Source organism: Ixodes scapularis, unplaced genomic scaffold, assembly GCF_016920785.2.
Source record: "Ixodes scapularis isolate PalLabHiFi unplaced genomic scaffold, ASM1692078v2 PGA_scaffold2__306_contigs__length_199485367, whole genome shotgun sequence".
NCBI classification, from domain to species: Eukaryota; Metazoa; Arthropoda; class Arachnida; order Ixodida; family Ixodidae; genus Ixodes; species Ixodes scapularis.
In genome coordinates, this window is record NW_024609857.1 from 115,942,429 (window position 1) to 116,014,517 (window position 72,089).

The window sequence follows — 72,089 nt, forward strand, 5'->3', positions numbered from 1 at the left end:
AGCGTTGTCTACAGCATAAAAAGAAAATGACGGTCCAACTGCCGCAGGTATCTTCTGAACGCGAGAGCGGTGGAAAGTAATGCGTCAATACAAAACCGTCAAAAATGGAGGCTCCTGGATGAGTTCCAAGACTGGCACTACGACCCCGACACGGACCCTGATGACTGTGAGTTAGACAGCCACCTTCATGGTGGCAAGTCGTGTCAAAACATCGGTGACCTGATCAAATGTTGGGAGACTCAGAGCTAGAAATTTCCATGTCTTTCTTCTCTTGCTAAGAAGGTTCGGTCTATTCTAGATTCATTGTATAAACATTTGTTCTGGTACAAAAGCCTGCAGTCTTCTTATTCCGTACATAAAGTGTCTGTGGGAAGCTTGCTTTTATTTTGCCTTGCTATTCGCTTGCAATTCTGCAGAATAAGGAAAAAAGAGTGATTTTAAGTTTGCGACCCCGGAGGAAATATTGTTTATTTGTAGAAACCTGCCACTGAACAAACTCAGTGTGGAAATAGCTAATCTGACTTTTACTAATGCCGTTTACCTCGTCTTGGAAAAAAAAAATGTCGAGATCGGATTTGTTTGAATTGATTGGCTATATGACGATCAGTTCACCTATACCACCTTTCAGTTTTTATTTATCATTCCCCTAGCTATAGATAAATATACACGTGCTATTCGCAGCTTCGTCAGGCACTGACATACAAGGAAAGAAATACTAGCAATTCATCTCCCACGGTCTCGTTGTGGTCCTTAAATTACATTGCCTAATACTGTCGTAGCCCACGCGGTGAAATTAAGGTACCATGACACAGAATTCGGGTCTCGGCCAGGACCAGGCCTCTTCTAAAATGTGGCGGGCCGGGCAGGGTAACATAGAAATTGCTCGGGCTCGGGCCAGGCTCGGGCGGATAAATTACTATGACGCCGGGCCCGGGCCGAGCCTGGGCTAAAAAAGGCGGCCTGTGCCGTGCTTTAAGCTGGAGGATCTGAGCCTTCCGAGGGTCTTCGGCGAGGAGGTTGAACTTGGCGGTTTGGCAGCGCGAACTGGCTCCCGTTCAGATCTTTCCCACGTGTTTTCTGTCACTTATATCGAATGAAGTGCAATGCAATATCTACCACGGAGACGGCGACGACGACGACGACGCCAGTGGCGCAGAAAATGCAATGCGTAGCACAGGTGCCACCATCGTGCACGAAGGTGAGCCTTAACGCGAAGAAGAAGAAGAAGGAGGAAGAGAATCCCGATTTGCGTACTCTGGCGACTTGGTAGCAACGTGGCGGCGGTGAGGTACAACGAGCTTTTTGTTGTACCTCACCGCCGCCACATCGCTACCAAGTCACCAGAGTACGTATGCGGGACCATGGGTAGCGGTCGGTTTGAGAGGGATCCCATACTTGAGCGCCATCTAGCCCCGTGCGAGTGAAGCGCGCTCGGTGCGCCGAATATAATCTGGCCGCCGCGCCGGACAGAGACTACCGCCTTCTACTCTGTCCTTGTCCTTGCGCTGTCTATTTTCCGCTAATATGAATGACCAGCTAGCCCAATCGTCAACACTACTGGACAGAGAGTCATCACCTAAATGTGTTCCTTCCACCATAGGTAACCCCTGAGCGATATGAAGGTGAACAGCCCTTTTCTTGTTTTTGACGCTCCTGCAAGTTTAGCTCTGTTCCAGAAGAGGGCTAGAACGCAAAATTTAGACCCTTGGCTACGTACCATTTGAGACGTTAGGAGTTCATATAGCGTTAGGGAGCCGTAAAACAGGCAAGAAACCAGGTAAGGTGTTCACCTTCATATTGCCGGCGGGTGCACAACAAGAAGCGCTGAGCGAGGGAATGCGGGACCACTGCTGGGAGAAACAACCGGAGCGGTCGGTTTGGGAGGGACCCGATACTTGGGTGCCATCTATCTCCGTGCCAGTGAAGCGCTCGGTGCACCGAACATAATATGGTCGCCACGTCGGACAGAGAGTCATCACCTAAATGTTTCTTCCACCGTGTAATAGACCGAGCTCACCAAGCGTTCGACACATGCTTGACGCCGCGTAACTTTTGTTCGCAGTAGGTAGGCAGCAGGACGGCTCGTGCCGCCTTATGGCTCTGCATGCGCGGAGCTCCAGAGAGGCTGTCACGCGTGCAGAAAGACTAAAGTTCCCTTGATGCATTGCGGCAGCGGTGGCATTGCCAAACTGTTTGGTGAGATTGGTCTATTCTTTTTTGATCTCTCAGTTTCAACGTTGACATATATATATATACAAGCGGCAAGAACGAGTCACAAACCCCCATTGCCGCCGTGATAAAAGTTTATACATTAAGGGGCTTTCCCTTATACATCAAGGACCGCCGTGATAAAAGTTTACAGATAAAATTTATACATCAAGATAGCCGATTATCTGCCGCCAACAGATTGACTGGACCCGATTTAGAAATTAACGCTTACGCCGCCCTAGTATTCAATACCTGCGTCGCATCGTACTAACGTTTCGTATGTATAGGCCTCGCATCAACCGCGTTGGAGAAACGCGTCTTCAACTTCTTCCATAATCAGTAAACATAAGGCCACCATTAGTACAACAAATATTCCATACCTCCGATGATGACAGTGATCGAAGTGGCCAGACTGAATTTCGGAAAGGGCGGCTCTGCATGCCTACCTTTCTTCTGAATGTTTCGGCCGAAGGCTCGTTCGTCAAAGTCCGTTCCTTGGAACTCGTAATACAGGCGGTCCAAGGCTAATGGAGGCCAGGAAGAAATATCTAATACGTGGAACCTTTTGGGCTATGCAACGGCTCGACGGCCCGGATCAGGAAGGAAACCTGGCGGCAGACCGATGCCGGAAAAGCTCATTGTTAGGGTTCTGTGCCTTCGAGCGTGCCAGTTTCTTGGAATTCGGGGGTGTTTTTTACGTGTGTATTTATTTAACTGTTTTTTTTTTTGTATTGAACAAGAATTCGGCGTGTATAGGGGCTTAGGTAAAAAAACAGGGCAATGGAATGGGTTTTTAAACCAGCGGGGAACATGGCCCTTGTGCCGATAAGAAAAGAAAAGTGGACAATGGGCGTTGTTCAAGAAAGGAGCACAGCCTCGCGGGCAGTTAGTTCAGTGTGAAATGTATTCCTCGTTTAAGAAAAAATAAAGCTGTAGATTAAGAACTATTCCCACGCAGCTTGGCATTTTTCTCAATTAAGAACAACTTCAAATCACAATTTGTTTTTCTGTTTTTCTCACATTTTGATGAAATCGGCTCAGAAGTTACTCTAGATGGTACATCGGTAAATACCAAAAAACACGGAGCCCTACTAATGGTGCAGTCTAAAGCCGGGGTCACACTGCTTATTTGCGGCGAGAAGTTTGGGTATCGCCACCTGGTGTAATGTGTTCAAAACCAAGTGTGAGGATACTTCAGCTTCCTCTGCTGGTGCCCAAACACGTGCAGTACCAATTTCCTATGCACTTTGAACATTAAAAGATAACCACGTGGGTAGCACGTGGACTACCCATAGTGAGGAACACAGAGGCGCCCCTAGCGGGATTCTCACCGCGAGTACATCATGCAAACGACAGTCTGCATACAGATTCGAACGCCAATCACCGCGAGATCCCTGCTTCGAATGCTGCATGGCGATGAGTTCAAGGAGAAACCTTGGCACGCGGCGTTCGAACCAAGGATATCGCGGCTACCCGTGTGGGCAGACTGTCTTTTTATGATGCCTGAGCAGTGCGACCCCAGTTTTAAGGTAACGCCTAACGAACATACTGGTCACCAGAGGTCGGCATTTTAGGTCGCCCTCACTCACCCTCACCCTCACAGTCACACTCACCTAAGCCCCTCACTCACCCTCACCCTCACAGCTACACTCACCTTCAGCCCCTCACTCACCCTCACAGTCACACTCACCTTCAGCCCTTCACTCACCCTCACTGAACCTCACGGCCCTCACGCACTCACCGCCCTCACGGCCCTCACGGCCCTCACGCCCCTCACGGCCCTCACGGCCCTCACCGCCCTCACGGCCCTCACCGCCCTCACGGCCCTCACGCCCCTCACTCACTCATGGCCCTCACCGCCCTCACGGCCCTCACCGCCCTCACCGCCCTCATGGCCCTCACCGCCCTCACGGCCCTCACGCCACTCGCCGCCCTCACCGCCCTCACGGCCCTCACCGCCCTCACGGCCCTCACGCCACTCACCGCCTTCACGCCACTCACCGCCTTCACGCCACTCACCGCCCTCACGCCACTCACCGCCCTCACGCGCCTCACCGCCCTTGCGGCCCTCACACCCCTCACGCCCCGCACGCACTGATAGCCCTCACGCCACTCAGGCCAGCTTCAGATGGGGCAATTTCGCCCAGAAACTTTACGTCGCAACACCAGCAACACGGGCCGCCCGCGATCACACGCAGCAACCAATTGCTGCAATTTGCCATCGTCATCATAAAATTTTATTTTTCCTGCACTATTTAGACACAATTACGCGTTATAAACGTGTTTTTGTGCATTTAAATCTCGTTAAGAATACTAATGCACCTTTCTGAAACAGTTTATTTCCAAAAAAACGATCGATTTCAAACCAGAACCAGGTCTTTCGGTGTCATCATCACCGGCATGAGGTATCACGTGAACATTTTGCGTCCCTGATTCGATGCAGCCGCTTCAAACGCATTCGAAATGCTCCGAGTTGCTTGCTTATTTCGAGCCGGACCCGATCTCAGCAATTCGTGTCGATCTAGGGAAAGCTAGAGAACAACCCGCCATTACCACCAAAATTGCTGAGAAAGATGCTCGATCTGAAGGGGGCCTCACGCACTCACCGCTCTCACGCACTCATGGCCCTCACACCACCTCATGTACTCACCGCCCTCACGGCCCTCACGGCCCTCACGCCTCTCATGCCACTCACTGCCCTCACGCACTCATGGCCCTCACACCCCTCACGCACTCACCGCCCTCACACCACTCACGCACTCATGGCCCTCACGCCACTCACCGCCCTCACGCCCCTCACGCACTCATGGCCCTCATACCCCTCACTGCCCTCACCGCCCTCATGGCCCTCATGGCCCTCACGGCCCTCACGGCCCTCACCACCCTCACGCCCCTCACGGCCCTCACGGCCCTCACCGCCCTCACAGCCCTCACGGCCCTCACCGCCCTCACAGCCCTCACGGCCCTCACTCACCCTCACACTCATGAATTTTCCTGGTTCAGAAACTCACTCACCCTCACCTCACCTGTGAAGATGAGGGTGAGTGAGGGTGAGTGAGGGCCCTCATGAGTGAGGTTTGCCGAGGTATGCTGGTCACACTGGCAGAATGAAAGTGGCGGGACGTGTCTGTCGAAGGCTGTCTCCAGTACGCGCTCCAGACATCCCGCCGAGCTTTTGCTGCGCGCACGCGCTCGAAATGAACAAGAGGCCAATGCCTCGTCGGATAGGCCGATTTCACCAGTCAGTTTAGCTACGCCACCGCTGTAACAACGCGTAGAGGGAACTTTAATGTTTCTGCACGTGCCACAACCTTGCTGGAGCCCTGCGCGTGCATAGCACGAGATGTTTCGGGCACTGCCGCCTTCCTTTTGTGAACTAAAGTTATGGCGGCTCCACGCATCCGGCGAACGCTTTGTGAGATCGGTCCATTCCGGTAGGGAAGCTTGCTCTGAATGTTGGATAACTGGAGCTCCTCCCTGCCTTGTTACACCAACACACATTGCTGTTGTATTGTTGCGGCGGAAGGCTGAGGTGAAAACAGCGAGGGTGCCTTTGATTCAAACGAACTAGAACGTTTATTAACGAAACACATGTTGATACGTATGCACGGGAACACTAACGCTGCGAGACTTTAAAGCGTTTACAGAGAATGCACGAACACTCATAAAATAGCGATCCTTTTTTTTTCTGCGTCCTATACAACGAATTCACACAATAATTTGCTATCTTATCACGCCATATTTATCTTGTCACGTCATATCTCATCACGTCGTTCGTATAATGCAAAAGCAAAACTCTACAACAGAACATTCTGTTATTCACTGACATTATTTTTTTTTCTCATCCAAATCGTGTACTTCTTTAGATGCATCGTAAAATATAATTAGGCGTTTCAGTTCCTAGCAAGTCAACTGAATTACAAACTTAATTTGCTTACCTAGATTTATTTCCGTAGTTTTACAGTGTGAATATTCTTAATGGCCTTTAGGAGATAATAATTATGCTAGATTTACAGAGTATAACTGCAAGTTCTTCAGGAAACTGACACCATGGCTATTACTCATGATTTCGACTTAACCACGTTTCACTAAAGGCGCGAAGCGAGGTGCAACAGCAGTCGTTGTATTTAGACTGCCGATTTTAGACTGCGGAAAACCTGCGCTACATATAATCTGATTACTTCACTAAATAAATCAAAGCACTACTGAAAAATGGGGCGCCCACGATGAATAAGCGGTTACAGTAACGAATGTGCACTTAATTTAAAAGCATGATTTTGTTTCTACGTAATTTGAAATTTTTAGCGGGAAATTCGACATAACGTGACCTGGAGTCGAGAGACCTACCCACAAACTCAGTTACAGCTGAATTTAGTTTGGAAATTTATGTCAGATTACGTATAGGCCAATTCAAGTGACGTCACGCTACCTAGTGTCACGTGAACGCAATTATCAAGCTGGATTTCGCGGTGAAATAAACAAACAGTATGTATTTACGCTTCCGAAACGACTGAATCTAAAAAGAATGTAAAGGAACTCTTCTTAAATCCTTCCTTTTATGCGTTGTTGGTGTTTGAAAATTAAGGTCGCTGCCAAGGTTTTGCTTGTTTACAAACACGCTTCCACTAAATGCGTAGCAGGGTTAGTTCGTATAAAATCACCGTTGATACAGTCCCCATGATTTGAAAAACTTGAAACAAGGTGGGAAAGTTAGCACATAATCACAATATCCTCGTTAAAATTACTTCGGCCATGAACACTAGCAGAGCGAACAAACAGCCCAGAATGTACACAACCACGTAGTCATAGAAGGGTACGCTTACTATCTGCTCAGTTGAGTGGTGTTCTCTAGGGGCCATTTTTAACAAATTCTGACGAAGCATTGCATCTTCTGCGGCAAAGAGACCTGCTTCAGCGGCTGCCCTGGCCAGTCTCGACAGCTCCCTGGTGTAAGGAAAGTCCTTGGAGACGTAGGGAGCCATAAAAAAGCTGTCAATGCAGTCCTCAGCTGCGGCCAGTCCGGACGCGGACGCTGTCAAGATGAGTATCGGGTCTAGGAAGCGGATGTAAACATGGGTGCCCTTCGCCGCTAGTTGGAAGCACTTTCCCTCGCCAAACTTTTGGTAGCAGTCGAGGGAACATTTCTCGAGGAGCTTCCTCAGAATGGTCATGAGGCTGGTGGTGCCGATCCCAATCAGGTAGGCGACACCACTTTGCTGGATGATGCAGGGGAGCACCTTTCCTTCCTTTGCGAACACCTCGAGGTCCCTGGACGTCTCGATGCTACGCCGGAAAGTGGGCACGTTCAACCGGGACGTTATCACGGATGTCACGTAGGTGCTGAGACAAAGGGAACCGAGGATCCACACGGCGAAGAGTATGCTGGTTGTAACCCTAGAAAGGACGCGAGGCGTCACGGAACTCGTCGCCAGAATGCAGGACAATAGGAAAAACACCGCGTCGGCCATTCTCACGTCATTGTCGAGTAGACGGCCCTGCACCTGGTACACAGACAGGAGAAGCAATGCACTGAACGTGAGGAGCAGAACGAAAGTTGTCGACTTCTTCAGAGTGTCTTTGACGGTGACTGATACTTCAGATTTCTTCAGGCTCAGAAACGTAACACAACTTGTTGATGTGATGGCCACAAACTGTATGTAGTGACTTTTTTGCAAGATCATTAAACTAGGATATAGAAAAATGTCAATTCTGCGAAGGAGGATGTCGTTCACGGCTGGTTGTGAAGTGTGGTCGGTTAAGTTGCCGCGCGGTGATAGGAGTTTAATTGTAACAGTGACATTAATCAAACGAAGCGCTTTTGAGATGGTTCGATCGACCGCGGAATGATGATGAGTGTACACACGATTAGTTCTGGTACCGATCAAAGTTGATCCAGCTATGAAAGAACGATGTTTCAAAGCGGTCCAGCCCGTCCTCGAGGTGTTCTGGAAAAACGCTTTGTACGACATAACCACTCGGTCAGTACAGTTGCGGTAAGGGTACAAAGCAGCATTAACCGTACTTTCATTAATGGTAATGATATTACAGGAAGCGTAAGGAAAAGTTGTGTATGGCATCGCGTGTTCTCTCTCTTGAACAAAAAGGAGTCGAACCAGCGGGATGTACCAGACGCGGTTTTCAATTTGGCGCATTATGCTTGTCAGCACGTGAATAGATGACGGCAGTATGACGACGATGGTGCTCCTGCTCTCTCGCGAACGCCTCTCGAGATCCCGCTGCAGCTTCCACGTGAACGTGGCGCATACCTGAACCGGAACAGCCAGCTGAGAAGACCACCAGGTTAACTCTTCGACGCTGCTGCCTTCACTTAGTAGAATCACTGTGGGGGCCCGTGAAAGCTCCAGAAATTCATTCACAGTTGCCAACAGAGCAGGCTGAAGATGGAACGAAGGTTCTACCGTGACTCCCAGAAGAAAAAAAAGGACGCTAATGACCTTCATACTGGTGAAGGCAGGATTCCTGGTGGCACTTCTCACGGCTGCCATCGCTTCGCAAACTTCTCGCTCTGAATTTTGCAACTTTATATGACGGCGGCCTCAAACCGAACGTCAAATGAGAAGGAGCAACCGTCTCAAGGTTGCCAACGGAGACACATTCACGTAAACACGTCGATAAAACATGGGAGCTCTTCTTCACAACACATGTATCTGTAACGAATAGCCATGTCGGCTCTGAAACGAGGCGACAATAGACACCTAGCGCCATTATTTACAAAAGAAGAGCGCTCGGGCCCTATATCGACCGCACTACTCTCCGTCGGCTTTAAATCTAATAACAATATTTTTAATGGCGTCATAGGTAGTAGCTTTTCAACGGCGTCCTTTTTCAATTGCGGTAAAAGAGAGGCTAATTATTGTTTGCCAGTTCCGTGATACTTTCTTTCCCATTTTAGTCGCTCAGAAATCAATAGAGTATATCCAGAATGCAATCGGAAAAAGGTGACAGTTTGCAGTATCGACCAGCCTTTCACAAACAACGGCTCTGGGCCTCAGGCGCCGGAAAATTTACTTATCGGAAAGCGCCGAAGACACCATTCATTAATTCGTCCAATGAAAATATAATGAGGCACGCTGGAGGAACGTCTATCGGAACATATGATTTGGAATCCCAAATTACATATGTACGCCTGTTTCAGAAAGCCGCGATGCTGGAGCATGTCATGAAGATAATCATAAAAGAAATGTCCTGTTCTTAATATTTACATTTGAAGTTTCAGGTAATTCAGTGGGTTTCTCGGTTGAATAATGACACAAGGTCATTTCACAAGCACCTCTCCTGCCTTTTAAGAAGAAACGAAACTCAGAGAATTGGTCTAAAAAAAGTAGATGGTCGTAGTATACATGTGGGTTGGCAGTTGGAAAGCCAAGTAGAGCTCTAATTTACAACATTTACCCCTCATTTTTTACCAAAAACTTGATTCGAAAATTAATTTTCTCGAGTGGGCAGCACTGAACATTACGCGAGGTAATGAGCAGGAGCCCCTCAACGTCATAGCGTCGTCTCGTGGGATTTTATTTACACAGAACGGAGTTGAAGAGCAAGACCTAAAATAATGCTCCGCATTAGCACATTCTAAACTGCTAGTTATTTTAATAGCTTATCTAAGAAAGAAAAAAATAGACGCAAGAACCCTATAATTACATTTTCCTACGGTGTCTGCGTTTTATGCATGTTGCTGAAACATATGTAATTTCTTGCCTTATGCGAAATTGCTTTGTGGTCTGACAACACTGAGAGCGTCGCCATTTTAATGTTGGCAAGTGTTGTCGGTACCGAAGCACGGTGGAGGCATCGGAGACAGCGGTACGGGCAATGTGCAGTGCCGCATCTACTGTTTGCCGCCTTCTAACCATATTATGTGGACGAACAGTTTAAACAACCTACCGCAACTCTCTGGCAAAGCTCTCGGAGGCCTGTGCACGCTGGCTACAACCTCGTCGAAGCAGCGGGTCAAGTCCTACGCCTTCGCTGTTGAAGCTTGTTGTCGCCAGCGTGTGCACAGGTCTCCGAAAGGACTAGACCGTCATGCCTTTCATCTTTGAGAACACGTGTAATTCTTTTTGATGCGAATACGCTTGAAGTCGTACTGCTTAGTGGCATACTGCTGCAAGCAAAAACATGTCTCAAAATTAGTTGTTTGTTTTAGTTGTTACTAGCGGAGGGTTTTTTGGTGGAAAGCTGGGTGTTCTTCTAAAAGAAACTGTGCCCTGACAGAATACTTTCAGTGACTTTCTCAAAACTGCCCCGGAGCTTCTTTGCACAACACAAATTTTCTACCTCGGCTGCGACAAAAAGAAAAAAAGAAAAAGAAAAGGAGGCTGTAAAATGAAGTTGGCACCGCCCGCGTTGCTTCATTCGGCGTCCGCAACGTAAGTTTTTGCCGCCGCCGATTTCGAAGTTTTAGCCACTGCGATTGACCTAACAATACCACTGTTAACCATACGCATCTTCAATTATGGTTGCTGGCGTAGATTATTAAAACTGCCATCTTTTTGCCTCGCTTAACAGCCTTGGTCTCGTCCGCCTGCATTGAGCTGCCTGCGCATCAAGAAAAAAGCAGGCCGACACTGTAACGCACATAAAAACAAATGTCGTAAACAAATTTGATACAACTTCGTAAAAAGATTAGGGCCCAGTTCAATAGTTGTAAATGGCTTCACGCCGCATGATAACGTCCGCAAGTTTCTTCGTGTTCTCAATGATTGTTTTTGTCAAAAGCTGCCTCTCCAGTAACAAATAAAAATAAGGAAAAAAAAGGTGAGCCCTGTCCACGTTTGCGTTCACGTCACGCACGGATCGAAGGTTTATCGCTGCATCCGGAGGGGAACGCAGCAATCGTTGGCATCGCATCTCTGAGATCTCTCGCACGAAGCGCGGTCGCTTGTTTACATGGGGTCTTTGCCGGTCGGGTCTGTGGTTTCGTTTTCTCGCCACTAACAAGATGGCGGACGTAGTTCTCGGCGCGCTACTAGATGGCGCTCTACATTTCGCATATGGCCTATTAGGACAGATCTTGCGTAGCAAACACGGAACGTTTTTAACCAACCTTTTTTTTTTTGTTTTTTTATGGGTTCGTTACTTTGACTACAGGTTACTGGATGATACTAAATTTAATATAGTTTTGTTTTAAACGGGGCAGCACAACAAATACATGCTAAATCTCGTTTTGTGATCTTGACGTTTTTTTGTTATAAACGCCACAGGCGTTCGGAAACAGTATAAAAGTAAAGTACTCACATGCTGGTGACAATCAGCAAGCAAATTCCGTATTCGCAAACTGAACTATCCGTCTCGAATGACTGAGTTGAAATTGAGGACTACAGTGAAGGTAGTCGAAAAATGATTCAAAACAAAAACCGAAATAAAATGGAACAAAAGGCTACTTGTTGTAAAATGTTGCCATGCGTTTCTTGCGGAAGACGCCACTGAACACCAAAGGACTGTCAAAAACTATTTATAACGCATACATCTGTTGTCTTGGCTAGCGAAACCGCACAACACAGTAATATAAGTTGACCGAACCAATAACAAACGCCGAAAAACTAACAAAAAAAAAACTACTTATTATCAAATGAGCATATAGGGGGCACATTCCCTGAACGCCATATTGGAGTGCTCTGTTCACTGAGCACGCTCAGAGCCAGCTAACGTTTATAGGCTGCTAAGACCGACAACCTTGATGGTAGGAAACGCACGTTACAAAAGAACTGTGGAGGTTCGCTGTCAGCACGCGCTCTGCAGCCGCGGCTAGCTCGCCTTTGGCCGCCAGTCCGCAATGTGCAAAGCGTCCGGTACCAAGGCGATCAAGCCGCACGTCGCTCTGACATCTATGAGGTTCGGCGGATAATAAAGGCGCGTGCATACCGCTCACACGCAAGAAGGGCAACAAACGCACGGGACATAAAGGAGAAATAAAGGCGGCTTGATACTTTAGACCCATGTTACAGACAAAAAAAAAAACAGGACGCGGGATGGCCAAAAAAAAACGTTTTCATGTAAGGCTCGTCAAATTATGAGGCGCTGGAGAAATGCAACCTTCTGTGTTAAGTCGTTATTTCGAACTCTTTTTGTTCGCCTTCCGCCCATTGAAAAGCATGCGGGAAGGGCCTTGGAACGCAACTGGTATCACTGCGCCGCAGCGTTCTTCCGCAACATAAAGTTCGTCTGCCTTTCTCGCCGTCACCACGGCAACGAACGCCGAATGAATGGAAGCACGCACGATACCGCTGCGTAAAGCCAGCAACAGCTGACGCAATTTTACGAACGCCGTCTGCTAGACAAAGCCGAACGCGGTGTGTCAGATAAACCGCCTTCGCCGGTGCACCGCTGACAAAAACGGCGAAGCTGAGACAAGTCGACGGCGATTGAGCAAGCAACAGCACCGCGGGACGACTGCAACGGCGGCATTTATTGGGATCAAAGGCGCGAAATAAGCAAGAACTATTTTTATTTGAATCATAACACGCGATATCTAAGTTGGGGACCACATACCTTTGCTGGGTCTTTCCTGTGAACTTTTTTACAGAGACACGGGGTGCCGCATACAGAAAACAGCTCCGTTTGCAAAATAAGCGGGCCCTGAAAAGGGCCGTTTAGACCACTACCAGAACCTCTAACTGACGTAACGAGCACTTGACAAGCGGTTGGCGCATAAGTCGTCTTTACGCACGCAGGTGGGCGACGGGCCCAGCGCAGCGGATCGCTCGAAGTCACCGGGGCCGTCAGAATCCTCGTCCTCCACACTATAGGGAAGGTCCGTGTCTGCGTCGGGGCTGTAGATTTTGGCGGCCGCGGAGACGAACGACTGGAATCTACCAGTGTTTCCGCGCGCATAGGAAGAGTGCCCTTCAAACGACAATAATAAGATTTATTAAAAACTGCCGGACCCCCGCTGGAAACTCTGAAGCACGTTGGAGTAGTCGTCGCGATAAAAATTTGAAGAAACAAAATAAGTAGCCCAACGATTGTCGGCGGCGTCATGAGGCCTCGCCGAGTGCGGAGTATAACGGTCTTGGCAGTACGGTATATCTTGTGCATTCTTACTTTTCTTTTCTTTTAGACTACGTCGAATTCTGATGCCAAGACTCCCTCACTCCTTCGTTCCAAGGCGTTGTTTGTTATTGAATTAACAGATCAGCATCAAATAAGGGTCGTGGCATCCTCTAGGGTAAAGAAAACAAAAAGAAAACAAACCAGAAACCATTGCGAGCAACACCTCTCATCAAAGAACACGCCGCCCGAGAACAACTTCCTCCATTCTTTTCTTTTTCACTTTGTTGCTTTATTTGTTGTTGGGTCCGACTGTTCTCTTCTTTGTAAGGATGCCGACCATGGCAACCGTTGTGGTCATACGATTGGCGTTTGTTTTGTCACGCGATGGCGTGGTTCGCTTATATTCCATCGCTTATATTTAAGGCCTGACCAGTGGTTTTTTCGGCGGTGTGGAGCGTGGCAGCGGGTGCTGCTTTGTTGTTCCCGTGGAGAGCCGTGACGCTAAAACCCTGCAAGGGCTAATAGCCGAGTGGGTCCGCCCTGGAACAGGAATAATCACTGACTGTTGGGCTGGCTATCGCAAGCTTGCAGATGACGCTCCACTTTACGCACCTCACCGTCAACCACAAGTTGCACATTGTCGACCCGAACACTGGTGCGCACACCGATACGGTGGAGGACACCTGGGCCCACGGCAAAAACTCTCTTTATCTGGACGGCTCGAGAGCCACCATTTTACTGGTCACCTTGCAAAGTTCATGTTTTGGAGGAGAGAGAAGGCGCGCGGAAACACTGATTCCAGTCGTTTGTCGCCGCGGCCGCCAAAATCTACAGCCCCGACGAAGACAGGGACCTTCCATATATAGTGGGACGAGGATTCTGACGGCCCCGGTGACTTCCAGTGATCCGCTGCGCTGGGCCCGTCGCCCGCCTGCTTGCGTAAAGACGACTTATGCGCCAACCGCTTGTCGAGTGCCCGTTGCGTCAGTAATAGGTTCTGGTAGCGGTCTAAACGGCCCTTTTCAGGGCCCCCTTATTTTGCAAACGGAGCTGTTTTCTGAATGCGGCACCCCGTGTCTGTGTAGCAAGTTTATAGGAAAGACCCAGCAAAGGTATGTGGTCCCCAACTTGGCTATCGCGTGTTATTATTCAAATAAAAATAGTTCTTGTTTATTTCGCGTATTTGATCCCAATAAATGCCGCCGTTGGAGTCGTCCCGCGGTGCTGTTGCTTGCTCAATCGCCGTTCACGTGTCTCAGCTTCGTCGTCATAGCCAGCGGCGCACCGGCGGACGCGGTTGATCTGACACATCCCGTTCGGCTTTGGCTGGCAGACGGCGTTAGTAAAATGGCGCCAGCTGTTGCTGGCTTCACGCGGCGGTACCGTGCGTACTTCCATTCATTCGGCGTTGGTTGCCATGGTGACGGCGAGGAAAGCAGACGAACTTTATGTTGCGGAAGAACGCTGCGGCGTAGCGCTACCAGGGGCCCTAAGCTGGACGCTTGGCGAAAACGTCGGCGAGATATTTGGCGGCCGCGATTGGCCAACGCCACACTTGACCTTGGCGCCGGCCAATCATAGCCGCCGAATTTCTCGCCGACTTTTCCGCCAAGTGTCCAGATTAGGGCCCCACCCTTACGAAAATGGCAGATCTGGACTTATATATAAAAAAAAAATATGGATATATAAAAAATTGGGCAGATCTGGCCATATCAAGCACATCAGTTTATATAAGCCTTAAATAACCAGATCTGCCCAATTTTTTATATATCCATATCGGGGTCTGCCAAATAGGGGTATATCTCCCTCCCATATCAGAGTGCTTCTTTTATGTTTTATTTTTTTTTCTTGCAGATGTGTTCTTAAAAAAAGTTATGAAAGCCACACTTATGCGGTTTCTGCGAGTGAGTTATACGCCCAGGGGGACATTATGGGGGCGCTAAGCTTTGCGATTACTCGGCTAATTAATTAAAATTCACTAATAAACTTTTCAATTAGTGAAAATAGACATACGGTTCCAATAAGCAGCTAGCGGGGCGTCGTCCAAAATCCCTAAATCAGGCATTTTCAGAAAGTCTTTCAGCGCGTGAGAAGCGCACTAAAGCCACCACTCGAGGAGCAGGCACAAGGCTAGCGGTTTCGGTAAGGCGCCCGCGCAATTTTTCTGTCTCTTATCTAGCCCCAGCCTTGTACCAGGGGTGCTATGTTGCGCTTTTTGGACTCCCAGGAGACAAGGGAGAAGGAAGTGACGTCAGCAACACGGCAAACGCAGATTGGGTGTTGATTTCGTTTTCTTCTGTCAACATCCAAACTGCGTTTGCTGTGTCGTTGACGTCATTTTTTTCTCCCTAGTCTCCTGGGAGTCTAAAAAGCTCAACATAGCACCCCTGGTCCACGAGTGGTAACTTCAGCGCACTACTGCGCTTCACACGCGCTCAGTCTTTCTAAAAATTACTGGTTTAGGGGTTTTGGACGACGCTCAGCAAGTTTCTAATTGAAACCAAATGTCTATTTTCACTAATTAAAGGTTATTTAATGAATTTTATTTAATTAGCCGACTGATCGTAAAGATTAGCAAACTAATAACGTCCCCCAGGGCGTATAACTCTCGCACAAACCGCGTAAGTGTAGCGTTCACGGCTTCTTTTAAAACAAATCTGCAAGAATAAAAAAAACAAAAAAGAAAACGGTATCCACCGTGCTGGTAGTTGACTCTTCGACCCTCCACAGCGAGAGAAATGGTAAACTGTGCCGCGCTCGTCCGTAGCAATTACCCGGTATCCCGACGATCGTTTCGTCAGCATGAACCGCGAGAGTATTTTTCTATCCTCTCCCCCCTCATGTAATACCTTCGAAAGAACGTCTTTGAGGCGACAGCATCAGTCACGAAGTAGGTTGCAGCGCACTTACATTGACGAGACGCGACTTGAAAGGTGTTGTACGAGGGAGATGTCGACACGGCCACGGCAAAACCACCACTCGAACACAGAAACAAGAAGGTGCCCGTGAAGATTCAACACGAAGTAGCACAAGCTGTCGTTTGTAGAACCGAGCACTAAACGCATCACAAAAAATTCTTGGGCTTTTTTGAAGAAATCGTTTGCAGAAGCAGACATACGCATCTACCACAGAGGGAGAATTCACACGCCAAACTAGGTCCGGCTAAATGCATTCCGAGATCGGCAACGCCTAATGCGTCATCCGTCAAACCACGTGACCACTCAACATTTACAACGCCTCCAGCTTACGGAGAGAGAAAAGGATCGAAGGAGAGGCCAAAACGGGGTATCACGAACAAAAGGCTTATCTTTTGGGGCCACAACCAGGAGATGTGTCACTTGTAACGAAGGTTGACAGTACTGTGAATGCTATGTGTGGCCATGGGCGCCAGGAAGGTGCGATGTCCTGCTTTGTCACCAGATTCTAGACTGTAGTCACGTGACCCTAACCGGAGAAACGATTGGCCTAAAACACGCTTAGCGTCTACCCTGCTGTCAATACCGAGTGAACATACAGCTCTATGAAGTCTAGCTTTTGAACTCAAAACGATGCGAGTTTCAAGATACTATGTTTTACGCTGTATAAACCACATTATAATTTTAAATGAAAAAATTACGCGACTATTTTTTGTGCATGATGTCAACAAATAAATAGAAAAATAAATATGTATAAATATAAGTATGTATTTTTACCAATAAATTTAAAATCACGTGTACACTGTTTAAAATTTTTTTACGAACGAGTTATACATAAAAGACACCACGGACAGCAGATCTTCCGATTTTCAACACATGATGAATCGCCGTCGCTCGCAAACGAACGGATGCGATGCTGCGCGAACGGTTTTGAAAGAGCTGCGTATAGGCTCCTTGCACTGACGTCATATCGCACACATTTGAACACCAAGTAAAAGGAGGAGAGAGAAGCTGCATTTGTAAGAATTCTGAGTGACAGGTTAATCTTCTATAATCTTCTGGGGGGAGAATGGCGACGCCTGTGCAAATCCGGGAGGCACAAAGGAAGATCCTGATAAGAGGGGAGCACCTTCTTCCCCTTTTCTCTGGAGGGCATCGGAAATGACGTCTTGTGCAAGGAGCCTATTGTACTCCGGGCGCAACGGCTTCCGTTCGAAGGGAGAAGGATTCGGGACCGCGAAGTAGCGTCTTGCATCTTGAGTAAGCTAACGGTTCGTGTTTACCCGCTCAATTTAGCGGGGAAACATGAAAAAAAAAAATTAGTTTCACTGCCAGATTTCGCGGGAAAATTGACGTTACGGGACATACGTACCAATTCAATTTCTCGCTAAATTTAGGGCGGCGGTTACACCGATGGCGACGCCAACACCGCTTAACTCGGAAACGGGTGCCTAAGAGCTGCGACTAAAATCCATTATTTGATTAACTCGCGTTCCGATCGCTCTTGGTCATATTGTCACACATCAAACATACAACCAAATTTCCTTTGTCTTTCAATCTTCAAATTGCGCAATTGATTAATTGGTTTAAATACATGGAATAACTTCACTTTAAGGATGTTGACAATAGTTAATTAATTACATGAGACTCATGCAATATAAATCAATCAACTAGTGTCTTAGCGAGTACATAACTTGTTGCTTGCACGACTGAAACGGGCCCATATATCATTATCAAGGGCGCTATATTTCCACGCGTTAATGGTGATATATGGACGTATTTACGCACTTATACGGCCAGATCTGGCAGTATTTGCCCACCTATATTGCGAAATACGGACGTATTAGCTACCATATCTGGCGAAATAAAGCCCTATTTGACTGCTTATATTGTAAGGAAGAAGAAGTGGCACGGACAGACAGGCAGGGGTTTGACCAAGCGCGCGCTCGGCACAGGCGCTTCTTGAATGCTGTACCGCCATTCATACTGGTCGCATTTTCCTCCTATCTTCTATTAAATCTCTTTTATCAACGTCTCAACACTTGGTGGAGGTGCGCTAGCGATCCCCAACCTGATCATCTGGTAATTCCGACCTGGAGCTGCGCAGCGGACGGTCGACTGTCACAACCATGGACGACGATAACGGGAATGTAAGAGACCAGCGCCCCACCAACACTTCAACGGTCAAAACTCGCCAACGTGACCCCCAGGATTTCACCGGTTCAGCCGACGCTGACGTTCTGGACTGGCTCAAAAATTACGACCGGGTGAGCCAACACAACCGCTGGGACGACACCATCAAACTCGCCAACGTCGTATTTTTCCTCAAAGGGACTTCACTCTAGTGGTACGACAATCACGAGGAAGAAATTAATTCATGGGATGCGTTCAAACCCGCCTTCGCAGACGTCTTCGGTACACCTGAACGCAGAAGACAACAAGCGCGGGACAAACTCTCCAGGAGGTACCAAGCCCCCTCCGAAACATCGACGTCCTACATCGAGGACGTCCTTCGCCTCTGCGGACGTGTCAACGCAGCTATGCCGGAGGACGAAAAAATCAAGCACCTCTTCAAAGGATTATCCCAAGAGCTGTTTTCCATCGTCGCACCCAGGTCACCTCAGACCGTGCAGCAGCTCATTGCAGAATGCAAGCATTATGAAGTCCTTCAAAGTGGTCGGATCTCCAACACCGGATTTGAACGGCTCCCTGAAGTTTCAACTACAACTGCCGACACTGACCTCCCCAATCTCATCAGGCGAATAATTCGAGACGAACTACGCGACTTCTTGGGATCCCTGCGCCTCTCAGCCAGTTCTTCAATCTCGCAACCCGAGGCGCCTAAGATTGAACAGGTAATCAAAGACGAACTTCGTGCTGCCCTTCGTCCTATTTCTTCGTCGTCTCCCACATGCATGGCACCATCGACTTCCTCACCACCCATCTGCTCTTTACAGCACTCAGCACCACACATTTGCGCTCTGCAAACTTCTCACAACGTCTCAATTCCATCCACACGCTACCTATCACCCCGGCGGACAGAGGAATGGCGCACTCAAGATCAACGTCCGATATGCTTCTACCGTCACGCCCCAGGTCATATCATCCGCTACTGCCGTCGCCGCATGAATGCTGAAGCCTACAGTCGCACCCCACAGAATCAAACTCGACATTCTGACGACCACGACACGCGCCGAAATTTCGACAACCACGGCAGTTCCAGTGACCGCCGCAATTTTGACGACCATCGCAACACACGTCCCTTTCCAGCTGCTGAATTCCGACGTGGTCGATCACCCTCCCCCTATCCTCGACGAAACCTCTCCGTCTCGCCGTTCACTGACGCTACTATCGGACTTCCGTCGTCAAACTAAGCAGCGCAGCCTGTCTTAACAATGGAGGTCAGGCTGCACTACCGTCTCCGGTCCTAAATCCTCCTTACCTTGGCCCTACCACTATTACCGTCTACATTGGAGAAGAAAACTTTTAGCATTAGTTGACACAGGTGCTGCAAAATCCTGCATTTCTAATCAGCTTCGCCGCCGTTTACACAAAGTGCTCACCCCTCCACCCGCTGGACATTTTCTACGGATGGGAAACAGTGAACTTGTGCAACCTCTTGGCTACTGCACCATCCCTATTTCTATTGGAGGCACTTCCTATATCATTTTGTTTACTGTACTTGCTAATTGTGTCGTCGACGTTATTTTGGGATGGGATTTTTTGTCGGCCACCAAGGCATTCATTGACTGCGCCAGCCGCGAACTTCATTTGAGCACTCAGCAGACTAGTTACGACGTGTACGAAAATTCACCCATTTCGCTTCACACCGACGACGATGACCTCTTGCCCCCCCCCCCCCCCCCCTTTCCGCTATTGCTATCACACTCCTGCCGGACCATCCATTCGAAAGCACCACTGGTTTCATTGAACCCATTGCCAACTTCGTCGCAAAAAAGCCAGTTATTCTTCCCTACTGCATCGCCACGACAACTCAAGGACAAGTTTCTCTTTTCGTCACCAACACATCTACTGAGTCGCAAATTGTTCCCCGTGGTGCACGTTTGGCCACTCTAACATCTCATTCTTATACCACGCTTGCAACGCTCTCCGAACTTACATCTACGAGGCTACCGTCAGCTGCCCAAAGCACCGCCGCACAAGTTGCTAAAATGGTAGACTCTAGCTTGCCTCCTCACCAGAAGGAAGCCCTAACAAAGCTTCTTGTTTCGTATGAACAACTCTTCGATTTTAATAGCCACTCTCTAGCTCAAACTTCGGTAGGCTCTCGTTGCATTGACACCGGCACAGCACCTCCCATTCGAACCCGCCCTTATAGAATTTCACCCACCGAACGTAAGGCCGTCGACGATCACGTCAGAGATATGTTCCAAAGAAACATAATCGAGCCTTCATCCAGCCCATGGTCGGCCCCTGTTGTTCTCACCAAGAAAAAAGACAGATCATGGCGATTTTGTGTAGATTACCGCCGACTTTACAAGATCACCACTAAAGACGTCTATCCCTTACCTAGAATCGACGACACCCTCGACACTCTTCAGGGATCATCATTTTTTTCGTCCATGGACCTTAGAAGCGGTTATTGGCAGATACCCATGGCCGACGCCGACAAGCCAAAAACTGCTTTCGTTACACCCTCCGGCCTATACCAGTTTAATGTCATGCCGTTTGGCCTGTCCAATGCGCCTGTCACGTTCGAACGCATGATGGACACTGTGCTACGGGGTCTCAAGTGGAGAACCTGCCTTTGTTACCTCGACGACGTAACTGTTTTCTCCGCCTCATTCAACGAGCACTTCCACAGGCTAGAAGAAGTGCTGAATTGCTTTCTCACCGCCAATTTGCAACTGAACACAAAAAAAATGTATCTTTGCAGCTCGCCAAATTCAGGTCCTCGGTCATATCATTAGTGCAGATGGCATTCGCCCTGACCCATCTAAATTACAAGCTGTTTCCGAATTTCCATCTCCGAAAATTTTAAAAGACCTTCCGTCCTTTCTCGGCCTTTGCACAAACTTCAGAAAATTTATACCCGGATTCTCCCACATCGCTGAACCTCTCAACACGCTACTCCGTAACAACACCGCTTTCCAATGGAATCGCCCTCAAAGCAATGCTTTTCAAGCCCTGAAAACCGCCCTAACGACTGTCCCAGTGCTCGGCCATTTCGTTCCTGGCTCTGACACTGAGATACGTACAGACGCCAGTGGCCATGGCCTCGGCGCCGTACTGGCCCAGAACATTTCCAGTGTCCAGAGAGTAATCGCCTACGCCAGCCGCACATTAACGAAAAGTGAACGTAACTATACCATAACTGAACGCGAGTGCTTGGCCGTTGTGTGGGCGATCTCGAAGTTCCGTCCCTACCTATACGGCACACACTTCACTATTGTAACCGATCATCACGCCCTATGCTGGTTATCCACCCTAAAAGACCCTGCAGGAAGACTCGGACGTTGGTCCCTGAAACTCCAAGACTATAACTACACGATTCATTACAAATCTGGAAAACGACACCTTGATGCTGACAGCCTTTCCAGATGCCCCCTTCCCCATGGGTCGCAATGTTCGAACTCCTCCGCCCACGAAGACACAACTGCTGTCCTAAGCTCCGTCAACATTGCAGAAGAGCAACGGTTCGATTCTTTATTGCACCCTATTATTCAATGCCTTGAAGGTGCTTTGCCACATCCTTCTGTGCAAATTCAGCGCCGTGCCCGTCTTTTTCAACTCAGAGATGGCATTCTTTATAGGCGAAACTACGACACACAACAAGGACGGCCATGGCTTTTAGTGATTCCCCGCCGACTACAAAAGGATCTTATCCAAGCAAACCATGACCACCCTACAGCTGGCCACCTTGGATTTTCTAAAACTTACTTTCGCATCCGAGGCAGTTACTTTTGGACAGGCATGACCCGCAGCATCAGCAAGTACGTTCGAGCGTGCCACCACTGCCAGACCAAGAAACGTCCTACCACAAAGCCTCCAGGTTGCCTACAACCCCTTCCCCAACCGCACCGCCCATTTGAACGCATCGGAATTGACTTCCTTGGCCCCTTTCCCCAATCCACTCGCAACAACAAGTGGATACTTGTTGCGATTGACCATTTAACACGCTACGTCGAGACGGCCTCTGTTCCCGCCGCTACCGCCCACGAAGTCGCAAACTTTTTTATCCACTCGATACTGCTGCGCCATGGAGCTCCACAATACATAATCACCGATCGAGGCACTCCCTTTCTATCCAACGTGCTCGAAGATGTCCTCCGCCTTTCTTCGACTGTTCACAGCGCGTTACAACAGCCTACCACCCACAAACAAATGGATTAACAGAGCGCTTCAACCATACTATCGCTGACATGGTTTCAATGTACGTAGCCGATCACTACGACAATTGGGACATCATCCTCCCCTACGTAACCTATGCATACAATACTGCACGACAATCTACCACGGGACACTCTCCCTACTACTTGCTCTATGCATCCGAACCCCTAACACCCCTTGACACGATATTACCCTACCAACCTGACAACTTCATGCAACCCTACGCAGAGGAGATTGTCTCCAGAGCAGAAGACGCCCGTCAGCTTGCCCGCATCCGCACCCTTAAATCCCAGCAACAACAAAAACTGCGCTATGACGACCGCCACCTCCCCACTGCCTATAACATAGGTGACGAAGTCCTCTTGTGGTCTCCCCGGCGAGCACCGGGCAAGTGCGAGAAGTTTCTTAAACAGTTTGTTGGCCCTTTTCGTGTCATCCGACAGCTTTCCCCAACCAATTATGAAGTCGAGCCCGTTACGCCGCACCGCGACCTTCGCTCCAAGTCCTCCGACGTGGTACACATCAGCCGCATGAAGCCCTATTACCGCCAAGACTCATAATCTAAACGCGCCGGATGACCGACGCTTACAACACCGGGGGGATATTGTAAGGAAGAAGTGGCACGGACAGACAGGCAGGGGTTTGACCAAGCGCGCGCTCGGCACGTGCGCTTCTTGAATGCTGTACCGCCATTCATACTGGTCGCATTTTCCTCCTATCTTCTATTAAATCTCTTTTATCAACGTCTCAACAATATTATCATATCTGAACGTATATAAAATATATCGGGGCCATATCTGACATTTTCGTACGGGCAGGTACGTTCTAAGCAACGAGGTAAAGGCATAGAGTAATATAGTAAACGTAAAAAGAGGACACTGAAGCCGATTCGCGGCCCAGATAGTGCGCTTAATGCCCTCCGCTACGTGGCGCTTTTCTGTGATTTGGTTAAAATTAGTTAGAACTCTTTCTGTGAGAAGTATTCGTTTTTGAAATTTTTATGCTTTAGAATTATTTAAAGTACTTAAAGCGACTAAATAGTTTTAATTTAGTACGTCACAAAAATCACCTGAGGAATGGCGCCTGACATGGCCTGCCGTGTGCCCGCTTGCCTGCACGCCGTCGCCTCAGCGGCCTCAGCATCATTCTGCATGGCCTCTGCTCGTCCGTGCGTCGTTCGTCCGTGCCGTGCGTGCCGTCCGTTTGTGCTTTCTGCTGCCGCGCGTTCGGCCGGCTTTGCATCAAACAAGGTGACGCATGACTGCCCGCGTGCTCACATGCTCGTCGTGAGTTTGTGGAGCCGAGCGATTTGAGCTTCTCGCGCTGTTGTTTCCGTCGGGCTGTCGGGTTGCAATCGTGTGTGCACCTTGATTTTCGATGAGATTTCTTTGAAAAGTGACTTGACTTATTACTCTGCGAACGACATCTTCCATGGATTTAGACATGACGGCGTTGAACGGTGTTTCAGATAGATCCTTGGTTGTTCTGTTGTGCTCTCTGGAATCTCCAGGAGGTGGGTTCAGCCACTTGCATACACTATTGTGCACACTTCAACACCGTTTTCTGTTATCCGCAGCCTCCTCAATTCTCTCACTGCAACAGCTTCAGACTGGCTTCACAGTAAAGGCTTTGGTCTGTTATCAGGGGGCTTCAAACGTAAGCTTGCCAACCAACTTGGTGTGTCTGTGGGTAAGCCGTGTTTTTTTAAGTTGATAACGAATATGTTTACTTTATCTTTGATGTTTCGGACCTTATCAAAACAAAGGAACAATCTCCAAGCACACAAATTTTGCATTGGAAATGAGGTCATTGAGTGTTCTCATATTGTTCAACTTTATCGTTCTACCCATGAGATGAGGTTGCGATTGGCTCCAAAACTTACTGAGAGACACATTTTTCAAAACCCTTTCAATAACATGAAAGTAAAACGTGCCGCACAGGCAATGAGTGCCTCAGTCTGTCTTGCAATCCTATTCACTGTTTATGCCAAGGAGCTTCCTGAAGCAGCCATGGTTACAGCCTGTTTCTGCGATAGAATGGACAGCTTTCTAAATAGCTCACAATTCAAGAAGACGGGGCAGAAGTTGCGTCATGCCATTCTGAAAGGAGAATCTGAGGTATTTGATTTCCTTCACCTGCAACTCGGGTCGATTTCAACATGGAAGTTCGAAAGTAGGATGCAGTCACAAACCATCATAGGGTGGCACGTTACTATAAAGAGTCTCCTCGTGCTCAGGGAGGAGCTTTCCAATACCCGTGACTTTAAGTTCTTACTTACACGACGCCTGCAGCAAGACCCACTTCACAACATTTTTGGAGCTATATGACAAATGCAGGGCTGCAATACAAACCCAAAGGTGTATCAATTCACCTTAGAACTGAAACAGATAGGAATAAAGGAACTGTTCAAACTGTCGAACAATGGTAACATAGAGAATGACAAGGCTGACCTCTTGAAGGAGTTGCCAATATTTTTGCATTATGAAAGTTCAATTGCGGACAATCTGTAATGTCTTCCAATTGATAACTTCCCGCCACTCAAGGATATTTCTGAGCTGACATCAGACATCAGGTTTAGCATATTTGATGACTCGTCCACTTGTTACGTTAGGGGCTATTTGATCAAGCATTTCCTTGGACTGACAACCCACAGCTGTGGCTGTTCTCAGCTGCTGAGGGAAGAGTCTGACAGCTTGGCCAGGCCTCACCAGTACTTACTTGTGCTTAAAGCATATCACGTGCCTGGAAAGCTCATCGGGAATCTAATATACCATCCCAGGCTGGCTTTAATTTCATTCAGCAACTAGAAAATCGCTTTCTTACCGTAATAGAGAGCGTCGCGCATGTTTGAGGAGTGTGTGTTGTCTTGTATCGCACACTTTCAGGTCTGGGTAGTTTTGGCATTGCTCAGAGTGCCACAAATGTTTTTTAAAAATGTTTACCAGAATACGCTTGTGTTGGCATGTTCGATTTCTTAACCGGAACCTGGACAAAGTTTGGTTACACTCTTCAGTAGCTGTAAAGCAACTAGACAAGTTTAACTGTTAATAGTGTATTAACGAAGGTGGTTGCCAAATCAGAAACAGAAAGTGCGTATTAATGGAGCGGTGCAGCTTGCACTCGAAAAATTTGTTTCCCTTATTTCCAGGCTCTAGCAAATGTGTATCACGGCCCTTTTGCAAAAGTATTTATCCAGTTTCTGCAGAATTTCTATGGAAAATAGTGTATATATGCTATTAGCCCCGAGAGCGAACACAAGCGTCGCTGCGGTCGCCGCGCCCTGATTGGGTGAGGTGTACCGTGACGTCAGGGGGAGGACTCCGCTCCGCGATCTCGCATTTCCCAGCACCGGTTTCCTGGTTTGGCGTTGTGTGCCGCAAGCTCTTCGAGGAGCTGGACTTCGTTTATGCGGTGTACAGGACGTTGAGTTCGGCCGATATTGACGTCCTTCCTTAGATGTTATAAGCCTGCTTGTACCTCTTACCTTTAAAATTGGGTTACAAATCCCGAAAGCTATCGGCGGAGGCAATTCCGCCGATGAACCTCCCCGTCCGTCCACATGACACAAGGCAATCTTGCGAGGGGTCGGTGAAGCGGTGGCGCAAGTGTTTCAGACGCTGGAATTCTGTTCCTTGCATGTTTATGATTTAGGACGATATTACATCCCGCTTTCAAGGCATTTGAAGTGACATTTATATCATGGGCTTTTGGGTGGTCGGCAAATTAGCTCGCGACCCCGACTCTGCGCTGCCACTCTGCATGCGCTGGTTCGCAGATGTTTTAAAGGCCCTGCGTCTGATGATATTTAAAGTGCTCGCGGAACAGGGTTGTTTTACATAAACGTAGCTTCTTCCTGAATTAACTATATAGTTTATACACGTATGCAGGCATATTCCTTAGACGACGCACATATACTGGAAATTAGTTTGTATGGTAGCAGCAAAAACGGCCGAATTGCCCCCAGTTGCCTGTATGATATGTATTGAACTGCCCAAAATATGCACAGCAATAGTGCCGTAATTTGGAATGTTTATACTTTTTCCTGACATCCTTGGGTATCCGAAAAATACACCGTTTAGTCTGAATTGTCATTTCCAATTAAAAGAGACACTGCTGCAGGTCCCCAAAAGCTTCCTCAGCCTCCAAACTCTCTACAGATGGACTCTCTGACAACAGAGGAAAACAGGAGTAAAAGCAAGCATTCGAACGTCTGTCCAGTGGTAGATGCAGCACTAGTAGCAGAAAATGTGGAACCGGTGAAGGGCGACAGTGTGCGTGAGAAAAGCTTCTGGTATGTTAGCTTCAGGACAATTCGATTTAAGTAAAATATTAATTTTAGGGCTTAGGGACTAATAACGAGCTAGACACCTTCGCTTACGTTTGTTATACATTACTTGAGGGTTGATATAAACAAGTCCACAGATACCACCCGTGTCCATTGAAATACTATCCGAATCCAGCAAAGGTCAAATGCGAGCAATGTATATAATAAATGTTCCGTGTTTCTTTCTTATTTTGCCCCTGCAGTTGGTCTGTTACTTGTGATTTCTCCCCATGGCCCAGACTGCATTTAGCATGTTGCTCGAGCAGCATGCAGCTTTTCTGCTTCGGCGATCTGGTTTAAAAACAGAGATACAAAAAAAATAGTATACATAACCTGCCAATTCATTCAGACCATCAGCAGAATTTAATGTGTTAGATCTAAATCTATAGTGATGCCCCTGCAATTGTGGCCATATTTCTTTATTTTCATATACCAGCTGTGATTCACCCGTTGCCTGCCCCGTCAACCGTGCTTAAAATTAGGGCTGGGCGTCGACTAAACATTTTAACCCGATTAATCTCCACCCTTTAATCGATTAATTAATCGATTAATCGGTTGTGTTAATTTTATAATATATTGAAAAAAATGCAACCACTTGGCTTGCCTTTGGAGACTTATCCTACACTCTGGTGCACGCCGCAAAGGACGTTTACAATTGACAACGAGGTAGAGGGGCTTAGAGTGATAAACCGGAAGTTCGGAAGTGGCACCCCCCCGGTTGCCGCCATGTTTTACGCAAATGTGACCACTCGTCACGTGACCTCACAAGAGCCGTGACGTCGCAGGTAAGATGGCAGCGCCCAGAGCTGACGGATGCGAGTTTGTTCGGTGCGCGGCAGCCGTGATGTGCAGCGGCTTTCTGACGATTTCGGGCTTTTACGTGCTCGCTGACGCAGGTATAATGTGAAAAACATGAAGGAAGGAGACTTTATACCCTTTTTTCGCGAGATCGCTCTGGATCATCTGGATATTAACACCTGTGAGACAGCATCAGCCGTATCGCCGTTACCGGTGCTCGGATTCGGGATCTGTTCGAGGATCGATAGAACTTTGAGTGGTTTTAGCATAAAATTTTTGCATTCTCTTAGTTTTGTTTGAACGTTGAGAATCGACGCGAAAGGTATACGTCGCGTTAGGGCCTAGGAGAAGTTGTTTCAGGCCTGCGTCACCGAATAACCATAGCAACTTTTAGCGAGGAAGCTCATGCGATCTTTAACCCCTTGTGCTAATCGACGATTCTACATTTGATCGCTTTTCTTCCTTTTTTGGTGAATGCGAAGTGCACACTTATTTTCAGCTACGAGGATGACGTTTTATTGAGTGTGGGGATGAATAAATCGTGGCAGCACCTGCTTCAAAGCTATTCAACTTGCAATAAAAACAATTGTTTTGGTGTATGCATAGACTAACTGCACCTTTTTCTCTTTCGTAGGATTTATTGCAGCAATACTTTTTTTTCATCAAGAGTGCATTGTATTAGTCGGTCAATTATTTACTTGTTCTAATTACCTGATGAGATGATGAATATTTTTGTTCATCCCTTGCCTGAAGAGCAGTCTTGTTGAAAAATGCTGACCATTCCTTTCGGTCTCTTCAATAGCCTTTTTTGAAAAGTGTGGGTTGCCTATACTTCGTATCATTGTAACCTGGAAAAGGTCAACCGCCACAGCCCCTCGAGCCAATCAGATAAACAGAGCGAAGGTGTGTGACAAATCTGTGCAGACAAGCACCCTGAATGACATGTTGTCATGTGCCTCTCTCCAACGAGCATATTGGCTCACCGAGACTGTAGCCTTTGCTGTTTGCCAAGTTGTGATGAAACGAATTACAGTAGCTACTACTCTAATTACCCCAGGCTTTCATACTTTGGTCATTTGTTCAACAAGAATGTTATGTACGCCATCACTCTGACCTCGGCTCAGCGCCTATTGGACTCGAATGCTGCATTAGCATTCGACATGAACTGGGGCCCATCCGTGTGCTTTACGCCGAAATAAAATGGTGACAGTTGTGTTGCTTGATGGGGTTCTGCAAAGGGTCTATTGTGTCTTACGTATAGGAAATGTCCTGCTATATAACAATGCATCAACACATACGATTAAAGTATATGCACAGAGGTGTGTTCCGGAGAAGCGGAATGAGTGCAGCCCAATGCAACAAGTCTGCCAGTCTGGTATGTCCCATTAATTAATATTGAAGGGTCAGAGATGAATGTGTCCTCAAAGGACCTGCGCGTGTGGTGAACACAATTCTTGGCGTATAAACTCTCAAGGCGTAAAGGCAAGCGGAAATAGGTTTATCTGGTTAGTGTATCAAATATGTTTATTTCCACTGGATTACATAATTATTGATTCTTAGTTAATGGTTCCAGAACGAATTCTTTCTGCGACAGTTTCACGTCAGGCGTTCAGTCGTAATACCTGTGGACCTTGTTGTAGGACGACGCTCCTGCCACGTCGGTGTTCAGTTTGGTCGAGTAACAACTTTGACCGACTGATGGCGTCTTGTAATCATACGTCATGTGTGCCCACTGACATCTGATGCACTGAAGCTGCCAGGGTGGCTTCTAATCTGCAAAACTTTCCTGGTATTTTTCTGCATCAATGCAGCAAGCTCGGGCATGTATTGGTTAGGTGGCTGTGCCTTTTGCTGTACCGTTGACTTGATAGCTGGCAACAATGTTTGTTTGCTATCCAAGAATTTTCACTTCCATTTCGTAATGGAGATTTCTTCTGCATCCCACGACTACTGCAACTTGTGCAAGTCTTGTGTGGCAAAGTGAAGTCTCGTGATGCTTGCAGTCCACTTTTGAGAGCAACCAACCATTCTATTTCTTAAGGTCACTGAGCGGCATTCTCTTTCAAAGTTGGAAATTGTGTGCTTCGTGGCGTGGACACAGATAATTAGTGTCAGCAAATTATCAGGTATTGTCCTTGGACGACAACCGACACCAGATCAACTCTCCTTGCATGGCCGCTCACCTGCTTTGTCGTGCTTACCTCCCGTCCAGATGAAGTAGATCACGAGCTTCGGGGTAATGTCGGCACCAGGGACAAAGACCGCCGAAAATAGTCCTCAATCTTCCCCGGACGCTCGTCGAGACGTGGTCGAGGGTCGTTCGGCACGAACCCTTGCAGGCCAATTTATTGGTACGGGAACCTTTAGTAGACATGGTCGGCCTCATGCAGTGGCAGCAGAGTGGTTTTCGGTTGGCCATTCGCAGTACCTTTGTTTTCCTCGGTGTACTTTGTTCAGCGCGGACCTACACTGGTTCTTCCCGATGTCAGGAATGCTTCGGCGTTGGGGTGTCTCGTTGAATTGGCATTGAATAGTAACAGGTAGCCGGTGGTGGTCGTTGTGACTTTGTGGCATAAGTCGCCCTAGCTTCGTCATATGCCGCTTCGCTCGAAGAAGTCTCCAGTTGAAATGCCTGTCGAACTTCTTCCCAAAACAATCTCGGCGATGAAAATAAAAGCCGGGCAACTGATGGCAGGAACTAGCTTCCTTATCTCCTCCCGGACACCGTTGTGAATGATGTCACGGATGCCTGGGGGGCTGGTGTCGAAGTTGCAGCTGAACGACTCGAGTGTTGCGATGCTGGGGAGTTGTTGATAGTGACATGCTCAGGCCTGCAGTGTACATTCAATGTTGGAAGCTTCATTGATATGAACCCGGCCTTCGACTGTTGTCGTGGGGTTGCGGACAAGGCTGCTGAAGGTGTTGTACCTCACATAAGGAACATGGGATTCTTAGCTTCTTGTCTTCTGTAGCATACGGGGTTGGCGTGGGTGCTCGATCATGCGCAAAACATCCTCCACGAAGGCAGCGACGCTCTTGTTGGGGCCGTGTCCTGGACAGAATCAGGAATTCGGCTCTCTCTCGTCAATGTTGGCTGATGAACATGCACTTCAGCTCGATCTTGCAAACTTCCCATGACGTTAAGGAGGATTCGTGGCTCTCAAACCAGTGCCTCGCAGTTTCTTCCACGAGAAGTATAGGTTCTGCAGGAGCTGGTTGCCCATCTACCCACTGTGGCGGGCGACACAGTCATATTGTTCAATCCAGCCCTCGACGTCTTATGCACCTTGCGTGAAAGGGCATCAGAGTGCGAAATACGACGGGCATGCAAACGATGGTGGGAGCGGATGTGGTTTGCTGCTACAGGTTTGTCATTGTTGACTTTGTCAGCTTCGGCTTTTCTGGCAAAAGACCTAATTCCGGTGGTTCTTGCAGGTAGCAGCGACTGGCTTGGATTTCAAGTTCTTCGTGGTGTATTTCCGAGTTTCGTCCTTGTGGTACTCGCTCGTCTTGCGGTTTTTCTGCCGGGCTCGGGATAGGACCTGGTTCACGGCTCGCTGGGGGTTTGACTTGGGATAATGTGCCACCCGTGTCTTGTTATCGGGCTACTCGGCTGGGGAGCCGCACGGTTACACACAGAGTGAAAGGCTAGGGGTAAAATGCGCAGCACCTCCACCAGAACATACAATGACAGCTGAGCATGGCCTGGAACTTTCCAGAATAGTAAATATTGACAGAAGGTAGGACTGGAGCAAGCATCCGTGACAATATAACAAAACAGACAGAAAAGAGTCTATCCTGACAACTAAAGAAGCTGCACTGCTTTAGTGGCATTCTGTCCGAATAAATCCTCTCCTTCGGGGTCTGGCGACTGCTGTGGACGAGCTGAACTGAAATCGATGTGAGACCACTTTTCTGGTAATGAGCCGCTGCAGACTGCCGTCGCAAAGCGGCGTGAATGGGTGGACTGGGTGAAATGTCCATACAGCTTGCAATTCGCGTAACGAGTGTTGATGAAACTTTGGTGTCGACGAAACGTGCGACAGACTAGCGGAATCAATACCAACTGTAACACCTGTGCTACGTGAATGTGCACGTCTACGCCAGAACAATTTAGTAGACAGCACAGCATCACCTAAAGCACGGCACAGGAACTACCAGCTTGAAGGTAGGTCTTCGGCGCGCCGCACACCTGTGCTCCGTGAGAGTGCACGTCTAGGTCGGAACAATTTGGGAAGCAGCACAGTATCATTTAGCAACGCACGGGAACTACAAGTGGCAAGGCAGCCCTCCGGTGCCCCGCCAACCAAAGTGAGCCTTCGGACACTTGAACGAAGCGGCACCACGATTGCACACTGCCAGGCACGACTCACGCAATTTCCGTCGCTAAACTGTGTATCCAAATATGTTGTACACGCTTTACTGCAGATCTCGAAGGTTCCGATGGTCAACGATAGCACAAAAATGTCGCCTTAAAATTTATCCTAGCGGTGTCCGAATCAATCTGAGGTCCGAGCAACGTAGCGCCGATGGTCTCCTTCGTGGCAATGTCCCCGTAGGTCACTAGCGAAATGCTCACCGTTCCTCCGTATTTTCACGTTATGAAGTCGCTTTCGACCGGCCTCACACAGCCTCATATGACGGCTTCCGCGTCTAAAATCAACTCGCCGAGACGAACGACAACGAACAAAGCATCCGACAAGCTCCGGCCAATGCTCCGGCCCAGCTGGGGCCAGCCGCTGCATGGGCGCTGCCATCTTTCCTGTGACATCACGTCTTTGGTTTGGTCATGTGACGTGTGGTCAAATTTGCGTACAATGGCAGCCGCCTTATGGGGGTCACTTTCGAGTGCATACCGGAACCCCGGTTTATCGCTCTAAGCCCCTCTACCTCGTTGACAATTGATGATACATATAGTTCAACCTAGAGCCACTGAATGAGCTGCGCTTAGAATATCGGCACTCCGTTCCCCGGCATTGTTGTGGGCGCCGCCATTTAGGCTCGTGCCGATCGTCATGATTCAAAAGTGCGACATCCTCAGCATTAGATTCGGTGTTAAGAAGGTCACGCAATATTGATTTGGTGTGTCACGAACTGTTTAAACATTTGTGGATGGAGGAAAGGCGTTTCCTGTGATTTCAAATAAAGCTTCAGATAACTGGCAACCATGATTTTAAGACACAATATGGCCAAGTGTCGTTACTTTTAGTTCGGGCAGGACGACCTGCCCAAACTTTTTGTTAGGGCAGGTCGTCCAGGGTAGAGCCGTGCGTGCGTTTAATCGACCTCTTTTTGGGTACCGATTAAAAAACCGACTAACCGGCTAAAAAAATTGATCCCGATTAAAGCCTTAATCGATTAATCGGAAGGTCAATCGATCAATTGCCCAGCCCTACTTAAAATGTTGGTTGAAGTTTCGCCTGTAGCTACAGGCCATACCTCAATAAAGGCACATATAAAAATTTACACTTCCTACGAAAAACACGCAAAAAAAATTAAATAGAAACGAGCGCGCCGACAGCTAGCGTCGTCACAGCCTCCACAGGGCGAGCGGGGCGAGGCGGGGAAAACTTCTCTCCTCGCCGCGACGTCACCCCGGTTCGCCGTAAGGGGGCGCCACGCGAACTTCTCGGGGCTAATAGAGATTAGAAAGAAAATGTAACCACTTATGTATCCAGTGTCTATAGTTTTTTAGCCGCTTTTTTTTTAGCCATACATTCTTTCTGATCAAATGTATATCAAGGAATGTTTAGGAACGTTGAATATTGTCAGATTCCGAATAGAGTTCTCAGTGTTTGGTATTGGCTCGCCCGCAGTGTGTTTCAGGCTATGCCAATTCGTATGTTTTATAATAGCCGGAAATTGGGAATTTGTACTCTTCGCTGTGTGCTTTGCACTCTTATTACACTCTTTTGACTGGTAATGATAGCGATGTCTTATTTATTTCTGGTCTTTCTTCCCGAGCCCGAGTCGGCGTGAAATCGAATAGACCATTCAGCATGTTCTATGTGGAAAGGTTTTGTTAACTTGGCTCCGCTAAAAATCTACTACGAACTTCTTCACATTCATTTATTTTTGTGAGTATTAGTATATATTTCTTATAAAACATACAGAGCGTCTGAAGTAAATCATGTATATACGAATGTGATCCAATAAAATATTTTCGAATTACTTACTGCTGTTGACCCCAAAATGCTCCACCAGTCAGGAGTCAATGTGGAGGTTGTGTAACTTCAATGTTTTACAGTAGAAAAAACAAACAAACAAGATATACGCATCTGTTATGCGAAGTAGAAATTTTGTTTTAGACATTTTGCACGGATTATATCGTAAAAATTAAAATAAAACTGCGTCAACATTAAAAAAAAAAAAAAAGAAACAGCGGCTACGGGAGCCGAAGAGCTCCCGAAAGCGTAGCGAGGAGCGATGCAAGAAGGAAAGAAAGGGAGAAAGAGAAGGAGCAGGGTACCGGAGAACCTGAGCAAGAACGCCCAAACCGAAACCGAAACTAACTTGATTAGAACCGGAGCTAGATTGTGTTTAATGCCGCCCGCTAGGAGCGCTAGTTGTCACTCGTCTATTTGGGCCGCTGAGGCTATATGGCAGTGTCCGTTCTTTACCTTGTGGTAGAGGGGCTTAGAGTGATAAACCGGAAGTGCGGTAGTGGCACCCCCCCGGTTGCCGCCATTTTGTACGCAAAAGTGACCAGTCGTCACGTGACCTCACAAGAGCGGTGACGTCACCAGTAAGATGGCAGCGCCCAGAGCTGGCGGATGTGTGTTTGTTCAGTGCGCGGTAGCCGCGATGTGTAACTGCTTTCAGACGACTTCGCTCTTCTTCGTGCTCGCTGACGCAAGTATAGACCTTTTCACGCTCCGCCGCATGGGCGCTGCCATCTTGGCATCACGTGATGCGGCCGCCATTAGGTTGCTTCAACTCGTCGCTCCGCTCTCTCCTCCGCGATACTCCGCGCCTTGGCGGATGCGTTGAATTCGCGTTTTTCGTCGCGTTTCACAGCATTTCTTACCTTTCTGCGTAAAGTGTTATCCGATACTTATATTTACTACGTAATTCCACTACATCATTGTGTGCGCAACTTCTGCAGTTAATTTTGTAACACATTTTACTATTTTTACCGTCAACGTGCCGGCTACGCGTGAATTGAGGCTGTATGGGCACATGAATCAGCGTTAGCGCTCACGCACATTCAGCACATATATGACTAAGACAGCACAAGGGGTTCAAAGGTCAAAACTTACCAGAACTGAGGTTTGCTTACTAATAGTGGCAAAACATTCGCAATAGGAAGCGCAATGTAAGTATATTATGATCGCGTTTTTGGGATCTCAAGGACGGTGACAAAATACTCAGTGCAAATAACCACGTGTGTTTCCTGAGAAAGCATCATGTTTTGTATTCATAACAGTTCGAAAGCAGTGGCTTTTGATTATATGGGTGAACTCTTGGACAAGGGAATAAACGTTAAATTTTAATTTTTTTTTTCTAATATTAGAAATAATGGTACGTCAACATCAGGGCAATTCATTTGTTTACAATATTACACCTACATCTGTTTGACGTTCTTAGTCGTTTTTCTTTTTTTTGCGATATAAACATTCCCTTGGTCAGTCTATCTATGAATTTCAAGAAGCTGTATGCCGTTAATTAGTCCCATGTCTAGAGTATTTTAATTGCTTAAATGACATTCATCAGATAACCAGTCCAATTCAATTAATTCATTTCAACACAAAGGTTGGGACTCCCCGCGTAAGAAACTGACACAGGCAGCTGAGAATGCCTGGGGTCCACAAAACGTGACGCCGAAAAGAAACCGTCTGCATGAAAATCGCCCGAGTGCAGCGTTGTCAACGGCAAATAGGGATTCACTTTTAGTAGCTGGCGACGCCGAAATCTACAAAGCGTGTCGGTCCAAACCAGTAAAGAGCTTTCTACACAGGTCCATGCGGTGCCTAGCACTCGACTTCAATCAAAGTTACCGGGGGTCACTTCTTTTGCGCTCTTTAGTTTAATCTGTCAAAATTTACGGAAGATGAATGTCAGGCTTCATTTAAGGGGCCTGCCACTTATCTCATACCTTGAGGACGTCGTAAGCAAATGTCCAAATCACAAATCATAAGGCCAATATTGTGAAATCCAGTTAATGAGTAATTAGTTAATTAAATTCTCTAGTCGGCCTGGGTTGGTCTATTAAAATATTTCTCGGAAACTTAATTTAATTAAATAAAGCAGACCGAGAGAATGACACTTATTTTTTTTAATGTATTGTGTATACGTCATTATAGGAGACTTTTCCAGTCTGCGAAGTTCACAAAACGTTGGTGTACGAATCCCAGACATCGAGCACTAAACTTGTCACTTCATGTGCTATTCGTGATTCAGCGCATTACCAATCATGTTGTGGACCTGCTTCTTCACTAAGCACTAATGCATTATAGTCTGTTACAATAGAAAGTTTTAGAAGATCGTGTTTTCAATTCCACGCTATTTGCAGCGTGAGCTCGCGCTGCCACTTCGATGCATGCTGTGAAGCGCGCGCCCGTAGCGGTAGTGGGCATTGGAAAACTATCTACTAAAACTGATTAATATAATGGCTGATTCACACATTTGCAAAGGTTGCGTTCGCATGCAACCGAAATGACAAAAGCGACCAAAACACCGGAACAACCGTGACTCATGGATTACTTCACGAAGCTACCCCTTGCATTGCTTGCCACGCTGTGTACGGCGAACACTTGTCTTGGCGACTCTGTCGTAATGGTCGTTTCGGTTGCATGCGAACGCAACCGAGCCAATGTGTGAAGCAGCCTTTAAATGAGCGGTCGAATATCTGATTTGAGCGCGAGCCCTTCCACAGCACTCGGTGCACGCGTAGCCAAAGCTCGGCGGCAGGCAAGAAGCGCGTGCTGAGGCGAAGCTTGTCCTGTCTTTACTTATTTATTTTTCTGGAAACTAGTGTTTATGGTTACGACCGTGGGCGATTGTACTCCTCCCTGTGCACCAGCGCAGTTGTTTCACCGCCGGAAACCTGGCCGAAATTAACGATTGACGTAACCAGACGCATCTGGTGTTCGTGAAAGTGCTCGCCGATTTTGGCTGAAACCAATTTGTGGTTCCCGAAGCGCCTCAGTGCCATTCTTCCATTCGCTGTATGCGACAATAAAGAAATTCGTATTACAAAATTAAGCGAAAATGGCGTGAAACAGCAACACAATCGCGTGCACGTCTAAACCGAAACCAACCAAATTGAAGCAACCCCATGGCGGCGAGTGCGCCAGCGCCCTCTACCCGACGGTCAGGCAACTACTGAAATGAAAAGGTCTATAATGTGAAAATATGAAGTTTACTTTTCGCCGAGGGGTGGTAGGTATCGGCTGCTATCAGGTTAGGGCCTTCTCGCACTTTAAAAAATGTCTCGAGCCTCTCCCCCTGTGTGAATTGGACGGCAGGCGTAATCGCTTGTCCGATCTTGGGATGTGATGTTTCCTTGAGGTTGAGGCCGTTCGTGATTTTGATGAATACGGTGTCGTAGCTTCAGTTTTTGAAGTAGCGCGGTAGCACGATGATCCAGGGGTTTGTATTGCCGTCGTCGTCATTCGAGTATTGCTTCGCTGGCTCTGTCAGTTTGAGGTCTACTTGGTCGAGAGGTAGTGTTGCTTCACGTTGACTTCACGTCAGCGACCGATTGTTTTTTGTCAAAAACAATCGGTGACAACGCGAAGAAACTTGCGGACGTTATCATGCGGCGTGAAGCCTTTTACAACTATTGAATTGGGCCCTAATCTCTTCACGAAGTTGTACCGAATTTGTTTATGACATTATTTTTTTTATGTGCGTTGTGTCGGCCTGGCTTTTTTCTTGATGTGCAAGCAGCTCAATGCAGGTGGACGAGACCAAGGCTGTTAAGCGAGGCAAAAAGATGGCTGTTTTAATAATCTACGCCACCAACCATAATTGAAGATGCGTATGGTCAACAGTGCTATTGCTAGGTCAATCGCAGTGGCTAAAACTTCGATATCGGCGGCGGCAAAAATTTACGTTGCGGACGCCGAATGAAGCAACGCGGGCGGTGCCAACTTCATTTTACAACCTCCTTTTCTTTTTCTTTTTTTTTTTTTTTTGTTTTTGTCGCGGCCGAGGTAGAAAATTTGTGTTGTGCAAAGAAGCTCCGGGGCAGTTTTGAGAAAGTCACTGCAGGTATTCTGTCAGGGTTGAACGAATCTTCATTATTAGCGCAACATCCGTCAACTGTGCTTGAGGTCAATGCTATCTGAAACCAATTTTAGCCCTTTGCAACGCTTGGAAAATATTGCCCAGCGCACAGTTTCTTTTAGAAGAACACCCAGCGTTCCACCAAAAAACCCTCCGCTAGTAACAACTGAAACAAAAAACTAATTTTGAGTCATGTCTTTGCGTGGAGCAGTATGCCGCTAAGCAGTACGACTTCAAGCGTATTCGCATCGAAAAAATAATTAAAAGTGTTCTCAAAGATGAAAGGCATGACGGCCTAGTCCTTTCGGAGGCCTGCGCACACGCTGGCGACAACAAACTTCCACAGGGAAGGCGTAGGACTTGACCCGCTGCTTTGACGATGTTGTAGCCAGCGTGCAAAGGCCTCCGAGAGATTTGTCAGACAGTTGCGGCCGGTTGTTTAAACTGTTCGTCCGCATATGGTTAGAAGGCGGGAAACAGTTGCTGGGCCATCGCACATTGCCTGTACCGCTGTCTCCGATGCCTCCACCGTGCTTCGGTACCGACAACACTTGCCAACATTAAAATGGCGACGCTCTCAGTGTTGTCAGACCACAAAGCAATTTCGCATAAGGCAAGAAATTACATATGTTTCAGTAACAGGCATAAAACGCAGGCACCGTAGGAAAATGTAATTATAGGGTTCTTGAGTTGAATTTTTTTCTTAGATAAACCATTAAAATAACTAGTAGTTTAAAATGTGCTAATGCGGAGCATTATTTTAGGTCTTGCTCTTCAACTCCGTTCTGTGTAAATAAAATCCCACGAGACGACGCTATGACGTTGTGGGGCTCCTGCTCATTACCTCGCGTAATGTTCAGTGCTGCCCACTCGAGAAAATTAATTTTCGAATCAAGTTTTTTGGGAAAAAATGAGGGGTGAATGTTATAAATTAGAACTCTACTTGGTTTCCCAACTGCCAATCCACATGTATACTACGACCATCTGTTCTTTTTTTTTTTCTTTTTAGACTAATTCTCTGAGTTTCTTTTCTGCCTAAAAGGCAGGAGAGGTGCTTGTAAAATGAGGTCTCATTATTCAACCGAGAAACCTACTGCATTACCTGAAACTTTAAATGTAAATACTAAGAACACGACATTTCCTTTATAATGATCTTCATGACATGGTTCCAGCATCCCGGCTTTGTTAAACAAGCGTACATATGTAATTTGGGATTCCAGATCATATGTTCCGATAGACGTTCCTCCAGCGTGCCTCATTATATTTTCATTGGACGAATCTATGAATGGTGTCTTCGGCGCTTTCCGATAAGTAAATTTTCCGGCGCCTGAGGCGCAGAGCCCTTGTTTGTGAAAGGCTGGTCGATACTGGAAACTGTCAACTTTTTCCGATTGCATTCTGGATATACTCTATTCATTTCTGAGTGACTAAAATGGGAAAGGAAGTATCGCGGAACTGGCAAACAATACTTAGCCTCTCTTTTACCGCAATTGAAAAAGGACGCCGTTGAAAAGCTACTACCTATGACGCCATTAAAAATATTGTTATTAGATTTAAAGCCGACGGAGAGTAGTGCGGTCGATATAGGGCCCGAGCGCTCTTCTTTTGTAAATAATGGCGCTAGGTGTCTATTGTCGCCTCGTTTCAGAGCCGACATGGCTATTCGTTACAGATACACGCGTTGTCAAGAAGAGCTCCCAAGTTTTATCGACGTGTTTACGTGAATGTGTCTGCGTTGGCAACCTTGAGGGTGGTTGCTCCTTCCCATTTGACGTTCGGTTTGAGGCCGCCGTCATATAAAGTTGCAAAATTCAGAGCGAGAAGTTTGCGAAGCGATGGCAGCCGTGAGAAGTGCCACCAGGGATCCTGCCTTCACCAGTATGAAGGTCATTAGCGTCCTTTCTTTTGTTCTGGGAGTCACGGTAGAACCTTCGTTCCATCTTCAGCCTGCTCTGTTGGCAACTGTGAATGAATTTCTGGAGCTTTCACGGGTCCCCACAGTGATCCTACTAAGTGAAGGCAGCAGCGTCGAAGAGTTAACCTGGTGGTCTTCTCAACTGGCTGTTCCGGTTCAGGTATGCGCCACGTTCACGTCGAAGCTGCAGAGGGATCTCGAGAGGCGTTCGCGAGAGAGCAGGAGCACCATCGTCGTCATGCTGCCGTCATCTATTCACGTGCTGACAAGCATAATGCGCAAAATTGAAAACCGCGTCTCGTACATCCCGCTGGTTCGACTCCTTTTTGTTCAAGAGAGAGAACACGCGATGCCATACACAGCTTTTCCTGGCGCTTCCTGTAATATCATTACCATTAATGAAAGTACGGTTAATGCTGCTTTGTACCCTTACCGCAACTGCACTGACCGAGAGGTTATGTCGTACAAAGCGTTTTTCCAGAACACCTCGAGCACGGGCTGGACCGCTTTGAAACATCGCTCTTTCATCGCTGGATCAACTTTGATTAGTACCAGAAAGAATCGTGTGTATACTCATCATCATTCCGCGGTCGCTCGAACCATCTCAAAAGCGCTTCGTTTGATTAATGTCACTATTACAATTAAACTCCTATCACCGCGCGGCAACTTAATCGACAACACTTCACAACCAGCCGTGAAAGACATCCTCCTTCGCAGAATTGACATTTACCTATATCCTAATTTAATGATCTTGCAAAAAAGTCACTACATACAGTTCGTGGCCATCACATCAACAAGTTGTGTTACGTTTATCAGCCTGCAGAAATCTGAAGTATCAGTCATCGTCAAAGACACTCTGAAGAAGTCGACAACTTTCGTTCTGCTCCTCACGTTCAGTGCATTGCTTCTCCTGTTTGTGTACCAGGTGCAGGGCCGCCTTCTCGACAATGACGTGAGAATGGCCGACGCGGTGTTTTTCCTATTGTCCTGCATTCTGGCGAGGAGTTCCGTGACACCTCTCGTCCTTTCTAGGGTTACAACCAGCATACTCTTCGCCGTGTGGATCCTCGGATCCCTTTGTCTCAGCACCTACGTGACATCCGTGATAACGTCCCGGATGAACGTGCCCACTTTCCGGCGTAGCATCGAGACCTCCAGAGAACTCGAGGTGTTCGCAAAGGAAGGAAAAGTGCTCCCCTGCATCATCCGGCAAAGTGGTGTCGCCTACCTGATTGGGATCGGCACCACCAGCCTCATGACCATTCTGAGGGAGCTCCTGGAGAAATGTTCCCTCGACTGCTACCAAAAGTTTGGCGAGGGAAAGTGCTTCCAACTAGCGGCGAAGGGCACCCATGTTTACATCCGCTTCCTAGACCCGATACTCATCTTGACAGCGTCCGCGTCCGGACTGGCCGCAGCTGAGGACTGCATTGACAGCTTTTTTATGGCTCCCTACGTCTCCAAGGACTTTCCTTACACCAGGGAGCTGTCGAGGCTGGCCAGGGCAGCCGCTGAAGCAGGTCTCTTTGCCGCAGAGGATGCAATGCTCCGTCAGAGTTTGTTAAAAATGGCCCCTAGAGAACACCACTCATCTGAACAGATAGTAAGCGTACCCTTCTATGTCTACGTGGTTGTGTACATTGTGGGCTGTTTGTTCGCTCTGCTGGTGCTCATAACCGAAGTAGTTTCAACGAGGATGTCGTGATTATGTACTAGCTTTCACCCACCTTGTTTCAAGTTTTTCAAATCATGGGGACTGTACCTACGGTGATTTTATACGAACTAACCTTGCTACGCATTTAGTGGAAGCGTGTTTGTAAACAAGCAAAAACTTGGCAGCGACCTTTATTTCAAAACACCTACAACGCATGAAAGGCAGAATTTAAGAAAAGTTCGTTTACATTTTTTTTTTTTTTTAGATTCAGTCGTTTCGGAAGCGTGAAGACATACTCTTTGTTTATTTCACCGCGAAATCCAGCTTGATAATTGCGTTCACGTGACACTAGGTAGCGTGACATCACTTGAATTGGTCTATACGTAACGTGACATAAATTTTTAAACTAAATTCAGCTGTAACTGAATTAGTGCGTAGGTCTCTCGACTCCAGGTCACGTTATGTCAAATTTCCCGCTAAAAATTTCAAATTACGTAGAAACAAAATCATGCTTTTAAATTGAGTGTACATTCGTTACTGTAACCGCTTATTCATCGTGGGCGCCCCATTTTTCAGTAGTGCTTTGATTTATTTGGTGAAGTAATCAGATTATGTGTAGCGCAGGTTTTCCGCAGTCTAGAATCTGCAGTCTAAATTCAACGACTGCTGTTGCTCCTCGTTTCGCGCCTGTTGTGAAACGTCGCTAAGTCGATATCCTAAGTAATAGCCATGGTGTCAGTGTCCTGAAGAACTTGCAGTTATACTGTGTAAATCTAGTATAATTATTGTCTCCTAAAGGCCCTTAAAAATAGTCACACTGTAAAACTACGGAAATAAATCTAGGTAAGCAAATTAAGTTTGTAATTCAGTTGACTTGGGTTAAGAACTGAAACGCCTAATTATATTTTACTATGTATCTAAAGAAGTAGACGATTTGGATGAGAAACAAAATAATGTCAGTGAATAACAGAATGTTCTGTTGTAGAGTATTGCTGATAGAAAATAATTGTGTTAATTTGTTGTATAGGACGCAGAAACGAAAAAGATCAGTATTCTACGAGTGTTCGTGCATTGTCTGTTTACACTCTCGCGGCGTTATTGTATACGTATCAACGTGTGTTTCGTTCATAAACGTTCTTGTTCGTTTGAATCAAAGGCGCCTTCGTTGCTTTCACCTCAGCCCTCCGCCGAAACAATACAACAGCAATGTGTGTTGGTGTAACAAGGCAGGGAGGAGCTCCAGTCATCCAACATTCAGAGCAAGCTTCCCTACCGGAATGGACCGATCTCACTAAGCGTTCGCCGAATGCGTGGAGCCGCCATAACTTTAGTCCACGAAAGGAAGGCGGCAGTGCCCGAAACATTATGCACGCCCAGGGCTCCAGTGAGGTTGTGGCACGTGCAGAAAGATTAAAGCTCCCTCGATGTGTTGTTACAGCGGTGGCGTAGCTAAACTGACTGGTGAAATCGGCCTATCCGACAAGTCATTGGCCTCTTGTTCATTTCGAGCGCGTGCGCGCAGCAAAAGCGCGGCAGGAGGTCTGGAGCGCGTGCTGGAGACCAGTGTTGCGGAATGGGCACCCCCATTCCATTCCAATTCCATTCCGGGGAATTAGAGTTTTCGATAATTTAATTCCTTTCAACTCCTAGGAATGGAGACACTGAGCCCATTCCCACTCCTGGAAAGCCTGAATCGTTCCGTTCCATTCCTTTAATTCCTAAATGTAAAAATTGGCACCTCACAGCTGTATTTTGTTACCGGCATACTCAGTATAAAGCTGACATTATCAAATGCAAAGACAATTGCAAAAAAAAAAAAAAAAAAAAAAAGCTAAATTTTTTAAAAAAGCACTGATTTTTACTAAGCGGACCGCTGGTGGCAGAAAGTGGTTATTTACAATGTACTGCAAACATCGAGAAAGCCCCTTGATATGTCAATGCTTGTTTAAGACATCGGTCTCGCGACCACGTGGCTCGCAACAAACAGCAAAACTTAAATCCACTCATTTTCTTTTCTTTTTTTACACTTTTTTGCATTTGACTTTTAAGACATACGCGGCCAGCGTGTTTGTTTGATAAGACCATAAAAAACATCCAGTTCGTGCGTGGCGCAGGAATAAACTATATTACTGTATTCTTCAAATACAGCAACACGGCTAGTACACTGCTGGAAGCGACTCCATGCACAGCGGCAGAACACATCCTCTAACAAAATGCAACCTCTGCGGCGCAGCACGAGGGACCGTATCGACCATGTCACGAAACCTGTTTTAAAACGCATAAGTTCACGCTTGCTTCACGAATCTCGATATCTCTTATCATATTCAATTTAATTTTTGGCTGGTTCGCCTGCCCTTTTCCACCCCTCGCATACTCATTCTCGTGTTTCTTCTTCAGATGGCGAATAAAGTTCGATGATATACGCCGACTGCACCGTGTATAGTTTCGTTGCACAACTTTCAGCGTGCAGCTTGTTTATTTTCTTCGCGACTGATGGAGAAAAATGTCTCCTACGATGCCATGACTCGATCTGTATTTATCCTGTCTTCTCGTCCGAATTGTAATGTTCCCCTTCGCGCTGATCGAGTGAAGGGTTCAGGCAGCAGACGGTACCAACCGATTCATTATTCTACCTCGGTGTCGGTTGTTCGCGTAGTGGAGACGGGTCGGGAAGTCAGCGTTGACAAAGCTCTTCACATCAAGATGCAATTAACGGGGTAATACCGCACCGTTCGAATTGACATTGCCCGTGTTTCCTCATCAACACCGTCCAACTGGCCTCTCACCGCCTCAAATAGGGTCCAGGACAAGGAGCACGAATGCAGACCGGACAGCCGAGACGCGCGGAAGCCAAAACCTCAGTGGCAGCTAGCACCCAGCTCTCCTTCTCAGTTGCCCTCACAGCAACGGTCGCGCCTCGTCTGGCGCGGGACGGTCTTTCTGTAGGTCTAGTCAGTTCGGTCAAACCAAGAGCGGCGACGATGGTCTACTTCACCTTACGATGGACCTCAACAGACAGCACGAGAGCCATCGAAACCAATCCAGTGCTTTCTGAGTGTCGCGTGACCCTGCAGTCCCGCTCACGGTGCTGGATTGCCTAGGGTAGAGTAAAGGCCTGTTCACACATGCAGCGGAGCGCTAGAAGCATAGCGCTTACCTCGCGCTAAGCGCGTGCTGACGGGAGCGTTCACCAGCTTCGTATCGCACCGTCAAAACTGTTGCTCATGGCAGACGATAAGTAGCTGACGGCACGTGAGGAGCGCTACATCAGCGCTTCGCTGCATGTGAGAACCGGCCTTAACTGTATAGGCTCTGCTTGCAGAGCTCCGCAAGCGGAGCATATACAGTTACTCTAGCCTAGGGTGACTCGTAGCGTCCGCAGCGGTCCATCGCAAGGTGAAACGAAGTGTGCAGAGACTAAAGTCAAAGGAAATGAGCGGGAATCCGCTACCTTGCTTGTAACCCCAACCCACTAAAGCATATAACACAGAAAACAAGCATCGGAACAAGGACCAAGTAATAGACGGACATACACTACAAATGCAGTACAAAAGAACAAGCCTCGGAGCAAAGCGCAAGAGGAGAGGAGGGAACTGAATCTCGCTTTGTTCTAATGCCGAAGCAAACCCACATTTCGCACTTCAAAGGAGTGCGCACGAATGAACGTGGAAGGCAGCAGGGTTGGCTGCCTGCTAAACAACGCGCCTCGAACTATAAGAAAACAATAGGGAGTTTTAGAATAGCGCACGCTAAAGCTTTGCGTGCGCAAAGAATAGCGTCGTCGCCACTGCGCATGCTCCGAACGCAAACCAGGTTTTGCGCTTTGCGTGCGCAATTTTAGCGCGCGCTATTTCTCGGAAATAGCGTGCGTACGCAAAGAGTCTTTGCGCTTCTCCAAGGAGGATTCGTGATGAGAAGTTGGCTCAATCCAAGACGAGCACAGTTTAAAAAAATGGCAGCTTTCAAGATAATGTTGGCGGCTGCTTTGGCGGCGTCGTGGGTGCGACGTCGGCGGTATCCTCGCGACTGCAATTTTCAATACGAAACGACATTAGGGAGTTTTCGTAGACCGTGTTTCCCCCTCCGCTAAGCCCTCCGCAACGAAGCAGCCGCTACTGCGCCGGCGCGGCGATGGCCTTGACTGTAGAGTTCCGGCTAGCGTAGCTGGTTGCGGAGAGCGTTGCGGGACAGCGGAAACGATCTACGAAAACTCCCTATTGTACTCGGTTTGGCAGCGGTCACCGGCAACTTGATGCTTGCGACGCGCGAACATTTCACGGCGAAGGAACGATGTGCGGAGGTCAGTACACGAGACCTCTCTTGCCGAGGCGACGCAAGCGGACACGACCGGTGAACCGCTCGCGTCGCGTTCTCATGTTTAAACAAATTAAAATGCTACTCTGGACGAAAAAATAGTTTTTTTTCTAAAGTTACATCATTTCGTGTGTGAAATAAAAATTTTTACTGTATCTTGGTGGCGTCGCAAGCGCCAGATGCTTGGGCTTTTGCGTCGCGGCGGAGAAACGCTATTCTAAAACTCTCTCGCGTCGCATGCGCTAATACAAGCGCTAAATTTAGCGCTTGCGTGCGCTAAAATTGCGTACGTTATTCTAAAACTCCCTAATACCTGATCATCTTTCGACGGCGCCCGAGTCAACGAGTTATCACAGCTCTGCGAGTTATGAGTCGCTTCCGCTCCAAGATCTCAGTCTGTGCGCGCGCGTGCATTCTACAAACCGTCGCAACAACAACAAAAAAAAGCATGACAAGAAGTACGATGAGGAGTTGTGCATGGCGGTTTCTTTCTTTGCCGCTCCCTTTTCTCTTGCTTGGTGCTTGGTTTCTTGTTTCGCTCTCGTGTGACGCCATCGAAGCCCGACGCTTGCGCGTCCGTGAAAGGCGCCACGTTACCCCCCTTTACCCCTTTGCTCCTTGCTTTGACTCTTGTTTTTTGTTTTTGTTTTTTTTTTTTTGTATTGCATTTTCTTTTTGCGTATAAGTCTGTTGGGGCTCCTCGCGGGCTAGCAGTTTCCCGCTCATTTTATTTCTGAGCAACTGACTCACTGACTCGCTCGGTTTAGCTAACCGTAAACACTAAAAAAAAAAAAAAAAAGAATCGTGCCAATTTTATTTCCAATCCATTCCGGGCAAAAGGCACCTAATAGACCGATCTCACCACGAGTTGCGCGACGCCACCGCTGCCGCGGTGCATCCTACCTGTAGTTCTCCCCAGTTTTCCGGCCGCGTCGATGCGCATTGTACGCCCGGCGTTTGGAAGTTTTCGGGTTAGCACGAGACTTTTAGCCAGGTGTGTTTACTCATGGTTTTCAATCGGTGGCTTCACATGATTGTATGCCACGGAGTTATAATAACAGCACCAGGCAAAAAGGCCTCGGATATTATGTCTTCCCGCAAGAAAGAAGCATGGCAAAGAAAGGTCAACAGAGCCGGACAGAGCGGCAGGAAAAATAGCGTTTTACGATTTGTTTCACGATTTGCTTCATAATTTATATCCAACCTGTTGCACGTCGGCTAAAATGTGTAAGACTACAGGGCACGAGACATAGAGCGTGCCGAAGTGTTCCGTATGCTGGAATCTCTCTGACCATTTGCTCCGTAGCGGTCTATTCGTTGGTCTATCTCAAAAAGGACCTCCGCACTGCTTTGTGGAGGCCGTTTTTAATACACTACTTGCTCAGTGTACTTTGGTGGTTATAACTGTTATTGCGACGACATGTTTCAAGCACAACTGTGCTTCAAAAGATTAGGACAATCACTAAAAAAGAGCAGCGATTCCCGATATGCACCACTCAAAATAAAACAACCTTTTCGGAAGCAGCCTTCATTTTTTTTTTCTCATAAACAGGTTAAAAGATTACATAATGCAATTTAGAAGTGCAACACGTACTTACCGCCAAAAATGTAACAAGCGAACCTCATTCATTTTGTGGTGGTCTGTTAGGCTGGTATTACTGATCCATCCTGCATTAGCACCAGTCGAGACCGCAGAAAAAAGCTTCCCCCGTCGGGCGACTGTTAGCGTTCAAATCTTGCGCAAAAAAAAAAAAAAAAAAAAAAAAAAAAAAACTGAATAGAAACTGTACACGAAAAATCATCTCCACCCCAAGCTTTCAGGTATCTGGCATGGTTGCTTCTTTTTGATAGATGCCAATCATTAAGGCGCGTCAGGCCTGGCCTTTCTGTAGATCAGTTCTTTGTGTGCAGGGTTCTCCCGCTGTTCATCTGTACTCTGTCGCACAGGCTGTTAACCAGAATGAAACAACTTTTAGAAAACTATCGCTCACCGAGAAAGTCTTTAACTCCTCTTACTTGATGGCTGATTAAACGTTATGCACAAGACTAAGCACCACCAAGCTCAGTTTTTTTTTATCACATTTGATGCTGTTCCGTGGTGCTACACCGAGCCAATGGTCCCTCATATTTTGTTGTTCTTTGCTATTGCACTGGATGTTCACTTGTTTGCAACGTAATTCAGACGTCCGAGCCGTAATTCAGACGTCCGAGGAGTCGGAATACTCAAATAGTGGCGCCGTTTTTTTTTTTTTTTTTTTTTTATTTTTTTTTTTTTTTTTTTTGCGGCCGCAGTGGGATTACCGCGTGAATGGCAGTGGGCTCACGTGTTCACGAAGATGAAGAACCAGACGACGACGAAGCAGACGACAAGGCGATTCTAAAGCGATAAGACGACTGAAACTGCTTTTCTGCACTTGCTGAGGAAAGTAAAGCATTGCAAACAACACAATCTTATGAAGTAAAAACATGCAAGAGAATCAAGGTGATACCGGGGCGTGCCAAATGATAATCTATGATGATGTACGTATGCGCAGCCGTATGTAGCCGGGAACGGATGACTACAAGTAGCATGGCGGCGGCACCACTTCCGGAATGCGCGCGCCTGCGCAGTTCGCTTGGTGGCATCGGTCTATTCCATTCCCATCCCATTCCCCTCAACGTTGCCGCCATTCCATTCCCATCCCACTCCGGGGTCGTGAAAATGCGGAATGATTCCGGAATCATTCCAACTCCGGAGTGGCAACTCCGCAACACTGCTGGAGACTGGGCCTTCGACAGACACGTCCCGCCGCTTTCATTCTGCCAGTGTGACCAGTATGTTCCTTAGGCGTTGCCTTAAAACTGGGGTCGCACTGCTCATGCATTATAAAAACGACAGTCTGCCCACACGGGTAGCCGCGATATCCTTCGTTCGAACGCCGCGTGCCAAGGTTTCTCCTTGGACTCATCGCCATGCAGCATTCGAAGCACGGATCTCGCGGGGACTCGCGTTCGAATCTGTATGCAGACTGTCTTTTGAATGATGTATTCGCGGTGAGAATCCCGCTAGGGGCGCTTCTGTGTTCCTCACTACGGGTAGTGCACGTGCTACCCACGCGGTTATCTTTTAATGTTCACAGTGCATAGGAAATCGGTATTGCACGTGCTTGGCACCAGCAGAGGAAGCTGAAGCAGACTTGTACACGTTACTGAAAAATAGTAAGGAATTACATTTACAATTACTCAAGGCTAAATTGTAATTTATTACAATTACAATTACCCTCCCATGAAAGTAACTGACCGTTACCCCAAAAAGTAATCCGTTACTTTCGTGGCGTTACTTTCAACAATATTGTCTTCATCTAAGAAACAAAGAGAAGAGGGCTATTCAAGTTCTTATTGTTGCAACCTGTTCCATTTGCGCACAGGCGGCGGCGGAGTATCGGGTATCGTTAATGGAGTCATCGGACCGATCGACTAAAATCCTCCATTCTCGAAATCGGAAATCTGTAGAAGTCATCATACATCTAGCCAAAACTAGAATAAAAGAATTGATTTATGCCAGACAATAGCAAAGCATAGTTGTAACAGTAAGGTGATAATTAAATAGTAAATAAGGTTTGGCTCGATATTCTTCTTCCTTTGGTTCTGAACAGGTCGAGCCTCGGTTGAGACATTAGTGAATAAAAAAAAGTTTCCAGGAAATAAATATAAGTAATGGAAAAAAAAAAAGGACACTCATAACAACAATTAATTGGAACGTCGGTTAAAAAAATGAAATGTAAACGCACGTTTTCCGTGTGTACCTTTCTTGGTGCCGTTCAAAAACGCACGGAGCACGAATCGACTGCAGTTTACTCCGGTGTTCTCCAGATAGACGTCCGCTGATGCCACGGGCAGCGAAGGACCTAAGAACGAAGGGCGAGGGTAAGACGGGCCGGGGAGGAGGAAGCAGACAGAGCGCTAAAGAGAGAAAGAGGTTTCCCCCTCTCTTCTCCAGCGTTCCGTCCGCTTCCTCCTCCCCGGCCCGTCTTGCCCTTGCCCTTCGTTTCTCGAGTTTCACACTCTCCCCAAGCCCAGAATATCAAGTCTAAGTCAGTCACTATTATGTTTATTCTGCTTCAGATAAGATGCGTCCTGCTGGGGGAAAAACAGGAAGAAGAAAAAAGGAAGACTATTACCATTTTCAAAGTGCTCGCCAAAAGCTGACTCACAAAAAGGGTGACTGAGGTGCAGATAACCTGGCTGGAATTCACAAATAAAGTGGGCCAACTCTAGAAGTTGATGAAAGAAAGAGAAAAAAATGCATCCTGTTTTCGAGAAGATGATAAGTGTGCAGCAAGGAACGAGGATGTTTGTGGCAATAGCACCGTCACATATTATCACATCACGGAGCGTTGTCTGGTGTTGTGACACAATGAAAATGGTCGTAGTCATTATAAACGAGAAGGACATTGTTAATTATTATCTGTGCACTTACCGTCTGGAGCTTCTCGAATAGGTACACAATCACTTCGCGTCCTCCCCTCCCCGTTTTCGATCACAGAAAAAGGACTAAAAAAAGCGGATATGATTTGCCGCCCCCATCCCCCCTCTTTTTTTTTCTTTTTTTTTTTTTGTAGAAATGTTCTTTTTTTTTACATTGTTGTTAGGGTCTAAAAAATAGATATAGGGGCTTGGTGTTGCAAACAAAAAAGGCTTAGCTGAACTGAAGGGTGCCAAGCCTCCCTTTGCGCGTGACAGTGTCACTGCGCTCAACTTTACCAAAATAAAAACAACCCTTCCTTTATAAAGGGGAGGTGGGGGGGGGGGGGGGGGGGGGGTTAGTCCTAAAAAAAAAGTAACGGATTACAAGGAATCCGTTACGTAAAAAATGTAAGGGAATTACTTTAAAATTACTCTAGAAAATATGTAATTATTCCGTTACTAAATTACTGATAAATTTAAGGAATTACAAGTAATTGCGTTGCTTGTAACGGATTACGTACAAGTCTGAGCTGAAGTATCCTCACTCTTGGTTGTGAACACATTACACCAGGCGGCGATACCCAAACTTCTCGCAGCGAATAAGCAGTGTGACCCCGGCTTTAGACTGCGCCATTAGTAGGGCTCCGTGTTTTTTGGTATTTACCGATGTACCCCCCAGAGTAACTTCTGAGCCGATTTCATCAAAATCTGAGAAAAACAGAAAAACTAATTGTGATTTGGAGTTGTTCTTAAAGGGGTACTCCACCGATGTTTTGAGCTACCTCAACTAACTATATTTTCTGACTCCCCGGCCTTTACTCTCTCCGGTATGCTATTTAGAATCGCGAAATTCATAATAGTTATTGCGAAATCGGCAAATGAAAATGATGCAAAAACCAACATTCAAATATACGCGCGCTTTTCAGGGCCGTGACGTCAGTGGCAGGCAGGCTTGCCAGTCGAGCAAGCAGCCAAAAAATAGAATATGCCAATGATGTGTGCCATGCTGGAGCGCGGGTACTGCAGCGAGCTTCCCAAGCATTCATTTGACACCATGAAACTGCTTCGAATCAGTTTAAAACAAAATCTACAGCCCAAAGAGTGAACTCCTGCCTTCCACTGACGTCACTTTTTCATTGTTGCCAGTAGAGACTTCGAGCTTGAAAAACACGGTGAGGACCAAAACTGTAAATTCAATACCTTCGTGAAAAAACAATATTTTGACCTAATATTTGGGATACTATTTTCGCGATGTTTGTTGGTTAGTTTAGCAAAATTTCAAGCAAATCGGAGACAATGAAAAAATCGGTGGAGTAGCCCTTTAAATGAGAAAAATGCCAAGCAGTACGGGAATAGTTCTTAATCTACAGCTTTATTTTTCTTAAACGAGGAATACATTTCACACTTAACTAACTGTCCGTGAGGCTGTGCTCCGTTCTTCTGGAACAACGCCCATCGTCCACTTTCCTTTTCTTATCGGCACAAAGGCCATGTTCCCCGTGGGTTTGGGAAACCCATTCCATTGCCCTGTTTTTTTACCTAAGCCCCTATAAACGCCGAATTATTGTTCAACACCACAAAAGTTTCGCAAAAAAAAAAAATCTTAGATCTGGGTAAATAAGTACACACGTAAAAACACCCCCGAATTCCAAGAAACTTCAGCTCGAAGGCACATAACCCTAACAATAAGCTTTTCCGGCATCGGTCTGCCGCCAGGTTTCCTCCCTGACCCGGGCCGTCTTTACGGCCTTCGAGCCGTTGCATCACCCAAAAGGTTCCACGTATTAGAGATTTCTTCCTGGCCTCCATTAGAGTTGGACCTTCTGTCTCACGAGTTCCGAGACACGAACTTTGACGAACGAGCCTTGGGTCGAAACATTCAGAAGAGAGGTAGGCAATAAACCATTTCCGAAATTCAGTCTGGTCACTTTGATTACTGTCATCATTTGAGGTATGGCATATTGGTCGTACAGAGTGTTGGCCTTGTGGTTACTGATTATATAAGAAGTTGAAGACACGCGTCTCCAAAGCGGATGATACGAGGCCTGTACATGCGAAACGATAGTACGATGCGACGCAGGAATCGGAATACCAGTGCGGCGTAAGTGTTAATTTCTAAATCGGGTTCAGTCAATCGGTTCGCGGCAGATAATCGGCTATCTTGATGTATAAATTTGATTTATAAAATGTTATCAGGGTGTGCCTTGATGTATAAGATAAAACCCCTTGATGTATAAACTTTTATCAGGGCATCAATGGAGATTTGTGATTCGTTCTTACCGCTTGTATATATATATATATGTGTGTCAACGTTGAAACTGAGAGATCCAGAAAGAATAAACCGATCTCACCAGACAGTTTAGCTTCGCCACCGCTGCCGCAATACATCAAGGACACTTTAGTCTTTCTCCCCGTGTGACAACCTCGCTGGAGCTCGGCGCTTGCAGTGCCATGAGGCTGCACGAGCCGTCTCGTGAACTGCTGCTTACCTCCTGCGAGCTAAAGTTTTGGCGGCGTCAAGCATGCGTCGAACGCTTGGTGAGCTCGGTCTATAGACGCTTTACACACGCGCCAAATTACAGCCGCCATTGCTGACCTTCTCTTGTCTTACCGAGATGCCGAGCAACTGAAACGGTAGTTGACGATCCTCTACAAAGGACGATTCTTTAGAAAAGGACACAGTAGCACTTAAAATGGCACTAACCTGGCCTGCTATGGCAATCATGAAGTGAAATAAACGGAATAAGAGGAAACAAAAACTGAAGGTCAGTTATGGTGGCGTCCATGCACAGCTGCTGCAAAGCGTCTATTGCACGGCGAAGAAACATTTAGGTGATGACTCTCTGTCCGACGCGGCGACCAGATTATGTTCGGCGCACCGAGCCCTTCACTCGCACGGGGAGAGATGGCGCCCAAGTATTGGGTCCCTCCCAAACCGACCGGTCCGGTTGTTTCTCCCAGCAGTGCGCCCGCATTCTCTTGTTCATCGCTTCTTGTTGTACCCATGGTGGAAGAAACACATTTAGGTGATGACTCTCTGTCCGGCGCGACGGCCACATTCTGTTAGGCGCACCGAGCGCGCTTCACTTTTACTGGGCTGGATGGCGCCCAAGTATGGGATCCCTCCCAAACCCACCGCTCCTGTTGTCTCTCCCAGCGGTGGTCCTGCATTCCCTCGCTCACCGCTTCTTCTTGTACTTCACCGCCGCCACGCCACCACCAAGTCGCCAGTCCGTAAATCGGAGTTCTCTTCCTTTTTTTTTTTTTCTTCTTCTTCTTCTTCCGGTTAAGGCTCACCTTCGTGCACGGTGGTGGCACCTGCGATCGACACAGCAGCAAAGCAAAACTAGAGGCCAGCCACTGGCCGCACACCACCACCACACCACCACACCGCGAAAACGCCGAGCACGCTACCCCGCCGACACCGCGGCCGCTGAGGAGGGACCAAGGAGGATGTAAAGAAGTTTGCTGTGAAGCGCGGCTGAGCGGACGGCGCAGCTGCGTTCGCGCTTGGCCGCCTGTTTTATGAAGGTAGTGGCGGTTACAAAACAGTGAAAATAACAAACAGCTCGTCTGATAACAGTTCATTTGTCGTTTCTTAGCACTCACTTGGCCTATAATAAGCAGCGAGACAATTACAAACCTAAAAAAAATCCCTTTAAAATATCACTGATGAGTTAAAACCAAGCCTTGGTTAAAACTGTCACATTGATGAGTTTATTTTATTGATGGCTGAAAATAATCACCCTTGAAAGAAGCGGCCTCACCTTGTTCTTGATCATTTCCCTGTTCTTTTCCTTTGTCATGTGGTGAATTCTGACCTTCAGATAGTCTTCAGCCAATTTCTTACACAAGCTGTAAATATGTTTGTTTAGAGGAGGATCGCAGTCTTGAAGGTGGTTCCAGTTGCAAGAACCACTTCTCTGGCAACGCACTCAACACTTCCAACACTAGCTGTTCGGTCCTATGCTGCACCGATATGACGGTTTCCCACTCAGCCTGCAACCGCCGCACCCCTTTCTCGACAGCTTCGCACAGCCTGACGACGTCTTGTGATGGAGAAACAAGTCCACCCCGGTTTTTTTGTTTGTTTTTTGGCTAACAAGAGGTTCCAGCTCTTGTGAATGCAGGGCTGCGATACACTCCTGGCCTGTTGTAGTTGAAAATACTTAGCAAATAACAAAGCCCGCAATGTTTGGCACCATAGACGCGACTAAAGGGGACAGGCTTTCAGGGCGGTGAATGCGGTGCATGTAATCGTGGTCTCCTGGCTGAATGACTGGTGCCCTTCTGGTGTCGGAAAGAATACTTGTTGCATCTTCTTCAAGCACAATAATAGATCCCGTCAGGACTGATATCATGTCTTGAAAGCAATTTCCCGAGTTGGAAGACATCACTTTTGTCTGAATCAACAGTCGTCTGTACGAAGCCATGAACTGCACAGCCGCAGGGTTGTTGCTAAACCCTCCCCGTACTCGAATGCACCCGAAAAACTCGGCGAGCGCCGTTACTACTTACGCCATCTATCGGCCGCCGCTGCGCCGGCGCCCGTAACTCAATGGACCAAAGCGATCTTTTTTTATACAAAGAAAACTAATCACTCAATCCCTTTGCACTTTTGTGTCACGTTTTAATACGCTGCCCTCAACCTCCACGAGAATTTTCGTGGTCCTGGGTTTATATTAAGTCTGGCCAAAATGCAACCAAACTTTTACTCATTGGTTCCTATGGCGAACCGCAGAAAAATCATACGTCTTTTCAACGTTCGATGCAAACCCTAAGAAAACCACACGATCAATCTAGTTGCATTTTGCTATATATATAGCCAATGTCTCTAGCTCCATGGAAACAGTTTTTATTTTCAAATTACTTAAATTTAAAGTGGTTCCCCAGGGCTTTAAATACCAAAAAGAATCCGCAGTTGGTGAGGAGACTCGAGGATTCAGTGACGTTGTTGCGTTCCTAAATACATTTTTTTAGCAACATATGTAATGTATAACAAAACGGCAACTACACTGAATATTTTCTTAATTGATAAACACAAAACCTAAATGAAGGTTTTTTTTTTTGTTTTTTTTTGTTCTTATCGCGTAATTAGCTCAAATACATTATACTTAAAGCGCTGAATAATTAAGGAGTCAAAGCGTTTTTTGATCCAAACTATCTTTTACAAAGTGTCCAAATTTCATTTAACCAGCTATTCCACTTCCAAGAATGGTATTAAAAATAAAAATGCCAAAATGAGTGGGCGTGGTCCAGACACTTTGGCAAACGGGACATGAAGAGTACCATTTATGGCGACATTTAGCACGCTGTTACCGCTAATTAATCAATCTTATGTAGGTTTGCTTCGCGTGCGCCCAAGAGCTTTTGAAACGGCCCAGTATCTCTTAAGTCATCACAACCTCAGACGTCAAAATCAGGCAAAAAAGGGGTGTGTCCCAGAAATTTGGGCATACGCGCCGCCAATTGTACCATCAATGGCGACACTCAGTACTCTATAAGCCATAATACTGCATCTCCTCCAGTTCTGCGACGCATATGCCCGAGAGCTTTTGAAGCGGCCCAGAATTTATTTAGTTATCACTCTCCAAAGCTTGCCTCAACCGTCAAAATCGGCCAAAAAAGGGGGCGTTTCCCAGACATTTTGGCATACGCGCCGTCAATTGTACCATCAATGGCAACACTCAGGAGTCTGTAATTCATTATAAAGAATCTCCTCTAGGTCTATGACGCATATGCCCGAGTGCTTTCGATACGGCCCAGAATTTATTTAGTTATCGCTCTCCAAAGGTTGCCTCAGACGTCAAAATCGGCCAAAAAGGGGGCGTTTCCCACAAATTCGGGCATACGCGCCGTCAATTGTACCATCAATGGCGACACTCAGCAGTCTGTAATTCATTATAAGGAATCTCCTCTAGGTCTATGACGCGTATGCCCGAGTGCTTTTGAAGCGGCCAAGAATTTATTTAGTTATCGCTCTCCAAAGGTTGCCTGAGACGTCAAAATCGGCCAAAAAGGGGGCGTTTCCCACAAATTTGGGCATACGCGCCGTCAATTGTACCATCAATGGCGACACTCAGCAGTCTGTAATTCATTATAAGGAATCTCCTCTAGGTCTATGACGCGTATGCCCGAGTGCTTTTGAAGCGGCCCAGAATTTATTTAGTTATCGCTCTCCAAAGGTTGCCTCAGACGTCAAAATCGGCCAAAAAGGGGGCGTTTCCCACAAATTCGGGCATACGCGCCGTCAATTGTACCATCAATGGCGACACTCAGCAGTCTGTAATTCATTATAAGGAATCTCCTCTAGGTCTATGACGCGTATGCCCGAGTGCTTTTGAAGCGGCCAGGAATTTATTTAGTTATCGCTCTCCAAAGGTTGCCTCAGACGTCAAAATCGGCCAAAAAGGGGGCGTTTCCCACAAATTCGGGCATACGCGCCGTCAATTGTACCATCAATGGCGACACTCAGCAGTCTGTAATTCAATATAAGGAATCTCATCTAGGTCTATGACGCGTATGCCCGAGTGCTTTTGAAGCGGCCAGGAGTTTATTTAGTTATCGCTCTCCAAAGGTTGCCTCAGACGTCCAAATCGGCCAAAAAGGGGGCGTTTCCCACAAATTCGGGCATACGCGCCGTCAATTGTACCATTAATGGCGACACTCAGCAGTCTGTAATTCATTATAAGGAATCTCCTCTAGGTCGATGACGCGTATGCCCGAGTGCTTTTGAAGCGGCCAAGAATTTATTTAGTTATCGCTCTCCAAAGGTTGCCTCAGACGTCAAAATCGGCCAAAAAGGGGGCGTTTCCCACAAATTCGGGCATACGCGCCGTCAATTGTACCATCAATGGCGACACTCAGGAGTCTGTAATTCATTATAAAGAATCTCCTCTAGGTCTATGACGCATATGCCCGAGTGCTTTCGATACGGCCCAGAATTTATTTAGTTATCGCTCTCCAAAGGTTGCCTCAGACGTCAAAATCGGCCATAAAAGGGGCGTTTCCCACAAATTCGGGCATACGCACCGTCAATTGTACCATCAATGGCCACACTCAGCAGTCTGTATTTCATTATAAGGAATCTCCTCTAGGTCTATGACGCGTATGCCCGAGTGCTTTTGAAGCGGCCCAGAATTTATTTAGTTATCGCTCTCCGAAGGTTGCCTCGGACGTCAAAATCGGCCAAAAAGGGGGCGTTTCCCACAAATTCGGGCATACGCGCCGTCAATTGTACCATCAATGGCGACACTGAACAGTCTGTAATTCATTATAAGGAATCTCCTCTAGGTCTATGACGCGTATGCCCGAGTGCTTTTGAAGCGGCCCAGAATTTATTTAGTTATCGCTCTCCAAAGGTTGCCTCAGACGTCAAAATCGGCCAAAAAGGGGGCGTTCCCCACAAATTCGGGCATACGCGCCGTCAATTGTACCATCAATGGCGACACTCAACAGTCTGTAATTCATTATAAGGAATCTCCTCTAGGTCTATGACGCGTATGCCCGAGTGCTTTTGAAGCGGCCCAGAATTTATTTAGTTATCGCTCTCCAAAGGTTGCCTCAGACGTCAAAATCGGCCAAAAAGGGGGCGTTCCCAACAAATTCGGGCATACGCGCCGTCAATTGTACCATCAATGGCGACACTCAGCAGTCTGTAATTCATTATAAGGAATCTCCTCTAGGTCTATGACGCGTATGCCCGAGTGCTTTTGAAGCGCCCAAGAATTTATTTAGTTATCGCTCTCCAAAGGTTGCCTCAGACGTCAAAATCGGCCAAAAAGGGGGCGTTTCCCACAAATTCGGGCATACGCGCCGTCAATTGTACCATCAATGGTGACACTCAGCAGTCTGTAATTCATTATAAGGAATCTCCTCTAGGTCTATGACGCGTATGCCCGAGTGCTTTTGAAGCGGCCCAGAATTTATTTAGTTATCGCTCTCCAAAGGTTGCCTCAGACGTCAAAATCGGCCAAAAAGGGGGCGTTTCTCACAAATTCGGGCATACGCGCCGTCAATTGTACCATCAATGGCGACACTCAGCAGTCTGTAAATCATTATAAGGAATCTCCACTAGGTGTATGACGTGTATGCCCGAGTGCTTTTGAAGCGGCCCCGATTTTATTTAGTTATCGCTCTCCAAAGGTTGCCTCAGACGTCAAAATCGGCCAAAAAGGGGGCGTTTCCCACAAATTCGGGCATACGCGCCGTCAATTGTACCATCAATGGCGACACTCAGCAGTCTGTAATTCATTATAAGGAATCTCCTCTAGGTCTATGAGGCGTATGCCCGAGTGCTTTTGAAGCGGCCAATGATTTATTTAGTTATCGCTCTCCAAAGGTTGCCTGAGACGTCAAAATCGGCCAAAAAGGGGGCGTTTCCCACAAATTCGGGCATACGCGCCGTCAATTGTACCATCAATGGCAACACGCAGGAGTCTGTAATTCATTATAAAGAATCTCCTCTAGGTCTATGACGCATATGCCCGAGTGCTTTCTATACGGCCTAGAATTTATTTAGTTAACGCTCTCCAAAGGTTGCCTCAGACGTCAAAATCGGCCAAAAAGGGGGCGTTTCCCAAAATTCGGGCATACGCGCCGTCAATTGTACCATCAATGGCGACACTCAGCAGTCTGTAATTCATTATAAGGAATCTCCTCTAGGTCTATGACGCGTATGCCCGAGTGCTTTTGAAGCGGCCAAGAATTTATTTAGTTATCGCTCTCCAAAGGTTGCCTCAGACGTCAAAATCGGCCAAAAAGGGGGCGTTTCCCACAAATTCGGGCATACGCGCCGTCAATTGTACCATCAATGGCGACACTCAGCAGTCTGTAATTCATTATAAGGAATCTCCTCTAGGTCTATGACGCGTATGCCCGAGTGCTTTTGAAGCGGCCAGGAATTTATTTAGTTATCGCTCTCCAAAGGTTGCCTCAGACGTCAAAATCGGCCATAAAAGGGGCGTTTCCCACAAATTCGGGCATACGCGCCGTCAATTGTACCATCAATGGCCACACTCAGCAGTCTGTAATTCATTATAAGGAATCTCCTCTAGGTCTATGACGCGTATGCCCGAGTGCTTTTGAAGCGGCCCAGAATTTATTTAGTTATCGCTCTCCGAAGGTTGCCTCAGACGTCAAAATCGGCCAAAAAAGGGGCGTTTCCCACAAATTTGGGCATACGCGCCGTCAATTGTACCATCAATGGCGATACTCAGCAGTCTATAATTCATTATAAGGAATCTCCTCTAGGTTTATGACGCGTATGCCCAAGTGCTTTTGAAGCGGCCCAGAATTTATTTAGTTATCGCTCTCCAAAGGTTGCCTCAGACGTCAAAATCGGCCAAAAAAGGGGCGTTTCCCACAAATTCGGGCATACGCGCCGTCAATTGTACCATCAATGGCCACACTCAGCAGTCTGTAATTCATTATAAGGAATCTCCTCTAGGTCTATGACGCGTATGCCCGAGTGCTTTTGAAGCGGCCCAGAATTTATTTAGTTATCGCTCTCCAAAGGTTGCCTCAGACGTCAAACTCGGCCAAAAAAGGGGCGTTTTCCACAAATTTGGACATACGCGCCGTCAATTGTACCATCAATGGCGATACTCAGCAGTCTATAATTCATTATAAGGAATCTCCTCTAGGTCTATGACGCGTATGGCCGAGTGCTTTTGAAGCGGCCCAGAATTTATTTAGTTATCGCTCTCCAAAGTGGACTCAAACGGGAGAGGCCCTTTCGAGCGCACGACACTAGCCGGCCTCCAGGTGAGGCGCTTCGTGTTGAACCTGCCAGGTGGCGCTGGTGTTCGATTCCGGAGCACTCCTGCCAGCGAAGCTTGCGCCAAGCGTAGCTGTTTTTGATATTAGCGGTTCATTAGTGTGGCCTTTGAATGCTTCATGGGTGTTTCAACGTGTATGAATAAATTGGTTAAAGCTTACTTCCACAATTTAGTGAAAACTGGGGTAACCAGTCTTGCATGCTGGCGCGTAGCGCTGCGCATCCGTCTTCTTTCTCTTCGTTTTCATTGCATAGAGACAAAACTCGAACCTATGTAATCACAATGCCAAGCACTTGATAATCACAAAAACAAATTGCAAAAACGAGCATAGACACTACAGAAACCATCCGAGAACGTACGCGACGCCATATCCCATGTTACAGTAGCCATGTCCTCCGGATTTCGACAACAGCGCCACTCGCGGCAGTCTGCACTTCTGGCTTCACACGGCCGATGGGACGCCGTCGACATTTTTTCCACTGCCCCTATATTCTAGTTCAGTGTATGAGCGCCGACGTTAGAACGGGCGACTCGAGAGCGCTGCGATAGGAGCGCGCTTACCATTAGAGTGCGCGTCACAAGAGCGCATGACCAGTAGAGCGCATGTCACGAGATTGATTACCTTGTCCGAAAAAGAAGCTTTATTGTACGCAAACACTTTAAAGCACACAGAACCACTTGACGATCGATCGGCTGGGTGCAGGAGCCGAGATTGAATGTTATTTCGAATGGCGAAGTTGTGTACATTAGGAAGTGACTTCCAACTCAACCATAACCACATTTTCTGAGTTCCATGTTTGCGAAGCGCTGCTCAACAACACAAGGTGCACCTCACTAGACTGCTTCTTTCTACCACACAAACTTGTGGTGTAGTGGAAAGTCATCACTTGGGCCACTAACTTTAGCGCGTCGGTGTCGTATTGGCCCTCACAGCATTCACAAACACGTTATGAAAGTGCGTCACACACCGCTAACAAATAAATGCGCCCCGCAAACTCAATAATGAGCGGCCGCATCATCGACGACACCGATGTTGCGATCGCCGGAGTGCGGTAGAAGCTGGCCGTGTAGTTTCCGCTTCTTTTTTGTTGCGCGAGCGCTTGATGCAGCCCAACGCACCACCGTCTTCCATAGCTCCGCTGCAAATCGCGGTCGTCTCAACCACCAGCATGGTTGAAACCGGCGTGCGACGTTCTTCTGTGGCGTAGGTGCAGCCCATGTATAGTACAATGGTTTGTTTTAGGCTTCATCTAGCAGTCTGAAGAGTCTAGGACATTTCGGTGCTCGAAATATTTGGTGTGCGGAGTTTTTGTTGCATGGTCGTGGAACACAAAGCGACTCAAAGAGTCGCTTTTGTCTTTATTTTACGATTATTTTTTGCCCGAACTTTATTAAAAAAATGTCATCTTCTCATTCTGCTCGACTTTTTAGCAGATACCACCGCCCCACAGGGGTTAGAGCATGTGTTTCGCGCCTCCGAACACAATGAATAAACTTGCACCCCCGTGTAGCGTCTTTTGGAAAGCCGGGATCAGGGACTGCAATGGTGCTCGACGATTCCTCAGGGGCGTTGCTAGCAACGCCGATTAGGTCACAGAGCAGTGAGCACACGCGTTTTGTAAATAAAAGGGGCCCACATTACCCTTTGTGCATGATTATATTTCTTTTGAAGGCAGCTGGCCTCAGACTTTATTACGTATACGACGACTCACTTGTGATACGTGGCCGTTATAGTATTTGGGAGGGCTAGAAACTGGCATTCTTTCCGGAATATATTATTATCAAGCCACACATGCGAATAACTTCCTATGCGTATGCTCGTTACATACCTATCATCCAGACATAATTATGACAAATCTTAATAAAGATGTTCTAGACGTATATTCTAACCTTTAAAATATTAAAGCATGCTATTGCCAGAAATGACGGGCCGTTTACACCGATATATCCGTGTACCTTACGTCTTCTATGAACATGTCCTCACAGGATCACACTGGCCAATAATTGCTTGATTACACCTACCGTATATTTTCATTACGGGGAAAAACATAGTCGAATAAGACATCTCGATAATTACATCCCTTATATTAGGTCCGGACATTTCGTCGAACGCCGTTTCATCGAACGCCGTTTCATCGAAGCCGTTTCATCGAACACCGTTTCATCGAACGCCGTTTCATCGAACGCCGTTTCATAGAAGCCGTTTCATCGAACGCCTTTTCATCGAACGCTGTTACAGCCTGCAATATTTTTGCAATTTATTTTGATTTTTATACACAGCGTCATCTAATTCTCCATTTTTTTAAATCACAGTATGCAGTGACGAGATAAGTTCCATTGTGAACATGTCCTGCTTCGAGAAGAAAGCCTCCATGAAACAATGACCCCTCTTCATGTCACATGAAACAATTAAAAATGAGACAAAAAAACAACAAAAAAAACAGAAAGCACGATGTGCTTTCTGGGAAGCGGGTAGTGTTTTATTGTTTGACAGCGTGTACCTGTAACCTTGGGTTATGTGAGGATCCGAAAGGGTGACAGAGTACACCCAGGGCTTTACTATCGTCTGGTGCGGGTTGGCCTTCCTAAGAAAGCGTCCTGAAGATGATTCATAATAGGCAAAAGGGTCGGTAATAAAGTTGACAGTGAAGGGGAGGTGGTTCCAGTCCAGGTGTAGCCCGAAATCATGTTGGCTGACACTTTGTGCAGCTTTTGACAATGTAGAGTTTGAAAACTAAAAAAAAAAAAGCAGAAACGTTCAATCTGAGCATAAAGCTGATAATCAGAGTATCATTAGATTTTATTTCGTGTGCTCTCCTGGCAGAGCATCGTTTTATTATAAGCGTGCTGCCCTGGCAGTTAAATGCTTTTCGTGAATAAACCTTCAACTAAGCGTAAGTGTGCAAATGAGCTGGTGTGAATGGCACATTACCGAAACCCCCGGACAGCCGGTAAAAAAAACGACAGACATTCAAAAGTGTTTTAAGTGTCGGTCCTTTACCTCCAGTATCATGTTTTCTGACAGGTACATGAGTAAAACTTTTCAGTAAGTCGCATACCCATTTGTTTTTATACCAATGGTTTTTATTTTTAGTAATTTGGCTCCACCCTAAAGACTGTTTCTTAAGTGACTACCTTAGTCTTAACAAATGTAAGGTAAAACATCTACAAAGCACTGTTATGCCTCAAAACTCGATACAGAGAAATTCGATGAAACGGCCCTAAGCAATTCGATGAAACGGCGTTCGATGAAATGGCGTTCGATGAAATGTCCATTCATTCGATGGAACGGTGTTCGATGAAATGTCCGCTAGCCGTCCGCAATGCCTGCTGGAAAGCTCAGCTATTTGAACTTCCAAACGTGTATTTACACAAAAATGTCCATGCAGCAAAAAGTCTCTGCACCGAAAAGTCCGTGCTCCGAAATGTCGGCACCGAAACGATCTACACCGAAACTTCCTACACTGAATTGTTCGGATCCCCAGTCTGAAGAATCCAACAACCTTGCGAATAAAAACAGAGCCATTTGACTCTCCTTGTGTTTTTCTAAATTTGTAAAACGCCAAGTATCCGGGTTCATCAGAGATTTAAGCCATAACTGCAGCGATAATAATATATAAAAACAAAACTTATGCAATCTTTCACAAGAGCAGTCGTTGAAACAGGGCGCTCTCGCACAACCCCCAGAGTATTTTATACAGTATAAAAGGCTCTGACTACCCCATGCCTCCCGCGCTTGGAAATATTGAATTAAAAAAAAAAAAAAAAAAAGAAGCAATGCTGGAACGGGGTGTGTGTGATTCATGCTGAAAGCGAGGAAGGGGGGGGGGGGGGGTTGCACTTATCATTCTTCTTTGTTCAGTATACCAGGAACTCTGTGATAACGTTATTGAACCGTTCAAGGTTTTCGAAACGCACAATGGGTCGCTTTAGAGCCTGCTTGCGGAATTCCTTCGGGTCGCTGAGGTGGGGCTTGATGGAAGTAGGACATCCGGACGCTACAAGCTGTTCCAGCAGATGCACTGCTGTGAGGGTTTCATATGACTTCTCGCTCCTTGGCGCGCATCGCTGCACCAAATCCGAATGCCACGTGTCACTTTTCCCAGCACTGAGTCACCTCCGATGTCTCATGGTATCGAGGCGCTCGAGGGGGAAGGGGGGGAGAGGAGTCTCCACTGCGTTCTTTCTTGTGTTTGGGTTCAATGTTTCAAGCCCAAGTCTGTAAATAACGGGGAGGCTTGGGAGAAAGCTTCGAAAACCAGACAGCTTCTTGTGCAAATCGTGATTGATTTGAGCCTGAGCTACGAACTACGTGCATAATGAAATGTCCGAAAATATTGGTACCCTTTTTTTATCCCTTTCATCGCCTCATCTAAAACTTTCTGGTTTTCTCGTGCGTAAATGACATCTTTAAAACAATTGTGATCTTGGGTGTTCCCTACTTTAGACAAGCTTAGTAGCACAAGTGTGACACAAATAGGCGGCGCACACCAAGTCACTGAGCCAGAAACTTTCTGGTTGTCGCGGGGTAGTCAGCACTGCATAGTGTACGCGTGTTTGTCCTCATGCGACTACCATTATATTGCCGGAGAAAAGCAGTTCTTTTCTTGGTCCTGACATTTAATTGAAAATATGGCATAGAATATAGTTGTCCTTCGATGCAAAAGAAACTATTTCCGAAAACGAGAAAAGATCTCCAAATACTATTTTAAAGCATTCAATTAAACGGCTTTGATCAAATGGCGTTTGATTCAATAACGTTCGATTAAATGGCTTCGATGAGACGGCGTTCGATGAAGTGTCCGGACCCAATCACCAGCATTAATTTGAAATACGAGTTAATCTTTCCTACCTTGCTCAGTCCACGGATAAAACCACCTCATCTGGTTGGTTGCTAATATCAATGACCTAACTTTATTATAAATGCCATCAGTGACGTTTTTGCAGTGGCCCGTGACCTGCTTCTTTGTTTCTGTTTATTAGTAGTAATTATTTGTTACAAATGTACAGACTATTTTGGCAGTGTATTTACCTTCCGCTCTATAACGACTTCGGGCCACGAGAGCGCATTCGATAAACAAGTACACAAAAGTAGTAATTGTGGTCGCGTTGTCAACTCCATCCCTTGCCGCCATGTATACAATGCGTAGGAAGAAACGCGTTGATAGCAATATAAGGGGAGAAACTTGGAAAATTGTTAAGCGGGCGTTGGTTTTTAAAAGCCGGGGATCTTGAAGATGTGTGACAAAACGCGGGGGTTTGCGGCAGGGGTATGGAAACGGGGCTTTCGGATTTGGATTATTTCTTAAACTAATCATGGAATGGGGCAGAATCGTAAATGTCGGCGAGGAGCACTTTATTCTGTCAGAAAGACCCGGCTTGCTTTTGTAAGTAAACGACCGTTGAAACAGATAACAGACATACACTGGATTCTCCAGTAGCTTCGAAAAGCCACGTTACGTTCTCCGCTCAAACCGTGACATTGAACTTTAAAAATACGTGGAACAGAAAAAACGATCAGATAGAAAAGCTACACGGACTGAGTGTATCTCCGTTTCACCATAACTTGGTAAACGGCGAAAGCTACGATCCCCGTTGGCCAATCAGAGCAAGGGAGCGACGCACGAGACAGCTCTCCGTGGGAGGATCGTGTTTCTATGGCACATCGTCAAGTGCTTTGCTCCGATGCCCCGATTGGCTCACGAGGGTCGTAGCTTTATATCCTGTCTTCAAAGGACTGGCTCTCACAACGCTTGAGCGAGCACTTAACCCCTCGCCTTGTCCTGTGCGGAAGGTACTCCGTGATAGTGGCTTTGTCCGGTTCGACATTCTGACAATATACAATGACACTTTTGTGAGCTGCTTGGCGATGTCTTCGGGGTAATCCGAGAAGTCAGACATACTGCTTTGGTACAAGATTATGTTCTGTATACCCAGGGATGGACCACACCGGACGCTGCAAGTCGTTCCAGCCAATGCAGCGCTACGAGCGCTTCATTTGGCCTCGTGCCACACTCAGCGCATGTCACGTGTCACACACTCGGAACTGATTTACCTCCGATGGCTCGTAGCGTCCGCTGCGGTCCATTTTAAGGTAGAACGGATCGTAACAGACTACGCTGCTTTGTGTTTGCAAATAATGGATCGCTTAGGGTGGGTCATTGGTAAATCCTGCTTGAGTTCAGCCTGAGCTCGCAAACTCTGGACACAATAAAACTACGTGGCGTAGAAATAAAAGCTTCTGAAAATGTCGGTATCGTTTTTCTTTTTTTACTAGTAACTTTTGTTATTGCTTGGGACCGAGTTCGGCCCTGGAAGCTGTTTGCCGCACTGTAAATTTGTCCAGTTATTAGTGAGTGTACTGATTTTTATGTTGGTGATAAACCCTCTTGGGAAGAACATATCAGAAATAGTTCAATGCTATATCTTGAAGACATTGCCAGATAACAACTCACAAATATTGGGTAAAAATGTCAAAGTTGCCTAGTTCGTGTATTTCGAAGCGCTGCATTTCGCATGGAGACAAAATAATGCAACATGTTAATGGAACACCACGCGATATAGTGTAAAATATTTTCCTCAAGAAAAAAAAAGAAAAACGAAGTTTTTTTTTAATTGCACGCTGAAGTTGGGGAACTTTTCACATTGAAGCACGTTTGAAGCGTTGTAAATATTTTCAGTTATAAAACTCGAGTAAAAAAATATTTTTAGATGATTTCCGTTCCGGAAAGAATATACAAAAAAAAATTCAACGCTATATCTAGAACATATTACGAGATATGCGCTCCTAAACATCAGATACAAATATCAAAGTTACACGCACGCACACACGCACGAAGGTACACAATAACCTGAAAGCCGAATGCAGTGGCTGATGTACGAGTAGTGATCAAACTGTTTCTGCGGTTGACATCATGGGACGTCGCGCTCATGTGGGAGCTGTAAAGGTTAGGTGATCAAAAATGCACAATCATGACAATCAGAGCACATATCTCCAACATTTTTTACCCTCAACAACCTTCTCTCCCCCCCCCCCTTTTCTTTCTCGCTCAGAAAAAAAGAAAAGAAAAAGAAGGGAGACCATTTAATGGTGCGACTTTTGCCGACGGTGCACGCGCGCAAAAGTACATGTCAATCGCAAAAGTGTTATTTACAAGATAAAGTACACAGGAAAGTGATTGTCGCTTTAGATGTCATTATAATTGGTTTTAGTAGTGCACCCATACAGTAGCCTAACCACATAGTTTTAACCCAACTACGTGAAAACGATCAGTTCTTTTGTTGACCCGTTCAAGACTGGCAGTTCTTGAAATATTTTAGCAAAGCAAAAACCGGGTATCGGCGCAAATGATAATCTATACGCAAACCCGAGCCCCTGAGACTTCAACAGTGCTTCCGGTATATGTGTGCGTGTATTCACCTCAATTAGAGAAGTCATTCCAGATATAGTCACGGCAGTCCGGAAAGTCGAAGTGCTTCCGTCGCATTCCAATTAATGCTCGGAGCCTTTATTCTTGGCTGTAGGTATAGGTTAGGTTAGCTCGCACCTCACGTGTGAACCTAAGAACAAACGATTCCGTCAAAGCATTTTATGCTGCACAGGTTACGCCACCTCAGCTTATCGGATATCAGTGATACATTACAATAGACTTGAGTAGCTCTTGCTGTGTTGCAACTTACAAGCACAAGTAGAGAATTAAAAAAAGAAATATTATCTTCTTTTTTTATTAAAAACGAGCTTGCGAGAGCACGGTTATGGTCTCATCTCATATGTTGCGCTGTAGTACAGCATGGCGACACCACTGATTCAGATACTTTGGAGTTACTAGCGCATCGTAAAACCTCGTTGTCATCGGCGGCTTCCTGAACAAGGTTGCGGCATGACAGCAATATATTATATTGCGCCTACATTGCACTGTTTGCAACAGCAGACTGATATTTCATTATCGACAAGCAAACTCTACCTGCAAAAATTAAATGTAATACGAAGAGAATGCCCATAGTTTTAGTAATCAGTAATTTGTAACGTGATATAATTAAATTTTAGTGATTTTTAAGAAAGGAATCGGTAATGTAAAACAGTTAGTTTTGGAAAATACTTTTGCCATGTCTCGCCTAGAAATCTCAAGAGGGCGACTGTACTAAAGTGATTAACCATTTCGAGAAGAAATAATGAGTTGAGAAAAATTAACGCAATATTGTAATTACACTCCCAAATTTTGACGGGTGAACTTGTACTTTAAACTTTTGCTTACGGAAAGGTGGAGTTCTAGTCACCGGTGTGACCACGTGCAATATGGCGTCTAAACGCGGCACTGGTCACTAGTAGGATCTCAAAACGCAATATAAAAATGCAAGGAACCGGAAAAAAAAGGGCTCTGCTTCGTATTATGGATTTTTGCAGATCTCAATATTTGGAGTTGCGGTCAAATTTCAGAACAAAAACAACGGTCTGACAGCCCCCAGCACTGTTTATTTCAACGTGTGTCCCATTTAGGCAACACCAGGTGGGTTGGGGTAAAAGCACGGGACATGTTAGAGTACGCACGCTGGCATGAATTCCCGTCCCGTAAACACTTTTTGTAAGGCTCGCCACTTCCTCTTCAAGTACCCAGGGTCACAATACACTCTGTAGTACCGTATTTTCCGGACTATATAAGTTTAAAAGTTGAAAATTCACCCGATGCGGACTATCTACAGGTGCGGACAATACAATGATATAATTTTTCTAGATCCTTCACTATGACAATCGTGAAGGATTTTATGAGTAACGGACTATACTAATGTTGATTTACGTACGATAAAGCTTCATCGTGAGCAATTACTTTAGGCGTTTGTCAAGGTCTGCTGAGTATGATACTTTTTACGTTCGGACTAGGTGCTAAGTGCGGGCTTTGCACTGGGTGCCGTTTGTGTACCGGGTGCGGACTATCTAAGCAAGCACTTTTATTTTTGACGCAAAATATTTCCCTGCGGACTATGCACCGGGTCCGGGCTATAGTCCGGAAAATGCGATAGTTCCTTCGAACTCTAGGGTTCTTGGACGATGGCCCTTAGCCTATGCCCATCCTCACATGGCCTTGGGTCACTTTACATGGACGGCAGAAGCAGTCAAATGCTCGGAGTAGCCAAGCATGCTTATCGCAAAACAAAACAAAAATTCAGAGACAAAACCGAGGGGCTAGGCTCTGAAATGCTGGAGAAAGGAGAGTTCGGTTTCGGGCGCTTCTCTGGTATCGCCGGAGGAAAGGGGTCGCTGTGCCTCCCGCCGCAAATCGCCCATTATGCGCTTAGCTTGGCTTATCTGGCCCCGAGATGCAGCAACAAAAGGAGTCTCCCCGCCGTCAAGTCAACTGTGGGAGAGGAGGAAATGGGAAGTGTGGCGAGGGGAACTTTTTTCTGGTTGAAAAATATTGGATGGATGGATGGATGGATGAATACGGCTGAGCCCTTTGGATCGGGCGGTAGCTTACGCCACCTAGCCATTTTGTTTTACCATTTAAGCTTAGAATATTTAAATGTGAAATCTATATTCACTCCGCAGTGCAAAGAAAGTGAGGCTATGAAACCCCCTTGCCATCAGTGAATAAGAAAATACCTAGTTTTCTCTCGATTTCTGCCACCATTCACTTAATCTTTGCTTGGTAATCTCTACAGTTTTGAAATCCACTCTCCCTTCGCTGTCTCTAAAACCCAATGACTTTATTAAATCTATGTTGTCTTCGGTAGGCATAGGGTGAAGCCCTTTACAGTAGAGTATCAAGTGCTCAGCCGTCTCGTCCTCCTCTCCACAAGCAGTGCACACTGTATCAATTTCCTGGTACTTCACTCTGTATGTTCTGGTTCGCAGAACACCCGTTCTTGCCTCAAACAGCAATGAGCTTCCCCTAGAATTGTCATAAATGCTTTCTTTGGCAATAACTCTTTTGTTTAATCTATAGCTTTCCAGAGCCGTCTTTGCCTGCATTCCCTCTAGCCACCGATCTCTTTCTGTGGCCTTAACTTTCTTCTTAACTGAGACTTGCTCTTCCGTATCTTCGCTATAGCCCAAAAACTTTCCTCTTAATTTCCTAGTGCGCTGTCTCCACTTGGTGTCTACACTCCTCATGTATAAATAGCTGAAAACCTTTCGTGCCCATTGCTCCCCGTCCATTAGCCTCAACCTATCCTCAAATTCTACCTTGCTCACCGCTTCCCTGCTCTCAAATGATGCCCATCCCATGTCTCCTTGTACTCCCTGGTTTGGCGTTGTGCAATGTGCCCCCAAAGCCAGTCTACCTACTCCGCGCTGTTTTATTTCTAGTTTCGCATGCACTTCGGATTTCATGCATAGCACTGCGTTTCCAAAAGTCAAGCCAGGCACCATGACCCCTTTCCAAATCTCTCTCACCACCTCATACCTGTTGTAATTCCAAAGTGCTCTATTTTTCATTACAGCTGCATTTCTGTTGCCCTTACCTATTATATACTTTTCATGATCTCTGAGATATTCTGCACCATCACATATCCATACTCCTAGATACTTGTATTTACTAGCTCTCTCAACTGTAATATTCTGTATCTTCAGCCTCTCAACTTCATCCTCGTTAAAAATCATGACTGCCGATTTTTCGCTACTGAATTCTAAACCTAACTCCTCTCCTTCCCTACCACAGATGCTCATTAATTCCTGCAACTCTGTCCTGTTGTTAGCCATTAGTACAATATCATCCGCATACATCAATCCCGGTAAGGATTGCTGAATTTTTTGGCCTAGCTTACTGTAAGAAAGGTTGAACCCAAGCCCACTCTTCTCTAGTCTATCCTCCAATCCTCTCAGATACAACATAAACAGCAAAGGCGATAACGGGCACCCCTGCCTAAGGCCTCGTCTTATCTCTATTTTCCCTGTCGCCTTTCCTTCCCATGTTATAATCACCTTGTTATCTTTGTAAATGTTCCTTAATAGTGCTGTTAGTCCTTCATCTAGGTTTAATTAATTGAAAAATATTCTGCAGGTTGGTCTTTGAGCGCCGCGTGGTGGGAAGTTTTGAAACTAGCCCGAATGTCTCGGAATCTTGGCCTTGACTTGTTGCATCTTCTTCAAGCACAATAATAGATCCCGTCAGGACTGATATCATGTCTTGAAAGCAATTTCCCGAGTTGGAAGAGTTCACTTCTGTCTGAATCAACAGTCGTCTGTACGAAGCCATGAACTGCACAGCCGCAGGGTTGTTGCTAAACCCTCCCCGTACTCGAATGCACCCGAAAAACTCGGCATGCTCCTGGCTCAGCTTGTGTGTTAAGAGGTACTTTAGGCGCTCCTGACCGGCAAGCTCATTGAACAGCTTTTCGGTACTTGCGATGCAGATAAAGAAACAGACGAAACCGGTTTTCTTTAACCCTTCCAAAATAGGACGTCCTGATAAGTCTTTCAGTCTCTTTATGTACGCTCGAGCCTCAGAAAAGAATTCCCTCCAGCATGCTTCATTCTGCTTCCGTAAGGCCGCCTTGAAGGACCTTGCCAACAGCTGGTCGAAAACTATGCTGAATTTTGCTGTTGCATTTGCACCATACCTTGAGCACTTGCTCGAAGAAGTCTAAAGCGTCAGCGACTGATGCACTCAGTGCTTGAACTTTTGCTGTTTGCTCTTCAGTGGCGCACACCTTGTTTTGATACCACTGCTTGGTAGGTGCACCCTACAGGCAGCTCTCCTCCCGCTTCGGACACTTCAGCAGTCGCAGCGACCATGCAATCTCGAGGCTGGGGAGCCGGCTGCTTCCTTTTAACCTGTAATAAATACATACAGGTGCTTCTTGAGTGCCAACTTACAAGCACACTGAATGCGTAAAACAGTGCCAAAAGAGATGACGCCACAGCCTATACTGGCTACACGTGAGGCAAAAACTAGGCGAAAAAAAAAAGTTGTAGAAAGCCCATTACACCCCCTTCCTCTCTCACACGTACGCGCACACACACACACACACACACACACATCCAGTCGTCACGAACTGACACACACACATCCAGGGTCACGAACAGACACCAGTCACGTCACGAACTGACACACACATCCTGCGTCACAAACTGACTTGTGAGAAGCGCGAAACATTCATTTTCCTGTCACAATTCTCCTTTCGACTACTCACTGGGTTCTGGAAA